General features: G+C 46.3%; 2 protein-coding genes across 2 annotated transcripts; one reads left to right on the forward strand and one right to left on the reverse strand.

Annotated features, from left to right (window-relative positions):
* The first annotated feature begins 15,977 nt into the window (after positions 1–15,977).
* Positions 15,978–17,154, forward strand: LOC119271627 (acidic endochitinase-like). Its single transcript, XM_037553375.1, has one exon. It carries the CDS (start codon positions 16,027–16,029, stop codon positions 16,924–16,926), a length of 900 nt encoding a protein of 299 aa, XP_037409272.1. The 5' UTR covers positions 15,978–16,026; the 3' UTR covers positions 16,927–17,154.
* Positions 17,155–18,265: 1,111 nt separating this feature from the next.
* On the reverse strand, positions 18,266–25,288 carry LOC119268550 (plastidial pyruvate kinase 2-like). The gene is made up of 12 exons (XM_037550208.1): positions 24,963–25,288; positions 23,712–23,999; positions 23,322–23,487; positions 22,491–22,625; positions 22,309–22,419; positions 22,136–22,224; positions 21,882–21,944; positions 21,409–21,584; positions 20,724–20,826; positions 20,484–20,632; positions 19,829–19,937; positions 18,266–18,693 (listed from the first exon to the last, which is right to left on the reverse strand). The coding sequence occupies exons 1-12, from the start codon at positions 25,197–25,199 to the stop codon at positions 18,586–18,588; spliced, it is 1,734 nt and encodes a 577-aa protein (XP_037406105.1). The 5' UTR covers positions 25,200–25,288; the 3' UTR covers positions 18,266–18,585.
* Positions 25,289–72,089: the final 46,801 nt, after the last annotated feature.

The following is a 72,089-nucleotide window of genomic DNA, read 5'->3' on the forward strand; positions in this document are numbered from 1 at the left end:
GTGCCAGGCAAGCAAAAACCCCTTGTTCATTCTGATACAATCCCACTCTCTCGCTCTTGCTCTCTTTCACTGCATTAGACAACAACGATTCAACTCTTACATGTTGCGGTAGTTGAACCCCTTTTCCTCTACATGACATGTCATTGCCACAGTAAATACATGAAACCCACTAGCATGAGTAGGAGTTGTTTGAGCCCTGATGTGCCTACTCATTCATGCTTGTTTGTCATGCATGCTACTGCTCAGAGTTGAGTCAGGTCTGATTCATCGGGGATGAATTGGAATGGTGACGAACATGTCCTACTGTGTGTGAGCTAAGTGTGTGAACATGATTTGGTAAAGGTAGCGGTGAGAGGCCATGTAGGAGTACATGGTGAGTTGTCTCATTGAAATCGTCCTCAGGAACTGAGTTCTGTGTTTGTGATCCATGAACAGTTACTACCACACATTGGGTTCTGGTAACTCGACCCCTCTCGGCTTATTAATCACCTCGATCTCTTTCCAGGAGTTGCAACTAGTTTTTGGTGTTTGTAGGATATGTGTTGGGGGCTGTGCGTAGTGCTGACACTAGGGTGGGCTATGATGCGGTAGAGACATGAGGCACGGTGTACCGAGACGCCTGTTTGGTGCCTCAGGAACCCTGCTCTCATCGTTTGGGGTCGTGAGCGAAACCCCGGCCGGATCTCCTTGCGAATGGAACCCTAATAGGCGATAAACCTGGACTACAGACTTGTGTGGTTAGTCAGGTCATGGCCGACTCCCTCGCCAGGCTTCCGCTTGAAGCTTGCCGAGATACACGACGTGTACATGGTGGTAAGTGGCGAGAGCGTGTGTGAAGAAGTACACCCCTGCAGGGTAAACATGATCTATTCGAATAGTCGTGTCGGCGGTAAAGGACTTCTGGGTTGCCTGTACAGTTCATAGACAAGTGAAAGTGGATACTCTAAAATGCGCAACATAAGCGTGAGTGCTATGGGTGGCGTTCTCGTAGGGAGACGGGAGCGGATCCATAGTGGTGTATTGATATGGTGAATATGTGGACTCGTGTGCGCCACCTCAAAAGAGTTACTTGTAGTCGTAGTTTAGGATAGCCGCCGAGTCAAAGCTGGCTTGCTGTAGTTAAACTCCACCACCCCCTTTGTTGACACTGATGCATATGTAGTTAGTTCTGATGTAAGTCTTGCTGGGTACATTTGTACTCACGTTTGCTTAATTTATGTTTTTGCAGTGAGACTTCAGTCTCACTAGTAGTTCCATGTGGACTTCGACGTTTAGCTTCTTACCTCAGCTACGATCTTGTGCCCTCAGCAGGATCTTGTAGATAGTCAGGCTTCTGAGCCTTTTTCATTTGTAGTTGTCTGTAGTCAGACAAGTTAAGCTTCCGCATGTGCTTGTTTTTTGTATGCTCTGTATGTAGGGTCATGAGACCCATGTTTGTAATACTTGGGTCCTCAGAGCCTAATGAATAAATACTCTGAGTTGTAGAGTTTTGTTGTGATGCCATGTTGTATTTGCACATATTTAGCATATTGTGTGTATGATTTGAAATGCTTGGTATGTGTGGGATCCGACAACCTAGTTGTCTATCCTTGGTAGCCTCTCTTATGGGGAAATGTAGTCTAGTGCTTCCACTGAGCCATGGAAGTATGCTACAACCCAGTTTACCAGAGTCCTGTTAGCCCAGTTGCTACTGCTCCGAAACACTTAGACTGGCCAGCATGTGTCCTTCAATCTTGTGTTTGTCCCTTCGGGGAAATGTCACGCGGTGTCTTTCGGAGTCCTATTAGCCTGCTACAGCCCGGAATCCCGGAGTCCTGTTAGCCCAGTTGCTACAGCCCGAAATCACTCGCTGATGACCGACACGTTCGTCGCTAGGTCATGTATGCATGTCCCTATAAGTTAGTGCCACTTTGGGTTCATGACTAGTCATGTCGGCCCGGGTTCTCTGTCATATGGATGCTAGCGACACTATCATATACGTGAGCCAAAAGGCGCAAACGGTCCCAGGCCAGGTAAGGTGGCACCCGTGGGAATACCATGTGTGAGGATGCAAAGCGATATGATGTGTTACATGCTAGATCAATGTGGCTTAGGATCAGGGTCCTGACAGTGTGGTGGGTGTTCGCGCACACCCAACAGGGACGCCACGCGCACTACACTACGTCGGGGACTGCACCGCCGCCGCGGTGTAGCTTCCCAGCTGGAGCTGTCCTCTGATGACGGCGGAGTGGCTGAGCGACGACGATGGACCGGTGCCATTGGCGAATGTGGGAGAAGCAGACGAGATAAGCTACAGGGATGGAGGGGAAAATGCCATGCGGGACTCGCTATCTGTGAGGGTTTTTATAGCTAGCAGGTAAGCATTGGGATTTTGGGGGTTTCACCGAGTCGGGCGGGAAACTTGCACGGGAACCTGCGAGGTTGCGCGGGAACGGGCTCACCAACGATTCATTGGCGCCACCGTTTGGCAAAAAGAGCGCCCCCGCATGCTGCGCAAGCTTGCGCTGTAAGCCGTCTGCGGTAGCGGGGTGACAAGACATGCGATAGGAGGACGAAAGGCCACGTGCACATATGGTTAATAAGAAAATGTTTGCGATTTAATTACCTAGTATACCACCGTCCTGGTTTATAAGTATGATTTAACTAATAAAATACGAATGCATATCGCCAAAGATATATAGTTGGATTTGTATTTGAACATAGTTTTCAATTATATAATTTTTAAAACATGCATTAACATTTTGTTGGTTAGATTTGAGGGCAAAGTATGGCACGGAATATAAAGGAGACTATAGACTAGACTAGACGGAGATAGTACCACACGACCGCTCTCTACGCAGCGATGCAACTGTCGGCCGGCTTGTAGGCGACCATTTGTTGCGTGTTCAATTGTTCCATGCATGTGGTTGCTTGCGGTTTAGGCGGCCGCAGCGCGCTCTGCTCGCGTCCTGCCGCACGCGCTCTGCTCTCGCATCCCTCTGGGTGCTCTGCCCTCGTCCCTCCACGCACGCTGCCCGTGTTTTGGGATGGCGCAAAATCACGCATGTTTGTGTGCAAGCGGTTGCCCCGGGCGCGGCGCGGCGATGCAGTTACCCGCTGCAAAAACTGCCATGTGAACGCGCCGAGAATCCATGCCGCCTGGCCCCCTTTTATTCCTGCGGACATTTACCTTCATCTCTCGTCTCACACATCACAATAAGCACACTCACGAGGACACATATAGAGAGGACACCCAGCGGTTCCAATGGTGCTCCCCGTGGCTCCAATGGCGCTCCCAGCGGCCGACGATGACAACGGCGGGCAGTTCACCACGCATCACGTAGTGGATACCCACGTGAGGGGGAAGGCTCTCTCGGTGGTGTACACAAATGATCCGGTCTCGGTGGAGAGATCCATCCAAATATGGAGCAGTTCCTTGCCGAGGACAAGTATCGAGTGGTCGGCTTCGACCTCGAGTACACCATCGGTCGTGCCGGGCACGATTAGAAGGTTGTCGTTGCCCAGTTGTGCATGCGACATGACGTCCTTGTCTACCACTTCCACCTTGCCACAAGGCCTTGCGAGCGTTTCTCCAGGTTTATCAAGAGCTCCGACTACAGTTTCGCTACGGTGGACACCACCAACGATCTAGAAGCGCTCAAGGTTTCGGACTTGAAATGCCTGAATCTTGTCAACATCCAGCACCACTACAAGGTCTGGGGCACCAACAAAAGGAAACTGAACTCCCTGGTTGACCTCGCCTCGGCCATCATCGACCCCTACTTCACGAAGATGAAGCAAGAGAGCAATAAGGACAAGAACACGTGGCACAGTGTGTGGCATAAGAGACTGGATGAACAACATGTCAAGTACGTGGCCATGGACGCGTACACAAGTTACAAGATGTACAGGCAGATCATTGACATGAGGAACTGTCTTCTTCCTAACCCATACGAGGGATCGAGCCACATAGCAGTGGCCGGAGCGTCACAAGAAGTAGATGACTAGACGATCGTTTCTCCTACTTTAGAATGCATGCAATTGTTTATTGAGGTGTGTGCGAATGATCTTTATAGTCACTTATGTAATTGGATGTTTATTTCAGTTATATATATACATGTTATTCTACTATAGACAGAGCAATTCACATGGCTTATTAGCAGCAATCATGAGTGTTATTATTGGTCTCCGCACACATTTCAGATTACAGACCTGTTTGCCGCGTATCACACACATATTGGTCAATTGAACCGTTTCCATTGTGTTGCCTAATCACACACAGTTCATCCCAGTGAACCGTATGCTATATATCGCACACGCCTTCATCTGGCTGCCCATTTCTTTTGTGCCTCCTCATCACAAACAATTCATTGAGCTGAACCGTATGCCCTGCATCGCACACGCAACTAAATTATGAACCGTGTTTGATGCATCTGTCATCGCAAACGTTTTGCACCCTTTTGACGGTTTTTACACCACCGTTTGCAATTACGGCATCACACACAGTTTCGTCGAAGGGTCTCTGATTCGACTGTCGCATTTGGACCATCCTGCAGTAGTGTGTGCAAACGCAATTGGAGACACGGAGATTTTTGGCGTGGTTCTGATAGGTGGTGCTATCATACATCCATGTTGATGGAGACTTCAACCCACGAAGGGTAACGGTTGCGCGAGTCCACGGAGGGCTCCACCCATGAAGGGTCCACGAAGAAGCACTACTGCAGGATGCTACCAACGCGACACTACAATCAGAGACCCTTCGATGAAACTGTGTGCATTGCAATAATCACAAACGGTGGTGTAAAAGAACCGTCAAAAAAGATGCAAAACATTTGCGATAGCGGAGCCATCTCACACGGTTTAGATTTTAGTTGTTGTGTGATCCAGCGCATACGGTTCCAATGAACTGTTTGCGATGAGGCGGAACAAAAGAAACGGGCAGCCTGATGAAGGCATGTGCGATATAGAGCATACGATTCACTCGGATGAACTGTTTGTGATTAGGCAACACAAAAGAAACGGTCAGTCAGATCAAGGTGTGTGTGTTGAGGGCATACTGAAAGTGCGTTATATCGACTAGAGGGGGGTGAATAGGCAATTTTTATGAAAGTCTTCAAAACATGGAAGTTTCGAAGACAAACGACAGAAATAAACCTATAACCATGCAGCGGAAGGTAGACTACACTAGGTAAACCACAGTCATGTATTCAATGAAGTGAAAGCACAATGACTAATAGCAGCTAGGTAGTAAGGATCAGGTAGGAAGATATTAAGAAGCCAAACAGAACATGCAGTCACTCAGTGAAGACAAAAGATAGTGCAATCATACAATGACTTCACAAGGACCAACAGTAAGTAAAGGGAAGGGAAGGATGAAACCAGTGACTCGTTGAAGAAAATGATTTGTTGGACCAATTCCAGTTGCTGTGACAACTGTACGTCTGGTTAGGGCGGCTAGGTATTTAAACCTGAGGACACATAGTCCCGGACACCCAGTCCAGAACATGCAGCTCAGGACACCCAGTCCTCACCGTATTCCCCTTGAGGTAAGGTCACACAGACCTTGCCCAATCACTCTGGTAAGTCTTCAAGGTAGACTCCCAAACCTTCACAGACTTTGTTCACCGGCGATCCACAATGTCTCTTGGACGCTCAGAACGCGATGCCTAACCGGCTGGAGGATTCACAGTCCTCAAGTGTAATAAGTCTTCAGATCACACAGACAAGAAGACTTAAGTGATGCCTAATTCTCTTTGGCTCTGGGTGGTTAGGGCTTTATCCTCGCAAGGAATTCTCTCTCAAAGGCTTCGAGGTGGGTTGCTCTCAAACGACAAAAGTCGTACACTAACTTTGAGCAGCCAACCATTTATGGTTGTAGGGGGTGGGCTATTTATAGCCACTAGGCAACCCGACCTGATTTGTCCAAAATGACCCTGGGTCACTAAGGAACTGACGCGTGTTCCAACGGTCAGATTTCAAACTCACACGGCAAATTTACTTGGGCTACAAGGAAAGCTGACTTGTCCGACTCTGGACAAGATTCGCTCTCACAGTCTTCACTCGAAGACATAGGTTTTGGTTAAGCATCACTTCAGTCATTCTGACTGGTTCTCTTGGACCCCACTTAACAGTACGGTGGTTCCTATGACTCAATAAAGAAGAAAAAGAACTACGAAAGATCTAAGTCTTCGAGCTCCATATGCTTCATGTCACGTCTTCTCTTGTCATAGTCTTCAATGTGAATATCTTCATATACCACCTTTGCCATCGATGTCTTCATACATTTTTAGGGGCCATCTCTGGTAGGAAAACCGAATCAATGAGGGACTTCTACCTGTGTTATCCTGCAATTCTCACAAACACATTAGTCCCTCGACTAGGTTTGTCGTCAATACTCCAAAACCAACTAGGGGTGGCACTAGATGCACTTACACATACGCTTCAGAAGAATTAACTATTTGCAATTAGGCAATAGAACAGAAACGGGTCAGCCAGATCAAAGTGTCCGTGATTGATGGCATACACTTCACATGGATGAACTATTTGCGATTAGCCACAACAAACTGAAACAGTTAGATAGATCAACGTGTGTGTGCTAGACGGGCACACACATTCTAATTAAAAGAAGCATGCGCGATGGTAATAACGAGCACGCACGGTTGTTGGAACAAGACGTGTGCTAACATTGCCTATTGTGGTGCACCCTATGGTGCAAACGCCATGTACACGGTCGAGAAGGCGTATGTGCCCACGTTACGCCTTCCGGGAATAGTGTCGCACTTATAACCGTCGGTAAATTTTGAGCATGCGTCCCGTCACAATTTTTTTAGAAGAACAGGGAGGCCGCGTCCCATCACATTCTAAATTGCAAACTTGTTCACACCAATCAAATCCTAAATGGTTTCCCACTTAGGAGTGTATTACTACGCGGTTATAAATGCTACTACTCCAAGATGACTGCACATTCCTCCTCAACTCCTCATCCACAAAAAGTCAAAAACAAACAAGTCATTCATCATCGTTCCCTTGCGTCCGCCATGGACAGCGTGAGTTTTGGGTCGAGAGATTGCCACCAGGGAGAGGCGAGCCGAGAAGCGAAAGCACGAGAGATGTCCCACCTCGCCGCGAAAGCAGCCAACATGTCCCGCCGCACGGCCCTAGCAACAGAGAGGTCCCACCGCGCCGTCGATGCAGCAGACTGGTCTGGCCGCGCTGCGGAAGCAGAAGAGATGTCCCGCCGCGCCGCGAATGCAGCAGAGATGTCCTCCCGTGTTGTGGCGGCATGGGAAAATGTCTCGCAGGCAGGTGAGGAATCTTACAGGCGCATGCGTGCCCTCGTCCTAAGGAAGATGGACCGGATCTCCAGGTGGGCGAGCTTACAAGATGACCTGAAAGCCTCATTTGAACAGTCTACCAACGTCATCCGGCAACTAAATGAGAGCAATGTGAAGCTCCAAGCCGAGCGCGACCTGCTGAGGGCGAAGATCGTCAGAAGTGCGGAGCAACAGGAGCAGACCACTGCCTTGTTGAAGAGGACCGGCGTCATCGTCGAGAAACTTATGGACGAGAATGTCATGCTGCGCATCGAGCGCAGAAGGCTGGTAGAGGAATCCGTGGATGCTCTCAAGCAGCATCTAGAGGACAAGAAAGAGCTCATCGCCGCTCGCCGCGGAGACTAGATCCTGCGTCCTACAGCAACGCATCAAGAAAGTAGAGATTAGCGGGCCAGATAGTTGTCTTCCTTCTTCTTTTGCCCTTGTGTATTTCGGGCATTGCCGCATGTGGCTTTTTTTAATTATGTTTCTAAATATGTAAGACAATTATTATTCATTACCATCGTCCTTATATTCATCGTGCTTGCTATAAGTCGCAGTCGATTCTATATAGATCCGTTGGATCTTACATCAAGATCTGTGCAAAACTTTCTTTTTAGATTTTTATTTTTCTCTCTTAAATCTCAGTCCAGTGAGACATACAGCCACGCCGTAGAACAGGTGCTCGTGCGCCATTAATGGAGACGTTGAGAGGGAGGTGCACGGCTGGTAGTGGTCAAAGGGCTCTCCTCCTGATGAGCACGTGTAGGGGTCTGATCATGCACCTCCTAGCCAATAAAAAAAGAGGATGTGTGGCCCCACATAATTGGTAAGTAGAACGCCCACGGTTTCAATAATAATTGTCTTCCCGATTTGTAACGTGACAGCACTTGTTCCAAAATGGCTTTGTTGATTGTTAATGTGTGCGCCTTCGCAAATCGGACAGAAAAATTACCATAGCATGTTGGTGCCATGTCATGACACCATGCCAAGTTTCATAATTTTCAGACATGTTTTGGATTTACAGGAATTAAAAAACCAAGTTTCTCAATCTTTTCGGTCGAGCCACGACGCCCAGATGTTTGAATTTCACTCTTATCTCTTGCATGGGACCTAGAAATTCACCCAAGTACACACATGTGATTTTTCAAACAACTTTGGTGCAGTAGAGCATGTGCTTGTAGTTAAAATTTGAATTATGCACATTAAATGCACAGAAACTCAATTAATGTATAAAAAGGCCAAACGAACCCGGAATAATTCCAAAATTTAGCATGGTACTTCTATTTGGTCTAATCTGTCTATGTAAAAAATTAAGGTGGGAGAAGGCAGTGTACATATGTCGTTTCGCACAAGGAGGTGACACGTTCCCTCTCGGGACCACGAGCCTTCTTGAGGGAAGCTTCGGTTTGCAAGAAGCTTACACCAAAGTTTGTCCCAACTCGGCCAAAAAATTACCGCTGCATGTTGGTGCCATGTCATGACACCATGCCAAGTTTCATGATTTTCAGGCGTGTTTTGGATTTACAGGAATTAAAAAACAAGTTTCTCAATCTTTTCGGGCGAGCCACGACGCCCAGATGTTTGAATTTCACTCTCATCTCTTGCATGGGATCTAGAAATTCACCTAAGGACACACATGTGATTTTTTAAACAACTTTGGTGCACTAGAGCATGTGCTTGTAGTTCAAATTTGAATTATGCACATTAAATGCGCAGAAACTCAATTAATGTATAAAAAAGGCCAAACGAACCCGGAATAATTCCAAAATTTAGCACGGTACTTCTATTTGGTCTAATCTGCCTATGTAAAAAAATTAAGGCAGGAGAAGGCAGTGTACGTATGTCGTTTCGCACACAAAGGTGACACGTTCCATTTCGGAACCACGAGCCTTCTTGAGAGAAGCTCCGGTTTGCAAGAAGCTTACACCAAAGCTTGTCCCAATTCGGCCAAAAATATTACCGCAGCATGTTGGTGCCATGTCATGACACCATGCCAAGTTTCATGATTTTCAGGCGTGTTTTGGATTTAGAGGAATTAAAAAACCAAGTTTCTCAATCTTTCCGGTCGAGCCACGATGCCTAGATGTTTGAATTTCACTCTCATCTCTTGCATGGGACCTAAAAATTCACCCAAGAACACACATGTGATTTTCAAACAACTTTGGTGCACTGGAGCATGTGCTTGTAGTTCAAATTTGAATTATGCGCATTAAATGTCCAGAAACTCAATTAATGTATAAAAAAGGCCAAACGAACACGGAATAATTCCAAAATTTAGCATGATACTTCTATTTAGTCTAATCTGCCAGTGTACAAAAATTAAGGCGGGAGAAGGCAGTGTACGTATGTCGTTTCGCACACGGAGGTGACACATTCCTTCTCGGAACCAAGAGCCTTCTTGAGGGAAGTTCCGGTTTGCAAGAAGCTTACACCAAAGCTTGTCCCAATTCGGCCAAAAAAATTACTGCAGCATGTTGGTGCCATGTCATGACACCATGCCAAGTTTCATGATTTTCAGCCGTGTTTTGGATTTACGGGAATTAAAAAACCAAGTTTCTCAATCATTCCGGTCAAGCCACGACACCCAGATGTTTGAATTTTATTCTCATTTCTTGCATGGGACCTATAAATTCACCCAAAGACACACATGTGATTTTTCAGCAAAATTTGGTGCACTGGAGCATGTGCTTGTAGTTCGAATTTGAATCATGCACATTAAATGCTCAGAAACTCAATTAATGCATAAAAATACCAAACAAACCCGGAATAATTCTAAATTTAAACATGACACTCATGTACTAGTTGCATGTTCATTGTACGTAAATGTTCTAGCAATTCAAACACCATCCTTTCCCTCCATAACACCATTTTGTCTTTCAAAACATAATGAAAAAAATCAGGTATACCACAAACAGTTTACTAGAAAGAATCGTCTTGTCTGGCTTACGCAGGAAGCTTCGTGGTCTACAGTCCATCGTCCCCACTTGAACCACACTTGCGTGCCAGTTTCTTGCGGCACCGAGCGAAATTTTTTAGCCACCGCAGAAATATCTATCTCCCTGCCCCGTCCCTCCTACCAAAAGCCACATTTCCACTGTTCCTCCTTGCTTTCCAAGTTCAAACCTTCATTGTTGCTTACTGGTAGTTCAGCCTCCTCACCGGCGACCCTTCTTCTTGCAGCGTCGCCTCCTCACCAGCTACCCTTCTTCTAGTAGCGACGCCTCCTCACCGGCGACCCTTCTTCTTGCAGCGCCGCCTCCTCGCCGGCAACCCTTCTTCTTGTTGTGCGGCCTCCTCACCGCCGCCCCTTCTTCTTGCTGCGCGGCCTCGTCGATATGGTCAGGTAATCCACACCCCACCCACACCATCCTCCTCCTTTCCCATCCCACATGCCCTGACCGTCGGAGAGACACCTTCCACCGAAATCACTGCCCCCCTCCTTCAATTAAGCGCCGCCCACAACCATTTTACACACAGTATAACGTGGAGCCGAGTAGCATGCGACGGCACGCGCAAACGAGGTCGCTATGGCTGCCATGTGTGTCGACCACCAGATCTTGGAGGAGCACCTCGTCTTCGAGGCCACCGTCGACACCGCCACGCGGTTGTCTCTACTATAAAATACAGTTCATGATGTTTTCTCGAGGCCACCGCTAGTGCCTTCTAGTGATTTTTCCTCTATAATGTTAATATGCAATCTGATGTTCAGTTAAAAGTTTGGTCCTCTAAAATGAAATGTTCAGTTAACACTTTGGTCCAACAATTGCTACATTTCGTAGTACTGTTCTCAAGCATTCTTTATTTTGTTAACTGTCTTATCTTCTAGTACATGTTTCTATTCTGCAATGTCGTGCTCAGTTAACTATTTTGGTTCATTTGGTCTGTTGTCCATTTAACTGTTTGGTTCAGTTCTGCAATTTGATTTTCATTTGCTATGGGTACAATTTTGTATTGTTATGCATGTGACACCAATCGAATTTGGATGTACTCAATACATATTCTACTGATAGTATGGCAACTCTCAGTTAACCTGATCAAGATCTTTCTTATGTGTGTTGCAGGGAAACAATGGGAGACACTACGGTTTACCATCGAGGTTTGTTCAAGCAGGGTCCTTTGGCTAATAGCACGTTATTATGCAGTTGCAGGAATCATTCTAATATTTAGGTTTCTTACAATTTTGTCTTGCACATGTAGGTCATGTTGTCCGAGGCTTAGACCCACTGTTCAACCCATTTTGCATATGGGGAAATGAGATGTCCATGAATATCAATCAAGTCAAGAAACTCAGAAAGATTGTTAGGATGAAGAAACTTGCGACGAATAATAGCAAGATCTTTGTTTGCACAATGAAGAAGACATCAGTCAACTATAGGATGCTACCAACTCTTTTACCTTGTTTTTACCCCTTGCGCCAATTCAAAATTCACAACAGTGATTTATGCATAGCTTTGTTTTTGGTACTTTTCAAAGCAGTTCACCGATGATTACCTCTCAAACCAATGCATGGTCAAGAGGCGAGGAAGGTATTCGTTCAACACCCACGGTACAATATTAAAGTCTTGCTGAAGAGGACGAAGGTTGGGCGGGCAATTATCCGTAGCCACTGGCCTAAAGTTGCAAGGACACTCAACATCACTGAAGGCTCAATATTTGCCTTCCGCTTCTGCAGTTTCCCAGATGAGATTCATGTGTCTATTTACCGTGTATGATGCTACTTTCCCAATGTTTTTGATGTTGCATGTGAAACTTGGTGTTGTTGTGTAATGGCGTAACTGAGTGCCGAAGCTATCTGATGTAATTCAATTATGAAATCCTGGTTGCTTTTATACAGATATGAAATATCTGGCATGTTCTATAAGAAATATCAGTTTGATTAGTACATGGATTATCAATAATAGGCTAATTACCTTGCTTATTGGGGTTTTCTATTGCAGACGGTTACTCAGACAGCACCATGGGCGATGAACTCAAATAACCCGCACGGTTTCTAGAAAGTAGGCGTGTTCGATCAACTAACAATCACACACGGCTTCCGTCAGCGAACTGTTTGCGTTAGGCCACCTTACACAAACGTTTCCACACAAAGAACTGTGTGTGATATACATACGAACGGAAACGTTTTCCCTGGATTGACTGTGTGGGATGTACGTAAGAACATAAACGAATTCCTCAGATTGATTGTGTGTGATATACATACCTACGGAAATGTTTTTCTGGGATTCACCATGTGGGATGTACATAGCTACGGAAATGATTTTCTCGGATTACCGTGTGGGATGTACATACCTACGGAAATGATTGGGTTTCGATGCCTCGCCTGATCGCACACGGCCCCAGCCTGGGTCCCAGGAGGGCCTATCCCCGACGATTTCTGGGTCGTGTGGGAAGGACACCCTATCGCACACACTCACTTCGCGATGGTTCCAAATGCCATCGGGGGAAGGGGTTAAAAACCGTTTGTTTAGCACGTCGATGTACCAGTGAGGCAACCTTGTCTATCCCACCATGGCCATCGCCCACGAAGGACTTGCCTCACTTGGGTAGATCTTCACGAAGTAGGTGATCTCCTTGCCCTTACAAACTCCTTGGTTCAACTTCACAATCTTGTCGGAGGCTCCCAAGTGACACCTAACCAATCTAGGAGACACCACTCTCCAAAAGGTAATACATGGTGTGTTGATGATGAACTCCTTGCTCTTGTGCTTCAAATGATAGTCTCCCCAACACTCAACTCTCTCTCTCTCTCACACAGATTTGGATTTGGTGGAAAGATGATTTGAATGGAAAGCAACTTGGGGAAGGCTAGAGATCAAGATTCTTATGGTTGGAATGGAATATCTTGGTCTCAACACATGAGTAGGTGGTTCTCTCTCAGAAAATGTATGCTGGAAGTATAGGCACGTTCTGATGGCTCTCTCCATGAATGAAGAGTGGGTGGAGGGGTATATATAGCCTCCACATAAAATCTAACCATTGTACACAATTTACCAAACTCAGTGGGACCGAATCGAGAAACTCGGTCAGACCGATTTAGTTCAAAATGTGAACGTTAGGAATTTCGATGGGACCGATATAATCATCTCGGTGGGACCGATGTGATAGGGTTAGGGTAAAACCTCAACTCGGTTTGACCGATTACACAAACTCAGTGGGAACAATTTTGGTAATAAGCAAAACAAAGAGTTGGTCAAGCAAACTCGGTGGGACCGATTGCATATCTCGGTGAGACCGAAATAGATGCAACAGACAGCAGACAGTTTGCAAGCCCATCTCGATGAGACCGAGATCCCGTCGGTGAGACCAAACTGATTATGGTTTCTGGTAGTGGCTATGTCAAGTGAACTTGGTGGCGCCGGATAGATCAAATCGGTGGGGCCGAGTTTGACTTTTGGTTTGGGACATATGTGGAAATGAGAAAGTGGTTGAGGGATTTGGAGCATATCACTAAGCACTTTGAGCAAGCAAGCCATTAAGCAACGCATCATTCCCTTTTAATAGTATTGGCTTTTCCTATGGACTAAATGTGATCTTGGATCACTTAAATAAAAATGTAGAGTCTTGAGCTTGGGCCAATCTTTGTCCTTAGCATCTTTAAGGGATTCCACATCCTCTTGTCCACGCCACTCCACTGTTGAACTCATCTGAAATATACTAGATAAAAGTATTAGTCCAACAAGAGATATGTTGACATTAATTACCAAAATCACGTAGGGAGCACTTGTGCTTTCAAGTTGGCATGGGGGTTTTCATACCTTTGATTTCTTGCATGTTGAACTTTTTGTATATGTCCTTGGTATAGTTTGTTTGTGATACAAATGTACCATGCCTATTTTGCTTGATTTTCAAACCGAGGAAGAATTTGAGTTCACACATCATAGACATCTCAAACTTTTCCGGCATCAACCTTCCAAATTTTTCACTAAAGAGAGGGTTAGTATAACCAAAGATAATATCATCAACATGTATTTGGCACACAAATAATTCACAATTCACTCTCTTAGTAATCAAGGTTAAATCAATTTTACCAATCGTAAAGCCTTTTTCAAGAAAAAACTTTGTTAAGCATTTATACCGAGCTCTTGGGGCTTGTTTGGGACCATAGAGAGCTTTATGAAGTTTGTAAACATGGTTTGGTTTCTTAGGATTTTCAAAGCCGGGAGGTTGTTTAACATAAACTTTCTCCTTAATTTCACCATTTAAAAAAACACTTTTAATACCCATTTGATAGAGGGTGATATCATGGTGATTGGCATAAGCAAGTAAAATGCGAATTGACTCAAGTCTAGCAACAGGGGCATAGGTCTCACCATAGTCCATACCTTCGACTTGAGTGTAGCCTTTAGCAATGAGACAAGCCTTGTTGCGTATGATTTTTCCATCCTCATCTTACTTGTTCCGAAACACACATTTGGTTTCGATGACATTTTGTTCATCCTTGGGCTTCTCAACCAATGTCCACACTTGATTCCTCTTGAAGTTGGGTAGTTCTTCGTGCATAGCATTGACCCAATCGGGGTCTTCGTGGGCTTCATCAACCTTCATAGGCTCAATACTAGAGATGAATGAGTAATGCTCACAAAAGTTAGCTAAACAAGATTTAGAGTGAGTGATTCTCCTAGATTTGATGTCGCCAAGAATTTGTTTGACAGGATGATACTTGTCAATTCTTACTCTAACTCGAGGTAACTTTTGCTTGGGTTGTGGTGAAGCATCTTCATCATCATCTTCTTCTTCATTGTTGTTGGTGTCGTTGTTCGCTTGAGGAGGTGGAGAAGGAGGTCGAGGTGGATCATCTTGTTGTATTTCCTCATTTCCTTCGTCTTGGCGCGTTTCACTTGTAGATGCCTTCATGTCAACTTGTGGTTCACCTTGATGTGAAGTTGAGGCTACCACTTGAATAGACGAAGTGCTCTCCTTCACCTCTGTTGGACGGATCTTGCCAATAGACAAGTCTTGAATTATTTTCGAGGGATCTTTGTCTCCTACATCAATTGGCAATTGCTCGACTTGCGAGCCATTAGATTCATCAAACTTCACGTCTACCGTCTCTTTAACTTTTCGAGTGAAGTTGTTGTAGACACGGTAGGTGTGAGAGTTCGATCCATAACCGAGTAGGAAACCGGTGAGATTTAGGAGCAAATTTTGAACGATGATACTTGTCAAGAATGTAACACTTTGAGCCAAATACTCAAAAGTATCCAATTTGAGGCTTGTTACCGGTGAGTAGCTTGTATGTCGTTTTAGCGAGGATGTTGAATCAGAAGTTCAGAACTACTTAGTAAATGCTCAAGCCTCCCGGTCTGCGTACTTGCCAGACTTCCAGAAAACAGCTCGCTGAAAATTGGATGATCCCAATATCAATATGCCCAACATTTAATGATTTTGTACAAGTATAGTCCCAACAATTAATGATTTTCTACAAGTATAGTCCCAACAATTAATGATTTTCTACAAGTACATTGAGCATGTGGAATTTGCACCAAGTAAGCGATCAAATCTTCCATTACCCGCAAAAAAAAAAAAGCGATCAAATCTTCCAAGCCTCCGTGCCAAACTTCCTAGGTACGGTAACACTGTCCACTTTGAAAAGAGCCAACTCCAAACTTGGAACCATTCAATGATTCGTCCCTATAAATGGTACCCACAATACCTCTTCATCGCCAAGCAAATCACGTACTACAAAGTATTCGTAAAAGCTTGACCATCTGGTGCGTCGCTGTGACTAACAATGGCTTGTGAACTCAAATGGTCTCCTCTCCTCCCCATTCTCCTACTCGCCGGCATGGTTGGCATCTCCCACGCCGGCAACATCGCCGTCTACTGGGGCCAGAACGGTAACGAGGGCACGCTCGCCGACGCCTGCAACTCCGGCCTCTACGCGTACGTCATGGTCTCCTTCCTCAGCACCTTCGGCAATGGCCAGACCCCCGCCATCAACCTCGCCGGACACTGCGATCCGCTCTCCGGCAACTGCAACGTCTTCAGCTCCGACATCACGACGTGCCAGTCCAACGGCGTCAAGGTGCTCCTCTCTCTCGGCGGCGGCGCCGGCAGCTACGGCCTTTCCTCCAGCGAGGACGCCCAGAGCGTCGCCACCTACCTGTGGGACAACTTCCTCGGCGGCAGCTCGTCGTCCCGCCCGCTCGGCGACGCCGTCCTGGACGGCATCGACTTCGACATCGAGACGGGCAACTCGGCGCACTACGACGAGCTGGCCACGTTCCTGTCACAGTACAGCGCGCAGGGCAGGAAGGTGTACCTGACGGCGGCGCCGCAGTGCCCGTACCCGGACGCGTCGCTGGGGCCGGCGCTGCAGACGGGGCTGTTCGACAACGTGTGGGTGCAGTTCTACAACAACCCGCCGTGCCAGTACGCGAGCGGGGACGCGAGCAACCTGCTGAGCGCGTGGAACACGTGGACGAGCAGCGTGAAGGTGTCCGGGGGCTTCTACCTCGGCGTGCCGGCCTCGACGGCCGCGGCCGGGAGCGGGTACGTGTCGCCTGGCGACCTCACGTCGGCGGTGCTCCCCGGCGTGAAGGGCGCCAGCAACTACGGTGGGATCATGGTGTGGGACCGCTACAACGACGTGCAGAACAGCTACAGCAGCCAGGTGAAGGATAGCGTCTGAGTCTTCGCGCGCGCGCGGGGGAAGTGCGACCATGCACTACACAATAAATCACATACAGGAGTATAAATAATACTTCTACTACATATTACGTACATGCCCATGAAGTGGCTAAGTTGATTTGGGGCTGGATAATAAGAGCGGGCGAGCTTGGGTCGTAGCAGAAATGATATGGATGCTTGGTGTACACTTGCAACACATGCCCTGAGATAAATAAAGTAATTTGGTATCCATCCGGGTTACTATTACACTGTTACTACATTCGAAAATAAAGGATTTCAATACAAATCTGACGTTGGATATTTTAGGGCTAAAAATCTGACGCCCTCAGGTACGTCAAATCCAGGTCGAACATATGGCAATTAATCGCTGTAGCATGGTAATTTTTCTGTTGATTTTTTACGTTGCATGGGCATTTTTACTGTAGAACATGGCAAATCCTATGCACAAAGCATGGTAATTTTATCTTTTTTGCATGGCAAATCTGGCCGTTACTTTTAGCGTTTAAAACCTTGTGGATACATATCGTGCGCACTAATCAGCGAGATGCAAAGTTAGGGTAAAAAAAACATCAACCAATATTTTGACCCAAATGATAAGTGCCACACGTGTAGCAAGAAGCAATCCGGCCCTGACATTTTTTTTAACTAAAGTTGTCATTCAAAAAGAAAAAAAAATCTTTAAAAACTGAAACTTGCCATCCGAATAAGAAATTTATCATGCTTAACAACTAAAGTTATCATCCTCGCGTCACTAAATTGCCATAGAAAACATTCAGAATTGCCATGCACTTTTCAGGGGGTCATATTTTGATGACTAATCAGAATTTTCACATCAACTAATAAGACAGTTTGACCGACTGAAATATTCGGTCATCAGTCTCACGACGACTAAGCGTAAGCGTTAAAGACTGCATGATGGACGTGCCCCAACAGTATTCGGTCGCAGGTCAAGATTTCAAGAACTGGGAGCACCAGAGCACTAATTGCAATCTCCTCGAGTCCTAATTGACGGTTTCGCTGGCTCTACGTAGGGCTGTGGTGTCGTGGTTTGCTGCGGGCCGGGCATGTCTGCCTTGGCTGCTCATCTGCAGCGTTCCTTTTGTGTTGGCGGTGTCGATGGGGTGCCTCAAGCCGAAAATACACTATTTGTTGCTTTAATAATCATGTCATGTCAGGCTTAATTTTCATCTCGTGGGCATGCCTATGCGGCATAGGCTATGCCTCTCTCTCGGGCAACATCCTCCTCCACGCTGAACTAGTTAACAAAGGCAAAAATTGATAACGGCCTCTCAGTCTTGTGCCAGTTCTCGAATTCAAGGCAAACACATTTTGCAACAAAGTTCCTGTCGAACAAATCTTTGTAATGTATTAATACATAAATTGTTTTACAAAATAAAGAACCCTACAGCACTCCCAAGCTACAGCTAAAAACAGATGGAGGAAATGATTGGTCTGAATCATTTTACACACAAGAGTAGTAAACAGCAAGAGAGAATAGAATCACAACACTCTCTCAAACAACAAATCTACGTAGTACACATGCTATCAAGCTCATGGCTCAAGGCCAGTAATGCCGGCATGGCATCATAACCGGACCTTTGTGTTTGCCTCAATCACAGCAAATACCTCGGTTACTGGTCGTGCAAATGGGCATTCCTCATCAAACCTTCCTAACCTGAATATTGTGGGTGGACTGCGACCTCCAGATGGGTTGTCTGCCACTCTGAACGAGTGCAACCTCCTCACCTTCCTTCACCATACCATGCTTCTGTGAAATGTAGCATATCATGTTAGACGACATATTCTCATGTTATAATAAAAAGAAATGGCACCAAAACGTATGTGGAAATGGAATAGTGTGAACATGCATGTTGCCGCGAAAATCATGTAACTTCTCCAGCTAATTTCCCCGCCCTTCTAATTAAGCACACAGATCAAGGTCACATGCGCTTACTTGTTTAGTTTTACTATTTCTTAAAGAAGCTTCAGGACGATTCTAGATTTAATATGCTGCCGAGTACCACGTATTTCCCTATTTCCTATATGCATTTATGTCCGTTTGATTTGAAATCAGACGGTGCAGAGAGAAAAAAGATGAATGTTATGCACCCGGCTTTCAGTATAGATCAAAGTTGGGAACGTAATGGCTTTACCATGATACTCCCTCTGTCCCAAAATAAGTGTCTCAACTTTGTTCTAACTTTAGTACAAAGTTGTGCTAAGCTTGAGACATTTATTTTGGGACGGAGGGAATATATGTTTGGGAGCAACGAATGCAGTTAGTAGCTGCAGTTTGCGGGCCAAAGTATGTGAACACGCTAAATTTTTGCACATTTCATAACTGAAGAACAATATTTTAGTGGACAGTGCGATATCACATGTATTAGCCCCAGAAACTTGCCAAAAGAAGAATGCATCATCATCATTTGTGACCACAATCGAGTGAATTGTCCGTCCCTGTAAAAGGCCCATTTTGTCTTCCATAAGGTCAATATATTTCCTAGTCTGTTAATTGTTATGGTTCTACACCTATTTTGCGCAGAAAGTAGTTCCAATTCCACGATCATATATTTAGCATCAACTTGTTTATAGAGCACCGATTTAGTTAGCGTTTGGTAGATCATGCCTCAGGAATGTGTTCTACAACTTTTTGCGGGGCATTTCAGGTTTGCGAATATCATGAGCACCCGATGAGTAGGAACATCTGATACATCCTCTATACCCACGCTCCAAAAAGCCTTCCAAGTTTCGAAGGCAATATAGCCTAACTAATTTCAACACTTAGTGCAGGCTCTTTTAGGGTATTTTAATGGTTTCATCATGTACTGCAACCACAATGGTAGATACGTAAGCTAATGCCAGCAAAAAAAATACTAGAAGGGATGGGGTATGTCAGTGATTACCAGCAAGTAAGATAAAGCATCAGCAAATGTCTTCTCAGCACAATCAGAAAATTCCATGTGAACTGGACATACACCTTGGTACAAAGCCAGTCGTTGTCTAACTATCTCCCTATAAACAGTAACCAACATCAATAACACTAAGAAATACTTTTAAAAAGAAAATATGAACAAAGGGGCAACAATATTATGCTTCCAGAAATAATAGATCCAATCTTCAGATCAGTTCTCCCACAACAGTAGGATAAAAAGCATGTACCGCCACAACATTATCTAAATTCAGTTTCATTAGTGATAACCTCTTCTCCTAGGATATACTAGTTTCAATAATCAAATAACTTGCATGAGGCAAATAGTTCCTAGGAATGACTTCATGCACATGTTAGGGATACGGTGTTCACCAAGTAGAAAAGCACAGCTGGTTTTCAGCCCACGTGTGTTGGTGAATAAGCAGCTAAGCGCATCATTTGCTATTGCTTGTCAAGGTTATCATTATGACTGGATGACAAGGCAAGAAAATGTATTGGTAATTAATGTATTGCACATGATTAACATTGAATATCTTAGCAGCATCGGTGATTTTGTTTCTTAACATGTTAAGATAGGAATTTCATTTTATTGATGACATAACATTGGAGCAAAAGCAGAGAAATCTTACTGATCTGTGAAGGCAAATATGGTGCCAGATGGCCGGTAATGGCTAAGTAGGATAGACATAAATCCCGTCCTTGTGAAAACCACAATTGATGTACCAAGTGTATTGGACATCATTGTTGAATGGTAGGCAAACATTTCGCTCATGTGGTTCTACAGGGAAGAAAGTAAATAGGAAAGATAAAAACTGGGTTAAAGTGAAGAAAAAGACATGCAGTGTCAGTTGGGATATTGCAGTTCAGACCTTGAACACCTGACCAAGGTTAGACGGTGTTTCCCCGCCAATAATAGTTGCTTCAGTTCTAAGTGCAACAGTATGCATGACCTTGACAGCTTTCAAGGGAAATCTGTCCGGCATCAAGTGGTAAAGCTTAGTCATGTATCCATCTTAAATGCACGTCATAAATAGCAAGCATCTTTTAAACAAACCAAAAGGGCAACAAAAAGAGTGCAACTAAACATCAACATGCCCACTCCTTTATTCATGATCTATTACAACAAAATCGAGCAATCCATGATCCATGTGGCAGTTCAGTAAGTCTAACACAACAAAAACGTTCGAAATGAGCTAACTTCGATGGAAACCAAAACAACATGATACCACAAATTCAGAGCAGACATATTGAAAGTAGAGTTAGATATCATAGTTTACTCAGGACAAATAATAGGACAAGAGCAAAATCACCAACAATTACAAATAACAGCTTATAGCTGATGAACACACATTAGTAGTCCTAACAATTTCTGGAACATTTAAAGAATACAATCACAAAAATAACATCCTATAGTACTGCAGAAATATTACTTAGTAATAAAATCAGCTGGCTTTTGTTAGTTAAATTATTAACAATAGACTGTGGGTGCACATATAGTTTGCTGGGAATATATAAACAATATTTTGTTATGCATAAGAAAACAAAAACACATACTTTCCATGTGCAGTTTCCCCAGAAAGCATAACTGCATCAGCACCTTCCCGAACAGCTATAGCAATGTCTGAAACTTCTGCACGGGTTGGAGTTGGATGAACGATCATGCTTTCCAGCATATTAGTGGCGACAATGACAGCTTTTCCCATGCTTCTGCACATTCTAATAATTTCTTCCTGCATCGGGACATGAAATTCTAAGCATATCATGTATATCCTATATCGAATCAACTAATGGAAGCACAGAAAGTTCAGTGCCAGGTTTCAAATTGGATAGCTACCTAGATGTATATACAAACAAGTGCAAAGCGGCCCTCAGTTAATAATTATTTCCTTCCAAGCGTAAATTGTGTAGTTGATATTGTACAGAGCACAACCAAGTTTGTAGCTTTTCGCTTAAACAAATAACTAAGCAGGGAAGTGGGCATTTAGTGCAATGGACTTGTTGACAGTGCGCAATAAACTAGATCATACCTGCAGCAATGGTACCTCCTCGATAGGAAGTTCAGCCCCCAAATCACCCCTGGCAACCATAGCCTACAGAACTTGACAATTTATACATCAGTACTTCAAAACTAAAATCAACAATGACACACTCTGTAGAAAAAGATTAAATAGAGAAGAAGCCCTTTTCATGATGCCCATACAACTTAAGATCTTTCATGGTTAAGATATATTTTATAGTGCATCTTGCTAAACTCAAGAAACAATGAATATCAACCTCTTACCCCATCAGATGCTGTAATGATTGAATGTAAGTTTGGAATAGAATCTGCACTTTCAATTTTCACAATTACGTGTATATCCGCATTCGAGCCTGAGTCAAAATAAAAAGGAAACATGGTCAAGACATACTCAAAACGACGCCCACGCTGTTTATAAAGTCCGGAATAATTATTACTTCTGAGATAATCCTTCAATTCATGCACAACTTGAGCATCTTTGACGAAAGAAACAGCATAGTAGTCAACCTGATTTTCCACCCCAAACTTAATATCATCCCAGTCCTTATCTGAAAGTTTGGAAAGTGTGCATGAGACAAGAGCATATTTATTATTCAATGAAACATATGATGACTATTACCGGTGATTGATGGCAAGGTTGCGCTCTTGCCACGGACATTCAGGTGACGCCTGGATTTTAATTCACCTCCATCAATAACTTCACATTTTACAGAATCTTCGGTTTTTGATTTGACCAGAAATGACATCATTCCTCCTAAATAACCAATAGAATGATCATTAAACACAACATAAATCACTTTAATGTCAAAGTTACGTAATCAAAAAATATAATCATCCTTACAAGCATAAAAAAATACAGAGAACAAAGGTAGAAGGATGTTAGATGGGTATCTGATGTTCTAATTCAATTGTTAATCAGTTGTGCACACTAAGCAAGACCACCTGCAAATAAAAGTGCTGGTAAACTCCATCTCAGAAAGCTGACTCAAGTACAAAAGGACAAAAACAGATGTAGGTGTTAATGCTCTCAAAACTGCAGGGTAATGTTGAAAACACTGTGTCTCCGCATGCATAAACGATTGATGCATCATGACTCCATGCTAGTAGGCAGTAGTTAGCCACACAATGTGTTCCAGGAAAGCAATAAAATTAAGTGTCAGCAGAGAAAACATAGAATATCATTACGATGGACAAAACCAGAAGATTTTAAACAACATGTGACAGCTTAGCTTAGCCATGTTAACAAAGACCAGCTCTTCATGAGCCTATCCAATTCACTATATACAGTTATGTGCCGCAATACAAATTTATTCAATCACTAGCTAAAAGTAAGTGTTAGACTATTTCAGATAAACTGATTTGCTGCATCCGCACATTCTGTAAACAATCATGTGTCACCAATAAAGATCAAATAATCAAATACCAGAACAGGAATAGAACGTGCACATACCATCCACAAGGAGCATGTCACCGGCTTCTACATCATTAACAAAGTCATCATAGTTAACACTAACACATGTCTCAGTCCCAACCCCCCTCTTAATTGTGAAGGTGAATTCCTGGCCAGTTTCCAAGAATATAGGCTGAGGCAAATCTCCACTCCTAACTTCTGGGCCCTGAAGATGTAAAATCTAGCTTCAATCATAGAAATCAAGGTACAATATGATGAAAGAAGCGCAGCATCAAAAGGTTTAACTACAGTATTTATTAACAGAGCAAATCATGCGCTAGCATGGGCATGACAGACTTATAAAGACTAGCACAAATAGAGCATCTTCTGAGGACGAGATTGCTCATCCATCAGAGTGTATCTATAAGCTCTGAAAAAAGGAATACAAACCTTGGTGTCAACCATAAGCGCAATCACATTGTCCTTCGTTTGAGCATTATACTCCTTCACCAAGTCAATAACTTTCTGGTGTGATGCATGGTCTCCATGTGACATATTAAGCCGAGCCACATTCATGCCAGCCTCGGCAAGGTTCCAGATCATCTCTCTCGTGTTAGTTGAGGGACCAATTGTGCACACAATCTTTGTCTTGCGCCTAACATTTGGTTTAGACCACACACCATTGGCTGCTGTTGCTAGTTGCTGGACAGCCTTAAGATGCTGGAAATTTTCTTCTTCCTGTCAAGAAGTATTATTGACAGTAAGTTTCAGTTCATAAGGTTGCTTCCAAAATAGAAATACACCTTACTATTATGAATAACTGCAGCACGCGAGCCCGAAAATATGTCATGTTAAATAACTTCCTATCATAGAGAAAATTAGAAAACAACAATATATGTCACGTTCATCATAAGCGTTCATAGCTTACTGTATAAGTGGCTTAGAGAAGACTCACAATTGTGATTTAACAGAAGTGATCAGAAGGTAGCACATCCATATTTAAAATAGTTCATCCATTTTGAGCTATTCTCAGTAAGACTAAGGGGTTCTGTCCGTTTCAGTGGCAGGAAATAAGCTAAGCAATACAGATTCTGCTGAGAATTATTCCCGCAAACGATTTTTAAAAGGGGCTGTTACAAAGTATACCAATTATTTATACTTTTCGGATGCATTCCTTAATTATATTCAATGATTCCAATGTCAATTATGCACACAGTAACATAATTAATAGCTATCCTCTCAGTTCAAACTTTGAGCCAGATAATTAATAGCTATCCTCTCAGTTCAAACTTAAGCCACATAATTAATAGCTATCCTCTCAGTTAAAACTTAAGCCAGATGAAAAATAGCCTGTTAATCAGAAATATACGCTTTACAACAGTCAAAAGGACGGACAGAATTTGGTGTACCAGACAAGCAGCTCTTATGGATGCATATATAAACATAAAAGAGCACAAACAGACGCCAAAATTCAAGCAACAACGCATGGAGGAGAATTTTGAGAAAATGACATCACCAACAGTCCAGGAGTCTAAATTCCACCGTCACGCGCACGAAAATGATGCCCCCGGACGTGACAAATCCGATTTCACCGTCACGGAAAGCCAATTTCATGCCCCGAAAGTAACCGGAGACCACAAAAACCGCGGTTCCCGAGCTAGCGAGCAGCTGAGGTAGCAGTCAGGTACGAGGAAGCGCTACCTTGACGACCGCGTCGTCGTCGGGCGACACCGGCAGCACCTCGGCGTCGGCGCTAATCACCGAGGCGACCGGGTGCTCACGTCGACCCCTGGAGGCCACGCTCCCGCTCCATCTCTCCCTCAAGTCGCGCCGGCCGAAGGGCAGCCTCGCCACGGGCCGGAGCGAGTCGGCCCCAGATGCGCCGCCGAGCGGCCTGGCCGCTCCCGCCGCGCCCGCTGCCGCCACCACCTGCGCCATCTGGATTCAGAGTTGGAGATGAGGTAGTGAGGCGTGCGAGTCGTGTGCCTGTGCCGTGAGCAGTGCAGATGGCAGACGGGTTTGGGTTTAAGCTGATGCGCCTCTGCTTCGTTTGTATCGAAAGGGGAACGAGGTGGGCGTGGGCCTATTGGTGTGACCGCGGGTGAGCTGGCTTTGCATTTCGCGTCGCCACGCTAGTACGCCGCGCTCGCTCGCCCCGCCCAGCCCGGCTCACTCGCGCCTTGCCTTGGAGCCTCCGTTGTGAGCTTGTCTAGTTGGCGGGGATAGAACCTTGGAAAATGCAGGCGAGTTCGTCGCATCCAGTATGGCGTGACTTTGCAAGTATTGAACCGGCATCTTCAATAGATCCTAGTAGAACTTACTCCCTCAGTTCGTAAATATAATTAAGATGTTCTGATATTTTTCTAAATCGAGTGTATATAGACTTGTTCATTCCAGTCCCTATGTAGTTTATATTAAAATATTCAAAACATCTTCTATTTATGAACCGAAGGAGTACTTGTCATGTCGATTATTCTTTCTCAAAAAAACGTGTCACACCGATGAGGTATTGGGGTATATAGCCAAGTGAAAGACAGACCACCATACATAAAAGTATCTCCAATCGTTCGGGGCCCTAGAGAGCTCAAATATCGCCGCTTGGGGGTCAACCGGCGGTAATTTCGACGTGGAGGGCTCGGGTTTCCAGCCGACTCCCCGAGTTCACCCCCCAGCCGCCGATTCAACTCAATTTCAGCACAAATTCGGCCTAAATTCAGCGTGCTTCACCGCAAATTCAACATAAACTAATTTTTATCACATAGTTCATCGCAGAAATCAATACAAATCAAATAGTTCAACGAAGCAAACTCATAATTCAAACACAAATTAAAACTCATAGTTCATCACATGTCGAACTAGACGTTGCCCTTGAGCCTTCATAGGTGCTCCATCAGATCGTGTTGTAGTTCTTGATGCACCTGTGGGTCTCGGATCTCCTGACGCGTATTATGGAAGGCAGCCCATGATGCTGGTAGCTGGTGATCAACTTGGGCAAGAGGACCCTGCATGTAATATGGTTCAGTGTAGAACACTGGCTCTTCCTGCTCGCTCTCCAATGATCATGTTGTGCAAGATGACACGACAAGTCATGACTTCCCACATTTGATCTTTCGACCAGGTCAGAGCGGGGTACCGGACAACAACAAATCGAGATTGGAGCACACCAAATACTCGCTCGACATCCTTCCTGCAAGCCTCCTGGCACTTGGCAAAGTAGGAATTCTTACCTCTTGGCACAGGATTTGAGATACTCTTCACAAATGTGGACCATCTAGGATAGATGCCATCTAGTATCCCTTGTTGTACTGACGCCCATTGACCTTGAAGTTCACCAGAGGAGCATAACATTCAACAAGCTTGGCAAAGACATTCGAGCACTGCAGTATGTTGATGTCATTGTGAGTTCCTGGCATACCAGAGTGCCAAATCCAGAGGTCATGTGCAGCCACTACCTCAAGTACCACACTGCAAGCTCCTCTGGCGTCTTTGTACATCCCCTGCCAAGCAAATGGACAGTTTTCCATGCCCAATGCATGCAGTCGATGCTTCCAAGTATCCCAGGAATTCCTCTTGTTGCATTCTGTGCTAGGATCCGGACAGTGTCTTCAGCATTGGATGATCGCAAGTATTGTGGTCCAAACACTGCCACCACTGCCCTGCAAAACTTGTACAAACACTCAATGGTGGTGGACTCGGCCATGCGTCCATAGTCTTCCAGTATATCACCGGGAGCTCTGTATGCAAGCATCCTCATAGCTGTCATGCACTTATAGAGTGAGGTGAATCCAAGTGTGTCGGTGCAATCCTTCTTGCACTTGAAGTATCTGTCGAACTCCTGGATGGAATTCACAATCCTGAGGAAGAGCTTTCGCCTCATGCGATAACGACGCCGAAATACTTTCTCGCTGTGCAGCAGAGCGTTGGTGAAGTAGTCGACGTAGAGAAGGCAATAGCCCTCCCGTCGATGCCTCTGCTTGCTCTTACGGCGAACCATCGCCGTGCCATCTTGTCGCGGCTTTGCATTGCTCGTGAACAGGCCAGCCAGAGCGGCGAGGATCATGAGGTGATCTTCATCGTGGGTGTTGGCCTCGGCTTCCTCCTCCAGCAGCGCCGCGAACACTCTCGTCGTCGTCGGAATCCGTCGCTGATCAGGCAAACAGCCGAACACCTGGCGGGCATGGTTGGTGCGTAGCCGCCGGTACCCCCCGCCTACATGGCCGGAGCACTGGAATGCTCGCCCAGGAGCGGGATGGAGGCTGCCGCGGTGAAGCCTCCTCTTTTCGGTGGGGAAATGGCCTTTCTAGTGGCAGACCAGCGGATGTGGGCAGGTGGGCGGCGTCGGATCGGCACGGCCGCGAAAGGGCAAGTGTCATCCTACATTGCGCGAGGCGAATCTAGGCTAGAAAAGTCATTTTTCGCCTGATAGTGGTGGCCCACACACCACTTTTCCTTCGTCGGAGCCCCCAAGCACCCCAGTGCGTTGGGTTCGGCCTGAGATCGCCGAGCCAAAAAATGGGCCAAACCAGCGCAATTCGGCGTCGTGGAGGGTGACTAGGGTTTTTTTGGCGCCGACGGAAAAAATCACGTCCTGGGGGAGCTGTTGGGGGCGTGAGTGGCACTACAAAAAAGACACATCCATGACATTTTGGGTCGAACAATTTTTTTCCTGTCATGCTTATGGCACTTCTATGATGATAATTGTGAAAAAAATCCGATATCATCATAGATGTGATGGGCTCCTACTTCTATGACAAATCATGACAGAAAATGGGCTTGTCGTCCTGGGCGGGCCGGAGACGCAGCTGCATGACATTCTTTGGGCCGTCCATGACAAAAAAACGTGCTAGAAGCGAGGGCGAGCAAAATATCAGGGAGTTCGAGGTTACTGTGGGTGGTCGGGGGCCGAGTGATGCGCGTTTCTCTCATACACTTACGCGCGTGGGTGTGAGGCGTTGGGCTCTAACTGAACCCGAGCGAGGCGTTCGCCCACTGAACCCGAGCGATTGCACTGCAGGTTACACGTTACTGAACCTGAGCGGTCGATCGATCTGGCTGTTAACTGAACCCGATCGAGCGATTCCTTCGCTACTGCTGCTAACTGGAGTCGATCGAACCTGCTGCCTCTTGACGAATAATGAGCGTTGTTGGGGGGCTTGGATGAACAGTTCCCGGTGGAGGGTTGGATGAACAGGACCCCGTGGTAGTAGAGGCCGTTGCCGCTGGATCAACAGGACCCCGATCGATCGAGCCGGTTGGGGTGGATGAACAGGACTGAGGGAGTCCTGGATTAGGGGGTGTTCGGGTAGCGGACTATACCTTCAGCCGGACTCCAGGACTATGAAGATACAAGGTTGAAGACTTCGTCCCGTGTCCGCATGGGACTTTCATTGGCGTGGAAGGCAAGCTTGGCGATGCGGATATTCAAGATCTCCTAACATTGTAACTGACTTTGTGTAACCCTAACCCTCTCTGGTGTCTATATAAACCGGAGGGTTTTAGTCCGTAGGACAACTTCATCATACGACAATCATACCATAGGCTAGCTTCTAGGATTTAGCCTCCTTGATCTCGTGGTAGATCTACTCTTGTACTACCCATATCATCAATATTAATCAAGCAGGACGTAGGGTTTTACCTCCATCAAGAGGGCCCGAACCTGGGTAACACATCGTGTTCCTTGCCTCCTGTTACCATCCGCCTAGACGCACAGTTCGGGACCCCCTACCCAAGATCCGCCGGTTTTGACACCGACATTGGTGCTTTCATTGAGAGTTCCTCTGTGTCGTCGCTTTTAGGCCCGATGGCTCCTTCGATCGTCAACAACGATGCAGTCCAGGGTGAGACTTTTCTTCCCGGGCAGATCTTCGTCTTCGGCGGCTTCGCACTGTGGGCCAATTCGCTTGGCCACCTTGAGCAGATCGAAAGCTACGCCCCTGGCCATAAGGTCGGGTTTGAAAGCCTAAACTACACGGCTGACATCCGCGAGGACTTGATCTTTGACGGATTCGAGCCACAGCCAAGCGCGCCGCACTGTCTCGATGGGCATGATATAGCTCTGCCGCCGAACAGTGCCTTGGAGGCCGCACACGCATCGGTTTCGACCATTGATTCAGAGCCTACTGCGCCGATCGAGGATCAGCGGTTGGGCGCTGCCTCAGGGGCTGCGATCTCAGAGGCGATCGAGCCGAACTCCAGCCCCGCACTCCGCATGGCCCGTGACTCCGAGAAGCCGGATTCCTTTCTAAACTCCGAGCCCCCCACGCCCCTGCCGATCGAATCCGATTGGGCGCCGATAATGGAGTTCACCGTCGCAGACATCTTTCAGCACTCGCCCTTCGGCGACATCCTGAATTCGCTAAAGTCTCTCTCTTTATCAGGAGAGCCCTGGCCGGACTACGGTCAGCAAGGATGGGATTCGGATGATGAAGAAATTCAAAACCCACCCACCACCCACTTCGTAGCCACTGTCGACGACTTAACCGACATGCTCGACTTCGACTCCGAAGACATCGACGGTATGGACGACGATGCAGGAGACAACCAAGAACCAACGCCTATAGGGCATCGGACAGCCACCTCATCTCACGATGTGTACATGGTGGATACCCCTAAAGGAAGCAACAACGAGGAAAACGGGGATGGAAAGAGGGATCGATCTCTCGAAAAACAATCAAAGCGTCGGCGTAAACGCCGACCCAAGCCCCGCCTCGATAAAGACCCGGCCATAGAGCAGGATGAGCCGGTAGACGACGAGCATGCCTTAGAGCAACCGGCCCAACAGGACAACCCGGATAGAGAAACCGAACATCCCTCCGCCAGCAAAAATGGCATTCCGGACGACCCTACACCAGACAAGCCCACGAAGTAGAAGAACCTCCACAAACGGCTCGTTGCAACCGCACGCAGCCTGAAAAAGCAGAAGCGGAAGCTAAAAACTGCGGAAGATGCACTCAGGATCAGATGGAGTAAAGTAATCAATACCGCAGACAAATACGGCGACAGTCGCCGCACTAAAAGCTATCCGAAGAGAAAGCTACTGCCTAAATTCGACGAGGAGGCCTTAGAGCTCTCGCATTCCAAAAGTGAGAAAGCCACACGGTCGGATAGACAGCCCCATGGCCAGCATAAAGCGGCAAGCAGCACCGCACTTAAGCCGGCATGCGACCCACTTAAGGATTCGCATCATGGCCCAGCCAGGTCCATTTACGGGCCAAGAAAGCAAGCTCTCATAAGCAATGCAATAAAGCCATTATCAGAATCCGGCACACCCAAATACAGGGGTGCCGCACACCCCCTATGTTGTTGGGTTTCGTAGTATTTTCAAAAAATTTCCTACGCACACGCAAGATCATGTGATGCATAGCAACGAGGGGAGAGTGTTGTCTACGTACCCAACGCAGACCGACTGCGGAAGCGATGACACGACGTAGAGGAAGTAGTCGTACGTCTTCACGATCCAACCGATCAAGCACCGAAACTACGGCACCTCCGAGTTCGAGCACACGTTCAGCTCGATGACGATCCCCGGACTCCGATCCAGCAAAGTGTCGGGGAAGAGTTCCGTCATCACGACGGCGTGGTGACGATCTTGATGAACTACAGCAGCAGGGCTTCGCCTAAACTCCGCTACAGTATTATCGAGGTATATGGTGGCAGGGGGCACCGCACACGGCTAAGGAATAGATCACGTGGATCAACTTGTGTCAACTTGTGTGTTTAGAGGTGCCCCTGCCTCCGTATATAAAGGAGGAGAGGAGGGGAGGCTGGCCGGCCAAGGGGGGGAGGCGCAGGAGAGTCCTACTCCCTCTGGGAGTAGGATTCCCCCTCCAATCCTAGTCCAACTAGGATTCCTCGGAGGGGAAAAGAGGAGGAGGGGGCCGGCCACCTCTCCTAGTCCTAATAGGACTAGGGGAAGGGGGGGGGGCGTGCAGCCCATCTAGGGCAGCCCCTTCTCTTTTCCACTAAGGCCCACTATGGCCCAAATAGCTCCCGGGGGGTTCCGGTAACCCTCCCGGTATTCCGGTAAAATCCCGATTTCACCCGGAACACTTCCGATATCCAAATATAGGCTTCCAATATATCAATCTTTACGTCTAGACCATTTCGAGACTCCTCGTCATGTCCGTGATCACATCCGGGACTCCGAACAACCTTCGGTACATCAAAATGCATAAACTCATAATATAACTGTCATCGTAACCTTAAGCGTGCGGACCCTACGGGTTCCAGAACAATGTAGACATGACCGAGACACGTCTCTGGTCAATAACCAATAGCGGGACCTGGATGCCCATATTGGCTCCTACATATTCTACGAAGATCTTTATCGGTCAGACCGCATAACAACATACGTTGTTCCCTTTGTCATCGGTATGTTACTTGCCCGAGATTCGATCGTCGGTATCCAATACCTAGTTCAATCTCGTTACCGGCAAGTCTCTTTACTCGTTCCGCAATACATCATCTCACAACTAACATATTAGTTGTAATGCTTGCAAGGCTTATGTGATGTGTATTACCGAGAGGGCCCAGAGATACCTCTCCGACAATCGGAGTGACAAATCCTAATCTCGAAATACGCCAACCCAACATCGACCATTGGAGACACCTGTAGTACTCCTTTATAGTCACCCATTTACGTTGTGACGTTTGGTAGTACCCAAAGTGTTCCTCCGGTAAACGGGAGTTGCATAATCTCATAGTCATAGGAACATGTATAAGTTATGAAGAAAGCAATAGCAACATACTAAACGATCGGGTGCTAAGCTAATGGAATGGGTCGTGTCAATCAGATCATTCTGCTAATGATGTGACCTCGTTAATCAAATAACAACTCATTGTTCATGGTTAGGAAACATAACCATCTTTGATTAACGAGCTAGTCAAGTAGAGGCATACTAGTGACACTTTGTTTGTCTATGTATTCACACACATGTATTATGTTTCCGGTAAATACAATTCTAGCATGAATAATAAACATTTATCATGATTATAAGGAAATAAATAATAACTTTATTATTGCCTCTAGGGCATATTTCCTTCAGTCTCCCACTTGCACTAGAGTCAATAATCTAGATTACACTGTAATGATTCTAACACCCATGGAGCCTTGGTGCTGATCATGTTTTGCTCGTGGAAGAGGCTTAGTCAATGGGTCTGCAACATTCAGATCCGTATGTATCTTGCAAATCTCTATGTCTCCCACCTGGACTAGATCCCGGATGGAGTTGAAGCGTCTCTTGATGTGTTTGGTCCTTTTGTGAAATCTGGATTCCTTTGCCAAGGCAATTGCACCAGTATTGTCACAAAAAAAAATTCATTGGACCCGATGCACTAGGTATGACACCTAGATCGGATATGAACTCCTTCATCCAGACTCCTTCATTTGCTGCTTCCGAAGCAGCTATGTATTCCGCTTCACATGTAGATCCCGCTACAACGCTTTGTTTAGAACTGCACCAACTGACAGCTCCACCGTTTAATGTAAACACGTATCCGGTTTGCGATTTAGAATCGTCCGGATCAGTGTCAAAGCTTGCATCAACGTAACCTTTTACGGTGAGCTCTTTGTCACCTCCATATACGAGAAACATATCCTTAGTCCTTTTCAGGTATTCCAGGATGTTCTTGACCGCTGTCCAGAGATCCACTCCTGGATTACTTTGGTACCTCCCTGCTAAACTTATAGCAAGGCACACATCAGGTCTGGTACACAGCATTGCATACATGATAGAGCCTATGGCTGATGCATAGGGAACATCTTTCATATTCTCTCTATCTTCTGCAGTGGTCGGGCATTGAGTCTTACTCAATTTCACACCTTGTAATACAGGCAAGAATCCTTTCTTTGCTTGATCCATTTTGAATTTCTTCAAAATCTTGTCAAGGTATGTGCTTTGTGAAAGTCCAATTAAGCGTCTTGATCTATCTCTATAGATCTTAATGCCTAATATGTAAGCAGCTTCACCGAGGTCTTTCATTGAAAAACTTTTATTCAAGTATCCCTTTATGCTATCCAGAAATTCTATATCATTTCCAATCAGTAATATGTCATCCACATATAATATCAGAAATGCTACAGAGCTCCCACTCACTTTCTTGTAAATACAGGCTTCTCCGAAAGTCTGTATAAAACCAAATGCTTTGATCACACTATCAAAACGTTTATTCCAACTCCGAGAGGCTTGCACCAGTCCATAAATGGATCGCTGGAGCTTGCACACTTTGTTAGCTTCCTTAGGATCGACAAAACCTTCTGGTTGCATCATATACAACTCTTCTTCCAGAAATCCATTCAGGAATGCAGTTTTGACATCCATCTGCCAAATTTCATAATCATAAAATGCGGCAATTGCTAACATGATTCGGACAGACTTAAGCATCGCTACGGGTGAGAAGGTCTCATCGTAGTCAATCCCTTGAACTTGCCGAAAACCTTTTGCGACAAGTCGAGCTTTGTAGACAGTAACATTACCATCAGCGTCAGTCTTCTTCTTGAAGATCCATTTATTCTCAATTGCTTGCCGATCATCGGGCAAGTCAACCAAAGTCCACACTTTGTTCTCATACATGGATCCCATCTCAGATTTCATGGCTTCAAGCCACTTTGCGGAATCTGGGCTCACCATCGCTTCTTCATAGTTCGTAGGTTCATCATGATCTAGTAGCATGACCTCCAGAACAGGATTACCGTACCACTCTGGTGCGGATCTTACTCTGGTTGATCTACGAGGTTCAGTAGTATCTTGATCTGAAGTTTCATGATCATTATCATTGGCTTCCTCACTAACTGGTGTAGGTGTCACGGAAACAATTTTCTGTGATGAACTACTTTCCAGTAAGGGAGCAGGTACAGTTACCTCGTCAAGTTCTACTTTCCTCCCACTCACTTCTTTCGAGAGAAACTCCTTCTCTAGAAATGATCCATTCTTAGCAACGAATGTCTTGCCTTCGGATCTGTGATAGAAGGTGTACCCAACAGTTTCCTTTGGGTATCCTATGAAGACACATTTCTCCGATTTGGGTTCGAGCTTATCAGGTTGAAGCTTTTTCACATAAGCATCGCAGCCCCAAACTTTAAGAAACGACAACTTTGGTTTCTTGCCAAACCACAGTTCATAAGGCGTCGTCTCAACGGATTTTGATGGTGCCCTATTTAACGTGAATGCGGCCGTCTCTAAAGCATATCCCCAAAATGATAGCGGTAAATCAGTAAGAGACATCATAGATCGCACCATATCTAGTAAAGTACGATTACGACGTTCGGACACACCATTACGCTGTGGTGTTCCGGGTGGCATGAGTTGCGAAACTATTCCACAGTTTTTCAAATGTACACCAAACTCGTAACTCAAATATTCTCCTCCACGATCAGATCGTAGAAACTTTATTTTCTTGTTACGATGATTTTCAACTTCACTCTGAAATTCTTTGAACTTTTCAAATGTTTCAGACTTATGTTTCATTAAGTAGATATACCCATATCTGCTTAAATCATCTGTGAAGGTGAGAAAATAACGATATCCGCCACGAGCCTCAATATTCATCGGGCCACATACATCGGTATGTATGATTTCCAACAAATCTGTTGCTCTCTCCATAGTACCGGAGAACGGTGTTTTAGTCATCTTGCCCATGAGGCACGGTTCGCAAGTACCAAGTGATTCATAATCAAGTGGTTCCAAAAGTCCATCAGTTTGGAGTTTCTTCATGCGCTTTATACCGATATGACCTAAACGACAGTGCCACAAATAAGTTGCACTTTCATTATCAACTCTGCATCTTTTGGCTTCAACATTATGAACATGTGTATTACTACTATCGAGATTCAATAAGAATAGACCACTCTTCAAGGGTGCATGACCATAAAAGATATTACTCATATAAATAGAACAAGCATTATTCTCTGATTTAAATGAATAACCGCCTCGCATTAAACAAGATCCAGATATAATGTTCATGCTCAACGCTGGCACCAAATAAGAATTATTTAGGTCTAATATTAATCCCGAAGGTAGATGTAGAGGTAGCGTGCCGACCGCGATCACATCAACTTTGGAACCATTTCCCACGCGCATCGTCACCTCGTCCTTTGTCAGTGCCCGCTTATTCCGTAGTCCCTGTTTCGAGTTGCAAATATTAGCAACAGAACCAGTATCAAATACCCAGGTGCTACTCCGAGCTCTAGTAAGGTACACATCAATAACATGTATATCACATATACCTTTGTTCACCTTGCCATCCTTCTTATCTGCCAAATACTTGGGGCAGTTCCGCTTCCAGTGACCAGTCTGCTTGCAGTAGAAGCACTCAGTTTCAGGCTTAGGTCCAGACTTGGGTTTCTTCTCTTGAGCAGCAACTTGCTTGCCGTTCTTCTTGAAGTTCCCCTTTTTCTTCCCTTTGCCCTTTTTCTTGAAACTAGTGGTCTTGTTAACCATCAACACTTGATGCTCCTTCTTGATTTCTACCTCCGCAGCTTTCAGCATTGCGAAGAGCTCGGGAATAGTCTTGTTCATCCCTTGCATATTATAGTTCATCACGAAGCTCTTGTAGCTTGGTGGCAGTGATTGGAGAATTCTGTCAATAACGCAATCATCTGGAAGATTAACTCCCAATTGAATCAAGTGATTATTATACCCAGACATTTTGAGTATATGCTCACTGACAGAACTGTTCTCCTCCATCTTGCAGCTATAGAACTTATTGGAGACTTCATATCTCTCAATTCGGGCATTTGCTTGAAATATTAACTTCAACTCCTGGAACATCTCATATGCTCCATGACGTTCAAAACGTCGTTGAAGTCCCGATTCTAAGCCGTAAAGCATGGCACACTGAACTATCGAGTAGTCATCAGTTTTGCTCTGCCAGACGTTCATAACATCTGGTGTTGCTCCAGCAGCAGGCCTGGCACCCAGCGGTGCTTCCAGGACGTAATTTTTTTGTGCAGCAATGAGGATAATCCTCAAGTTACGGACCCAGTCCGTGTAATTGCTACCATCATCTTTCAACTTTGCTTTCTCAAGGAACGCATTAAAATTTAATGGAACAACAGCACGAGCCATCTATCTACAATCAACATAAACAAGCAAGATACTATCAGGTACTAAGTTCATGATAAATTTAAGTTCAATTAATCATATTATTTAAGAACTCCCACTTAGATAGACATCCCTCTAATCCTCTAAGTGATTACGTGATCCAAATCAACTAAACCATGACCGATCATCACGTGAGATGGAGTAGTTTTCAATGGTGAACATCGTTATGTTGATCATATCTACTATATGATTCACGCTCGACCTTTCGGTCTCCGTGTTCCGAGGCCATATCTGCATATGCTAGGCTCGTCAAGTTTAACCTGAGTATTCTGCGTGTGCAAAACTGGCTTGCACCCGTTGTAGATGGACGTAGAGCTTATCACACCCGATCATCACGTGGTGTCTGGGCACGACGAACTTTGGCAACGGTGCATACTCAGGGAGAACACTTCTTGATAATTTAGTGAGAGATCATCTTATAATGCTACCATCAATCAAAGCAAGATAAGATGCATAAAAAGATAAACATCACATGCAATCAATATAAGTGATATGATATGGTCATCATCATCATGTGCTTGTGATCTCCATCTCCGAAGCACCGTCATGATCACCATCGTCACCGGCGCGACACCTTGATCTCCATCGTAGCATCGTTGTCGTCTCGCCAATCTTATGCTTCCACGACTATCACTACCGTTTAGTAATAAAGTAAAGCATTACATCGCGATTGCATTGCATACAATAAAGCGACAACCATATGGCTCCTGCCAGTTGCCGATAACTCGGTTACAAAACATGATCATCTCATACAATAAAATTCAGCATCATGCTTTGACCATATCACATCACAACATGCCCTGCAAAAACAAGTTAGACGTCCTCTACTTTGTTGTTGCATGTTTTACGTGGCTGCTACGGGCTTAAGTAAGAACCAATCTCACCTACGCATCAAAACCACAACGATAGTTTGTCAAATAGACTCCGTTTTAAACTTCGCAAGGACCGGGCGTAGCCATACTTGGTTCAACTAAAGTTGGAGAGACAGTCGCCCGCAAGCCATCTCTGTGCAAAGCACGTCGAGGGAACCGGTCTCGCGTAAGCGTACGCGTAAGGTTGGTCCGGGTCGTCTCGTCCAACAATACCGCCGAACCAAAGTATGACATGCTGGTAGGCAGTATGACTTGTATCGTCCACAACTCACTTGTGTTCTACTCGTGCATATAACATCAACATAAATAACCTAGGCTTGGATGCCACTGTTGGGTTTCGTAGTAATTTCAAAAAAATTCCTACGCACACGCAAGATCATGTGATGCATAGCAACGAGGGGAGAGTGTTGTCTACGTACCCAACGCAGACCGACTGCGGAAGCGATGACACGACGTAGAGGAAGTAGTCGTACGTCTTCACGATCCAACCGATCAAGCACCGAAACTACGGCACCTCCGAGTTTGAGCACACGTTCAGCTCGATGACGATCCCCGGACTCCGATCCAGCAAAGTGTCGGGGAAGAGTTCCGTCAGCACGACGGCGTGGTGACGATCTTGATGAACTACAGCAGCAGGGCTTCGCCTAAACTCCGCTACAGTATTATCGAGGTATATGGTGGCAGGGGGCACCGCACACGGCTAAGGAATAGATCACGTGGATCAACTTGTGTCAACTTGTGTGTTTAGAGGTGCCCCTGCCTCCGTATATAAAGGAGCCAAGGGGGGAGGAGGCGCCGGCCAGGAGGAGGTGGCGCAGGAGGAGTCCTACTCCTACCGGGAGTAGGACTCCCCTCCAATCCTATTCCAACTAGGATTCCCAAGGGGGAAAGAGGGAGAGGGGTGGCCGGCCACCTCTCCTAGTCCTACTAGGACTAGGGGAAGGGGGGAGGCGCGCAGCCCCCTTGGGCTGCCCCTTTCTCCTTTCCACTAAGGCCCATGATGGCCCATATGGCTCCCGGGGGGTTCCGGTAACCCTCCCGGTATTCCGGTAAAATCCCGATTTCACCCGGAACACTTCCGATATCCAAATATAGGCTTCCAATATATCAATCTTTACGTCTCGACCATTTCGAGACTCCTCGTCATGTCCGTGATCACATCCGGGACTCCGAACAACCTTCGGTACATCAAAATGCATAAACTCATAATATAACTGTCATCGTAACCTTAAGCGTGCGGACCCTACGGGTTCGAGAACAATGTAGACATGACCGAGACACGTCTCTGGTCAATAACCAATAGCGGGACCTGGATGCCCATATTGGCTCCTACATATTCTACGAAGATCTTTATCGGTCAAACCGCATAACAACATACGTTGTTCCCTTTGTCATCGGTATGTTACTTGCCCGAGATTCGATCGTCGGTATCCAATACCTAGTTCAATCTCATTACCGGCAAGTCTCTTTACTCGTTCCGTAATACATCATCTCACAACTAACATATTAGTTGTAATGCTTGCAAGGCTTATGTGATGTGTATTACCGAGAGGGCCCAGAGATACCTCTCCGACAATCGGAGTGACAAATCCTAATCTCGAAATATGCCAACCCAACATCGACCATTGGAGACACCTGTAGTACTCCTTTATAGTCACCCATTTACGTTGTGACGTTTGGTAGTACCCAAAGTGTTCCTCCGGTAAACGGGAGTTGCATAATCTCATAGTCATAGGAACATGTATAAGTTATGAAGAAAGCAATAGCAACATACTAAACGATCGGGTGCTAAGCTAATGGAATGGGTCATGTCAATCAGATCATTCTGCTAATGATGTGACCTCGTTAATCAAATAACAACTCATTGTTCATGGTTAGGAAACATAACCATCTTTGATTAACGAGCTAGTCAAGTAGAGGCATACTAGTGACACTTTGTTTGTCTATGTATTCACACACATGTATTATGTTTCCGGTAAATACAATTCTAGCATGAATAATAAACATTTATCATGATTATAAGGAAATAAATAATAACTTTATTATTGCCTCTAGGGCATATTTCCTTCATATGTTTCACCGATGAGGTCCTGGATTATGAATTTCCAGCGGGATTCAAACCTGTAAACATAGAGGCATATGATGGAACAACAGACCCTGGAGTCTGGATCGAGGATTATATCCTCCACATACATATGGCTAGAGGAGATGACCTCCACGCCATAAAATACTTACCCCTCAAGCTTAAAGGGCCAGCCCGGCATTGGCTTAAAAGCCTTCCTGAAAACACAATCAGAAGTTGGGAAGAGCTCGAGGACGCTTTTCGAGCAAATTTTCAAGGGACCTATGTCCGCCCTCCGGATGCAGACGATCTTAGTCACATAACTCAACAGCCCGGAGAGTCAGCTCGGCAATTCTGGAATAGATTTCTTACTAAAAAGAATCAGATAGTCGACTGTCCGGACGCTGAAGCCTTAGCAGCTTTCAGGCATAATGTCCGAGACGAATGGCTCGCCAGACACCTCGGCCAAGAAAAACCAAGAACAATGGCCGCATTAATAAGCCTCATGACCCGCTTTTGCGCAGGAAGGACAGCTGGTTGGCAAGATGCAGCACCAGTGACCCAAGTACATCCGAAACTAGGGATGGAAACGGAAAACCGCGACGCAATAAGGATCATCGCCGGACTAAGGAAAAAAGTCTGAAGAGCACGGCAGTCAACGACAGATTCAAAAGCTCATGACAGAATCAGAAAAAGCCGCCCCTCCAAGATAACAGGGATGACCTATCCAACCTAAACAAAATCTTGGATAGGATATGTCAAATACACAGTACTCCCGGAAAGCCTGCTAACCATACCCACAGAGATTGTTGGGTTTTCAAACAATCCGGCAGACTCAACGCCGAACACAAGGGGCTCGACACACCAAGCGAAGACGAGGACGAACCCCAAAAGCAGAGTACCAGGAAACAAAAGAATTTCCCACAAGAAGTAAAAACAGTAAACTTACTCCACATAACAAAACGTGCGGCGCCCATAAAGGTACGCGCCCCACGGCCTATCCCAAAGGAATCCCACCACTGGTTGTCAAAACCAATCATCTTCGATCATCTGGATTATTCTAAAAGTATCAGGAACCCAGGCTGGACTTCCCTGGTACTCGATCCAATAATTGGCGGACTCTAGTTTTCAAATGTCCTTATGGACGGTGGCAGCGGACTCAACCTGATATATATGAGGACTCAATCCGCCACATGGGGATCGACCCAAAAAGAATTCGCCGCAGCAAAACCTCCTTTCAAGGAGTAATGCCAGGTCCGGACACCCATTGCATGGGTTTTCTCCGGCTCGAGGTTATTTTTGGCTCTGCTGATAACTTCCGTCGCGAAAAGCTGACTTTCCACATCGTCCCATTCTCAAGTCGCTACCAAGCACTACTGGGACGCGAAGCTTTCGCCCGCTTTAACGCAATACCGCATTATGCATCTCTTACGCTTAAGATGCCCGGTCCACGCGGCATCATCTCCTTAAAGGGGAAGCAGTGAGAACACCTCCACCAAGCGGAGGATTGTGCGGCCGCTTTAACATCCCAACAATACAATGGCTTCACCAGCCAGAACATTGGAACAGGTCATTAAGACCACGGACACGGATAGACGAGTCCAGCACAAAAGTATCATTGATAAAGGCTTAGTGGCCATATACCCCTGCACTAGGGGCTTCACACGTATAAAATAAGAGACAATAAAGCTCAATTTTCCATATTTTACTTTACACTTTGTTTATTTCATATAACTTTTGTTCGGCACGCCCCTTTTTCAACTTAGTTGCTCTCTTTTTACAGATGAACATCGTCCTGCGCCCGTCCAGGATACGGCACAATGGAGACACAGGCGCAGACGTGCAGTAGGGACCCGTTCCAAGGATTCTTTTCAGATTAAGACCCTACGTAAACCTTTTTTACTGTCTCTTGTTGATACACATCCCCTAGTTCTATGACCAAGGAGGAGGCTGGCGTTTTGGCATGTGGCCACGTCAGAATTCTTGCGCGTACCTGGACACTAGGGGCTTATACCTCAGGGCGTTACCTCGCCCGCTCTCATAAAGATCGAACACCTTAGGGAGTGTTTGGCGTCGCGAGTTTGGCCTTATATGCATCAGCTCCGAGTCATGATTTTGGTCAAATATTGGGTTGCTCGGCTCCTGTGTTCGGCCGCCTTACGTTCCGCTCTATCGGCTAAGGCGGCACCAGGAGAACTACTACGATTGTGCCCTGGTTCGGCCAGGCAAGCACCTCAGTAGAGAAAGCCGAAAACTGACTGTCATGATATGGCGTGAGACTGGTCAACCACTCGATGACTCTCCGGAATCTGTAGGATTCCTCTGCATTAACGAAGGGCCATTTCCCGGCCAGGCACATACACGCCCCGAATTCGGGTGAGCGCAGTCGCCACCAAGGGGCTACCAAAATAGTCCCATTGTCAAGCTCCTATGGCTAAGTGAAAGTGTTAAAGCATTATAGTCCGGTTGCCTAGCTTGCTGCGCTATCACCTCCTTTGTAGGACCAAGACGTTGGATTAAGTGTGAAAATGCGCCTTCTGCGAGCAACCCCGCACTATGTGCGTGGGGGCTGAAGCCCACGACTGCCATCTTTCAGATTTTGTATATATACCTTAAAACGGCCGCACAGGAGGTGTTCCCAAAACTTGAAGGCACAAGTATAAAAGGCTACTACAATTCATCAAAATATTGCTTTATAATTACATATGCTATCAGAACATAGCATCCTTCGAGCACTTCGTCTCTATTACATGAGCGCCTTCAAGGACTTCCTGAAAATAGTGCTAGGAGGGTACTCGGCTTTTGTCCGAATCTCGGGATGCAACAACGGTGGCCTCCATCTCTGCCCAGTATGTCTTGACACAGGCAAGAGCCATCCGTGCGCCCTCTATGCATGCTGACCTCTTCATCGCATTGATACGTGGCACCGCGCCAAGGAATTGCTGCACCAAGCTGAAATAACTCTTCGGCTCCGATCTCCCCGGCCACAGATGACCCATGACGTACTTCATGGCGAGTCCGAACAATCTATTCAGTTCGGCCCATTGAGCCAGACGATCGTCCACTGCCAGTGGACGCTTTGGATTGTGAAACTGCGACCAGAAAAGCCTTTCCACTTCGCGATCTTCTTAATCTCGAAAGTGTTCGGTCGCATCAGCAGCACTCGCTGCCAAATCCAGATAGGTGTCCTCCACACTCCACATCTGGTCCAACGGAGCAAACTTCGGATCGCAAAACTTCCTTCGCAGTATAAAGGGCTTTCCGGCCGCAATCTGTCCGGCCTGACGTAGCTCCTCCTTCGCAGCTCTCATCGCAGAGCGAGCGTCCTTGGCATCAGCAACGGCCTTCTCTAAATCCGTCTATCTCGCCCGGTCTTCTTTCTCAAGAAGCTTGCAACGGTCAGCAGCACTTTTTAACTTCACGACCATCTCAGCCATCTCCTTCTTGCTTCGGCAGTGAGCAGCTTGTTTGGCTCTCAGCTCTTCAAGGGCCTTCTCGGCAGCCGCATCACTTTTCCTGGCTTGTTCCTTAGCTCGGGCAAGTTCCGCCCGAAGACTCTCCACGGCAGCCGCACCATCTGCGTCAAGCACACACATTGTAAGATACTGGCATAAAGCTCCTCTTACCAGATGCCGCCCGAGGAATTTCATACCTTGAGCCTCATCAAGCCGCTCGTTGACGAGCGCGATGTCGGCATCTGCCACGTCAAGTTGTCGCTTTAGTTTGGCAAAATCATTAGTTCGGCTCGATTCCGGACACTTCGCCGCCTGTATACAAAGGCGACATTTTAGACCTGGGATTATGATCCTCTGCGCACCGTCACTTTTGACAACGCACAGAGTCTCAGGGGCTACTATCTACACAGGGCGCATCTTGTTTATGCGCAACTGACAAACAAGTACATTATCAAATGTACCTCAAAACCCGTCAGCAAACTTCTGACGGCCTCATGCAATCCACTTTCCGCAGACGAAATCCTTCCAATCACCGTACCCATCAATGCACGGTGCTCCTCTGAGATAGAAGCTCGCCCCAGCAGAATCATCAGCTCCTCCGACCGCGCATCGGACGGTGCCGGACTCGTCCTATGACCTCCATCGAAGGCCGGACGCGGAGAACCTCGGGGGGCCATATGGCTACCTTCCACCCCTGCCGGATTCGGAGAAACCCTCCGCGATGACACCTCAAGGTCGCCCGCCTCGCTAGGCGGTACGGCAGGGGGAGGCGTTCCACTCTCCATCATCTCCGGAAGAAGATCCCCCGAAGACGAGCTCTGCTAGAAGGGCTGAGGTCCGAGCTACAAAGTAAAATTTTGGTTAATCTTCTCAGATAAAAAGCAAGGATTTCTCTCATCCCTCTAAAGGAAAATCTTTCTCTACTTACGGCTCGCTGGAGGGCTGATCCCTTTGAGGGCATAGTTCGGCCGAAGATCTCCCCAGCGTCGGACCCTCTGACGAGGACTTTTCCCCCCGCTTTGAGGCCATGGCCTCCGGGTCGTCAGAGGCGGCCCTCTTCTTCCCCTTAGGAGAGGAATTGTCGGTTCCTCCCTTCGGAGCAGCCTCCTTCGAGGAGGCCATAGTTTCCTTGTCCTCCCCCTCACTTCCCTCCAAAGGCATGATCTTCAACATCCTGACTAGCACGAGATCCGGCCTGGTCTTAGGAAGGGGAGCCGGACACCTGATCAGCTTTGCCTTCGCTATCCACTCCTGTTTAAAGGAACAACTCTTTTAGGGGCAAGTTTATGACAATCTTACGGGTAGCGAGTCCGGGCACAAGGTTACTTACTTGAGTATCCAGGCGATTGCAGCTTAAACCTGCGTCCTCGGTCAAATCCGGACACATCGCTTGTGATCCGAAGAACATTTTATACATCTCCATGGGTGTTGCGCCCATAAAATGATGGAGAGCTCGTGGGCCCTCCGGATTAAACTCCCACAGACGGAGAGAGCGACGTTTGCCGGGCAGTGTTCAGCGAATCAGCATGACCTGCGTCACCTTGACCAGGTTGAGGTCTCTTTCTAAGATATCCCTAATATGGCCCTGCAACAAGGGCACGTCTTTGGATAACCCCCAATCTAATCCTTTGTTGACCCATGACTCTAGTCGTGGTTGGGGACCCGAGCGAAAGGCAGGAGGCGCTACCCACTTGGCGCTCCTAGGAGCGGTAATATAGAACCACTCTCGTTGCCACAAGCCGAGCTCCTCTTTAAAGGAGCCCTCGAGCCATGGAGCATCAGCACTCTTACTTATGACAGCGCCTCCGCACTCTGCGTGCCGTCCCTCGATCGTCTTCGGCTCCACTCCAAAAGTCTTGAGCCATAATCCGAAGTGAGGAGTAACACGGAGGAACGCTTCGCACACAACGATGAATGAGGAAATATGGAGGATGGACTCCGGAGCTAAGTCATGAAATTCCAGCCCATAATAGAACATCAGCCCCCTCACGAAGGGATCCATCGGGAAGCCTAACCCCTGAAGGAAGTGAGACATGAACACCACGCTCTCACCGGGCTGGGGACTGGGAATAGCCTGCCTTTGAGCAGGCAACCTATGCGAAATTTCGGCAGTCAAGAACTTAGCCTCTCTCAACTTTAGCACGTCCTCCTCCGTGACGGAGGAGGGCATCCATCGGCCTTGAAGGTCGGAATCGGACATTGTCGAAGGTCCGAAGCGCCTGGAATCTGGAGCCTAGGGTGTTGGAACTCGAGGCGACGGGCGAACTTGTTTCGAGATTGGAGAAAAGGAGTAAGACCTTGGTCTCTTTATAAGAGGTTGAATACCAGGAGCCCTCCCCGTAACCGTTTGGGACTCGCCTTTAATCGAGAAGACATGCTAACAGGCACGATTGGGTTACCCATGTCCGTATTGATGAGAATCCCGTAAGTAAAGGGGACACAATCTCTGCTTTGACAAGACGTGCCAAGGAAACCGCCTCGCAAAACACGCTGAGGTGGAGAAGTGGAAACGATTCGAATAAAGGCTTGGCCGTAGTGTGATGTCACGCTACGGAATACGTCAGCAGATTAGATTTGTGTTAATATTATTCTCTCTATGGCAATACGTGGAAACTTATTTTGCAGAGCCAGACACTACTCTTGGTGCTTACAAAATTTTATGAAGAATTTGGAGGAGGAACCCGCCTTGCAATGCCGAAGACAATCTGCGCGCCGGACTCGTCGTCATTGAAGCCTGGTTCAGGGGCTACTGAGGGAGTCCTGGATTAGGGGGTGTTCGGGTAGCCGGACTATACCTTCAGCCGGACTCCAGGACTATGAGGATACAAGATTGAAGACTTCGTCCCGTGTCCGGATGGGACTTTCCTTGGCATGGAAGGCAAGCTTGGCGATGCGGATATTCAAGATCTCCTACCATTGTAACCGACTTTGTGTAACCCTAACCCTCTCCGGTGTCTATATAAACCGGAGGGTTTTAGTCCGTAGGACAACTTCATCATACGACAATCATACCATAGGCTAGCTTCTAGGGTTTAGCCTCCTTGATCTCGTGGTAGATCTACTCTTGTACTACCCATATCATCAATATTAATCAAGCAGGACGTAGGGTTTTACCTCCATCAAGAGGGCCCGAACCTGGGTAAAACATTGTGTTCCTTGCCTCCTGTTACCATCCGCCTAGACGCACAGTTCGGGACCCCCTACCCGAGATCCGCCGGTTTTGACACCGACAAGGACCCCGTGGAGGGCTGGATGAACAGGACGACCCCATGGAGGGCTGGTTGAACAATAGCCGGTGGAGGGCTGGATGAACAGTAGCCCGTGGAGGGGTGGTTGAACAGGACCCCGTGGAGAGGGTTGGTTGAACAGTAGCCGGTGGGGAAGCGGTGGAGGCTGGATGAACAGGAGCCCGTGGATGAACAGTCGTAGGTGGAGGCTAGAGGAGGTCGGCGGTGGATGAACAGTAGCCCATGGAGGCTGGAGGAGGTTGATGGTGGAGATGAACAGTATCCCGTGGAGTCCCGTTTTGCGGTATGCCACACCCCTCCTGATGAACAGGACCCCCGTTTTAACCGTAGCGCTCCAACACAAGTCTGTTTCCTTCGTTTTGCGGTACGCCACACCCCTCCCGATCAACAGGACCCCGTTTCAACTGTAGGAGGTCCAAGAGAAGTCTGTTTTCTCTGTTTTGCGGTATGCCAGACCCCTCCCGATGAACAGGATCCCGTTTCAACCGTGGCCGGTCGAACACAAGGTTGTTTCCTCTGTTCTACGGTACTCCATGCATCATTTCAATCGGTTGTTCCATCCAAGCCGGTTGGCTCCTGATGAACACGGTGCATTTCGTTGCCTCCTGATGAACATGATGACGCAGTTTCTTCGTTCCGACCCAGCCGGTTGGCTGCCGATGAACACGGCGCCATCACTGCCTCTCCATGTACACGAGTGAGGGAGACCTGGATTCGGGGGTCCTCAGGTGTCTGGCCTATTCAAGCATGGGTCGGGCTGATGGGCCATGAAGATAGAATGGAAGATTGTTCCCCGTGTTCAGATAGGACTCCTGGATGCGTGGAGGGCAAGATTGGAGACCGGATGTATTGTTTCCTTCTCGTGTTTACCACCTCTGTACCCCTCTGGTGTATATATAAACCAGAGGGTTTTAGTCCATATGCATCATCAGAATTCATATAGGCTAGACATCTAGGGTTTAGCCGTTACTATCTAGGGTTTAGCCGTTACTCTCTCGAGGTAGATCGACTCTTGTAACCCCTATACTCATCAAATAAAATCAAGCGGGATGTAGGGTTTTACCTCCATTAAGAGGGTCCGAACCTGGGTAAACATCGTGTTCCCTATGTCCCTTGTTACCTTCGATCCTCAGACGCACAGTTCGGGACCCCCTACCCGAGGTCGGCCGGTTTTGACACCAACATTGGTGATTTCATTGAGAGTTCATTCGTGTTGTCGACAGGAGGATTGATGGCTCGTCTCGTCATTAACGATAATATTACTTCTGGAGGGGCCCTAACTCTAGGACAGGTCCTCCAGCTCGGCGGTTTTACCATAGGCACTCGCTCGGCCATCAAGCCAATGGCGGCCCCCGCAATCGCCAAACATCATCTCCATATCAGCCTCGAACACTCCAAAAAGATGGACCCGTTAGATGTCTCGTCCTTGAACGAGCTACTCGATCGCATCGCCGCCCTGGGGGTCGCAACAGACTATGATCAAATTGGGCTTAAACCCGATCAGAAGGTAATCAGGTCCCCGCCGGTCACCCACCTGGCAGCGATCGTTGAGGAACGAACTGAGAACAGCTCTCCCCCTAAATTAAACACCATCTATGTTCAGATTTCCGAGCCCTGCAAGCCGGATATCCATCCTCGAGAAGAGACTTCATGTCCTCCGAACATAGGATCGGGCATTAAGTCCGGAAGTCTTCAGGACCTTACTGATCCTAAACTGGTGACCTTGGAGATTCCTCAAACTCCAGATCCAATAGTGGGTCAAGGTTCGAATTTTAGCCTACCCACCCACCACAAGCAATATTCCCCAAGCAATTCAGGTCCTCCTAACATATGTGACCTAATGTATGTACGACAGCAACCTCAGGAAATGGTCCATCACTTCTGGGCCAGGTTCCTCCTTGTTAAAAACAAGATTAAAGATTGTTGCGACGATAATGCGTTTTCAGTTTTTTGCCGCAACTGTATGGACGAGGGAATTCTCAATGCCCTCAACCGCTGCCGCATACTGCACTTTGCAGATCTGGCACACATAGTAGAGAAGTACGTACCGTGCAATGCAAAGCTCCTGGAAAGCCCAGACAGCCTGATGGGAACCTCCTACCTTTAAGCAGCCCACCGGACGGGCAAAAATGATGCACCCCTACGGGGCACCCGATCATCAGCCTATCAATAAGAAAACCAAGCCCTTCACGTGACACAGAACCGTCCTTGACGAATTGCTCGACAAACCCTGTCAGATACACATAATGCCGAGTACCGAACCAAGGCATAGCCTTTAGGCATGTTGGGTACTCCGGCAGGTGGCTAAGAGCAGTGAGGCCATCCTCACCAACACTACCCTAGAGAAACACTCTTTGGAGGATGACGATCTAAATGTCTTTATGGTCTTGGAGACCTTTTCTTCAAATAATCGGCGCAAAATGGCGCTACGCGACCTCGCTAAAGTTAACCAAGTAGCCGCAATAAATCCTTGGAATGATACAGCAATAACTTTCACTACCCACGACGAACCAAGGGCCCGATCAGTCCGAGCACTAGCCGCCTTGGTCTTAAACCCAATTGTGGATGGCTTTTGACTCGCTAAAGTGCTCATGGACGGCGGCAGCCGACTGAACCTCATCTACGAAGATATGCTCAACAAAATGCAAATGGACAAGAGTCGCATCGAGCAAAGCAACACCACCTTTCGAGGCATTATCCCCAGTCGAGAAGCATGATGCTCGTGGAAAATTAAACTTGATGTAGTATTCGGCATGCCGGAAGCTACAGGTCCAAAGAGTTGCTCTTCCACGTGGCACCTTTAAATAGCGGATATCACGCCCTGTTGGGGCGAGACGCCTTTACACGCTTTCAAAGCATACCCCATTACGGGTACATGAAGCTCAAAATGCCAGGGCCTAACGGAGTTATCACTATCACTAGTGATCCAGATATAGCACTCCGCGCCGAAAACAAAAACTGCATCCTTGGCCCTCAAGGCACTATCTGAGGCCCTCGTGGCCGAGGAGCTAACCACTTTGCGTTCCATAGTGGACAAAGACGATGAAATCCTCGACAAGAGGCCCAAATGTACATCTTTCAAACCAGTCGATGAAATAGTCAAATTTGAAGTGCACTCGACGGATCCTAACAAAACAACATCCATTGGAGCACAGCTGGATCCGACGATCGACGCCACCCTACGAGCGTTCCTGCGCGAAAATTGGGATATCTTTGCTTGGCACCCTTCGGACATGCCCGGGATCCCACGCAAACTGACCGAACACAACCTCAATATAATAAAGGGGTTCAAACCAGTCAAGCAGACGCTGCGGCAATTTTCCAAACCCAAACGACAAGATATGGGGAAGGAGCTGGCCAAACTACTTGAAGTCAGGTTCATCAAAGAGATCAAACATCCGTACTGGCTAGCGAACCTGGTCATGCTGTCGAAGAAGGATAAATCTTGGCGCCTTTATGTCGATTTCAAGGACCTTAATAAGGCTTGCCCGAAGGACCCCTTCCCGTTGCCCCGCATTGACCGAATCATTGACGCGACCGTAGGACACGACTTATTGTGTTTCCTCAACGCATACTCCGGATACCATCAAATTAAGATGAAGGAGTCCGACCAGGCCGCAACGACATTCATTACCCTGTATGGGCCCTTTTGTTTCAACACTGTGCCTTTCGGGCTCAAAAACGCTGGCACCACTTACCAACGCATGATTCAAACATGTCTAGAAAAGCAAATTGGCAAGACAGTAGAGGCATACGTAGATGATGTCATCATCAAGACTAAACATGTCGAATCATTGGTGACGGTCTATGCCTCACATTTCACAACCTCTGAACATATGACATACAACTCAATCCGGAAAAAAATGTGTCTTTGGTGTTCCAGCTGGAAAACTACTCGGGTTCATTGTTTCTAATAAAGGAATCGAAGCGAACCCAACCAAAATCCGAGCCCTGTTACAATTGGCAATGCCAATAGACTTAATGCATGTCCAAAAATTGGCTGGGTGCGTGGCAACCTTGAGTCGCTTCATCTCCAGATTAGGAGAAAAGGCGTTGCCACTTTATCAACTGCTCCGATGCACCGACCACTTTGAATGGACGGATGCGGCTTCAGCCGGATTGGAAGAAATAAAAACTTTGTTAGCAAGCAAACCAATCCTTGCCGCATCAAGCGTTGGCGAACCTATGTTGCTCTACATATCTGCGACTCACCAGGTGGTGAGCGCGGGACTCGTCGTCGAACGAGAGGAGGAGGGACACAAATTCCCACTCCAAAAACCAGTGTACTATGTATCGGCGGTCCTTACACCATGCAAATCTCGATACCCACACTATCAAAAGATAGCATATGCGGTCTTCATGGCATCCCGAAAGCTGCGGCGCTACTTTCAAGAGTGTTTGATCACAGTGGCATTCGAAGTACCACTCAATGACATCATAAATAATCGGGATGCCACTGGACGCATAGCTAAATGGACCATCGAGCTCTTACCATTCTAACATAGAAGCCACATCGAGCTATTAAATCTCAGGTGTTGGCCAACTTTGTCGCTGAATGGACAGAAGCCGAACTCCCTAAAGAGTATAGCACATACTCCAATTGGGTAATGTACTTCGACGGCTCTAAAATGTTAGCCGGACTGGGGGCTGGCATCATCTTAACATCCCCTACAGGAGACACAGTCTCTACATATTACAAATCATGTATACAGACTCAACAACGCGGCCGAATACGAGGCACTACTGCATGGTCTCTGAATGGCTGTTTCTATGGGCATACAACGCCTAGAGGTGCGTGGGGATTCGAACCTTGCAATATCCCAAATAAATGGAGAATTCGATGCAAAAGATCCAAATATGGCGGCATACTGAAATGCCATACTCAAAATATTAGCTTTTTTTTACTATAAACAGTAGGGTAAACACCCCACTCCAACTTTCATTAAAATTAATAAAGGTCCATTACAAAGGCTTGAGGTAAGCCAGAATAAAATAACACTAATCTACAAAAATAGAACTAAATTACAACATGGTCTCCAACCAAGCAGAGAACTGATGGGCATACTTCTTCTTCATCCTGTATCGTAATAGTTTCAGCTCCTCCAAGAAGATAAACTTCCAACCCTGGAAAGAGGGAGTAATGTGCTCAAAATTTTTTATTATTTCTGGAAATCCAAATAGCCCAGGATCCCAGAATGATGATCTCCATGAAGAAGGGCTTGTTCAGTTTGTCTTTGAGATCTTGAAAAGCTTCTAAGACTGACAAGTTGTGTGTTCTACTAGGGCAAATAAAATCCCAACACTGTGCTGCATAGGGGCAACTCCAAAAAAGATGGTGTAGAGTCTCTTCCTCTAGACAATTTCTGACTGCACAGTTGTATTCTTCCAGCTCAAAATTCTTTCTTCTCAGTAAGTTCCTTGTATTGACTCTGTCATGTAGCAGCATCCAAAAGAACACCTTGTGCTTTGGCTGGCATGAGCTCTTCCATATCCAAGAAAAATGAGGTGGGGTTTGTTTAAAACCAATTAGCACATTGTATGCCTTAATGGATGAGTAAAACTCATTACCCCAAATATAACTCCATGTATCTCTAATATCCAAGTGTTATGAAGTCTTTGGCATGAAGCAGATATTCTCCATTTCCAGAAACTCCTCATGAGCTTGGGTTGTCAGGGGAAAATGGAACAAGTCTTGCAAATACTCAATGTGAATCACTTGGTGGACACTTATGGCCGTGTCTCGAGCAAAAGAGCATAAATGATCAAACTTGTGCTGTAATACAAAATCATGCCAACAATCATCCCAAAAGAGGGCACTTTTACCATCCCTATATTGCATCTTGCAATAGCCTTGTATTGATCAATGAGTGCCAGATTAGACTTCCACCAAAAAGACCCCACCATGTTGCCTCCTGGTAAGTGCCCATTACTGTAGTAGCATTCCTAGATGAGGTGTACCCAATGGATGTCATGTCTGTTGTAAAACTTGTGGAGGTTTTTCATAAGCAGAGTCTTGTTTTGTGTGAAGATATCCATAACCCCAAGCCCTCCCTGCTTTTTTGGTCTACATGCAGTTTTCCATGCCACCAGAGTAGGTCTGCGATCCTCCATATCAGGGCTTCTCCATAAAAAGTGCCTTAGATATTTGATGATTTGTTGCTTGATGGTAATAGGAACATCCAGGCAGCACATGAAGAATATAGTGAGGGATGTCAGTATTGATTTGACCTAGAGCAATCTTCCAGCTTGTTTCATGAAAGTTGAGAGCCCAGCTAATCTTTTTGCAATTCTTTGAACTAATGGCAGACATTGCTCCATAGTAGGTTTACGAATTCCCAAGGGTAACCCCAAATAAGTGAAGGGGAAAACCCCTCTACTACACTGCAAGGTATTTGTGAAGATACTAACTCTGTCTTCAGCAATGTTAATAGGCACCATGTTGGACTTCCCATAATTCACTTTCAGACCCGTGGATTCTGCAAAAGTATTCAACAAGGACTTGAGACAAATTATTTGCCTAGCATCTGCTCTCATGAGAACCAAGGTGTCATCAACATATTGAACTATTGGAAAATCAGGGCAGGAGTGAACTTGTAACATGTCAGCAGCTAGGACAAAAATCAAAGGTGAATAAGGGTCACCCTGCCTCACTCCTCTCCTACAATAGAATTTCTTACCAGGGACCCCATTGAGCATAACCGCAGAAGATGCAGAAGTAAAAATGTTATTAGTCCAGGAGATCCATTTTTCTCCAAAACCTTTAGCTCTTAATATATCAATTATAGCTTGGCGCTCAATTGTGTCAAAAGCCTTCTCAAAGTCTAACTTAATCACTAGCATTTCCTCTCTTGACTTGTGACACTGATGGATGTATTCATAGGCCCAACCCAGACAGTCTTGGATCATTCTATCTTTGAGGAAGCCATACTGATTAATATGAACCAATTGGAGGATAAATTTTTGTAGCATGTTAGCTAACAACTTGGTAATGATCTTGAGCACACCATTAAGTAATGAGATTGGTCTGAAGTCATTTGGTGTTAGAGGTACATCCTTTGGCACCAGAGTTATATATGAAGTATTGATACTCTCAAGATTTACAGTACCAGCATAGAAAGCCATGATGAGTTCAGTAATATCTTCCTTAATAATCCCCCAACAAGCTTTTAAAAATTCATTATTGAAACCATCAGGCCCTGGTGACTTGTCATTAGGAAGATTTTTCACAACTTCATCAGTTTGAGGGGCTCAAGTTCCATCACGTTGCTCGAGACAGTAATCAGGCAGTGGACATCCTTGCTCGAATGGGCGCTAAACACACCCCCGTCCCACCTAACACCTTTGTGGAAAGGCTCTTCAAGCCATCCGTGGTTTGGCAGGACGAGAGCGGAAATACTAGTTTGAAGCTATTCATACCCCCAGATGCCGAACGTAATTCTGATATCATCGGGGGCTCGGGCACCGAAATGACACCTTCCGCCCATGTAATCATGGCTGTCATTGCCACATGGACCGAACCTTTCCTGGCCTACCTTAATAGGTAGGAGCTCCTTGATGACCAGAATGAGGCCTGTCGCATAGTTAGATGCTCTAAAGCCTACAAATTCACGAAGGCGTACTCTACAAGAAAAGTACTACTAGAGTTCTTCAAAGATGTATCTCCAAAGAGGAGGGACGGCTGCTCTTGGCTGAAATACATGTTGGTCTTGGTGATCATCATGCCACGGCTGGACCCTCATAAGCAAGGCCTTCCGTATAGGTTTCTTTTGGCCAACGGCCCAAGTAGACGCACAGGCCCTTGTACAGTGTTGTGTAGGATGTCAGCTTTTCGACAATCAAAGTCATATGCCGCCCATTGCCCTAAGAAAAATCCCCATTATTTGGCCCTTCGCGGTCTAGGGGCTAGATATGGTCGGACCCCTTAAAGGGGAAGCCACAAGAAGAAATATTTGCTGGTTATGGTGGATAAATTCACTAAGTGGATAGAGGCCAAACCAGGAAAAATAGCTGAAGCTGGGCCAGTAATCGACTTTATATCTGGCGTTGTACACCATTATGGTGTCCAGCACAGCATCATTACTGACAATGGCTCTAACTTCACAGCCGATGAGGTGAAAAATTGGTGTGCTAACATGGGCATTAAGCTCGATTACGCCTCCGTATATCACCCCAAAACAAATGGTCAGGTCGAACAGGCTAATGGCCTGATAATGAGTGGCATTAAACCTAGACTAGTGCGATCCCTACAGGAGTCAGATAAAAACTGGGTCGAGGAACTTGATTCCATACTCTGGGGACTGTGGACCACGCCCAATCACACGATCGGATACACACCCTTTTTCATGGTGTACGGTGCAGAGGCTGTCTTGCCCTGTGACATTATTCATGACTCACCTCGAGTGCGCATGTATGAAGAGAGAGAAGTCGGGCTCGATCGATAGGACGACCTATACAGCCTAGAGGAGGTGCGCAATATCGCAAAAGCCCGTTCCGCATTCTATCAACAACAAGCTTGGAGATACCAAAGCAGAGAAGTGTGGGCCAAGACTTATAATGCCAGTGAACTCGTTTTACGCCTCCCGGAGAAGAAGATGGACAAGCTCAAACCAAAATGGGAGGGGCCCTTCATTATAGATGAAGTTCTCACAGGAGGAGCCTATCGCCTTCGTAATGCATCGGATAATCACCTAGAGCCGAATCCATGGAATGTTGCTCGGCTCCGAAGATTCTACGCGTAAGTTCGACCATACTTCTTTTTCGTTCTTTTTTTCTCCTCTTCATTTTGTTTTTTTCTCGTTTTTATACGATTTCTAGAGTGTGTTCGGATAAGCCGAACACTTGAGGGGTACACATCCTAAAATGTATACACCCCACCATGACTGGGGGCTTCTTTAACCGAAGCTTATTATTATTCTGAGCCTAGAGCTCATAATATATCTGTCGTTTGCTCTTATACACCCTTTTTGACATTATATGCACCTCTATGACTTAAGTTTTTGCCAAGATGGGTTGCCTTGCTCCTGTGTTTATGCCCTACGTTCCCGATTGTTCGGCTAGGGCGTAACGGGAGCACCTCTGTGATTGTTACAACTGGGTCATCCAGACATGTACCTTAGACGGGTGAAGCCGAAAGCTAGCGTTCTTAAGAGAATAATTGGTCGGCAATCAAACGACAGATTGTTACATTCTGGTAACTCTTCAAACCTACAGGACAACTTTTCCCATATTGCGGACCAAAGCCACGGCGCACATAATTTTAGCATGCCAACCCAAGGAAAGGAACCCTTAACGGAACTATTCTCCTTGGAAGATGTTTCTTACATATGTAATATAACATACATCCCGAACTACAAAATTTGTCTGTTCGAGCACAATGACTAGGTTGCCTGGTTTCCGGACATAGTGAATGCTTCTTTTCATTCCAAATAGTATTCGGAAACACTCCACCATTTTGGTTCGGAGGTTAAAGCCGAAAGCCTGCAATGACAAACTTTTCACATGTTCGGATAAAGGTACATGTCGATCATAATGTACATTAATACATTAAATCAAATACATATTCCTTATCTATTCCATCTATAAGACTGCCTAACCTACAGTCTTCATGCGAATACTTCACAACTATCATTACTTGGTCATACACCAAATTCATTGGAATTTCTTTCCCGTCTGGTCCCTGTGGTCCTACTCAGGCCATATGATTTGGATCTAGCTTGGTGAAGCGTGTTTTCACCATAGCCCAGGCTTCTCGTGCGCCTTCATGGCAGGCGGATGTCTTCCATAACTCAAACCGGCGCCGGGCACCTTTGAACAGGTTTGCCAAGCCCTCCATACTTTCTGGAGGGGTACCAGATGGCCATAATGCCTTCACAATACTCCTCATGGCTTTCCGGGCCCGAGCATGCACCACGGACAGTTCCTTCAGCACGTCGCCTTGAAATCTGGATACCTCTTCTTCCTGTCGACCGGTTAACAAGCCTGCAGCAATAGAGTCATGACGATCCGCGTTATGGACTAAACATGAGCGCGTAGGGTGGTTTTAAATAAGAAAGGAAGACATACCGAACATGCCGCCCTTTAGCCTCTCATTTTCTTTCTGCGCGGCCGATAACTGAGCCCTTAAGCTCTCTATCTCTTCGGATTGTTTGTCTTTTTCCTCCTCGTGTTTTTTCTTCCCAGACGCGCTCATTGCGGCCTTCTTCATTTCTGCCAGTTCGGCAGTGACGACATTTAGCTGCGTATGATTTATCTTTAGCTCTTGGGATAGCGTAGTAATCTTCTCTTTGAGAACTTGCGTGTCATATCGATCCTTAAATCGGTTTGCCTCACTGCTTCAAGTCTCGGGGGCTACTGGCATATGACTATCAAAATTGCACAAACTTTTACCTCTATATCCTTTGAGAACAACTGAGTGACTCTGGCAAGTCCGTCTCGAGCAGCTCAGATATATGCATCCACCGAGCTGAGTGCGGTAAACTCTTGCTCGAAAAAGGCCGGAGCGCGCATGGCCTCTTTCAATCGACGGTGATCCATCACGCTCTCCACTTCAGAATTTGTGACAGATACGCGTCTGAATCCTCATGAGGCGGCGACACTGGCATTGCATTGGCTCTCGTCCTAGTTGGTGAGTCCGGCACCAGATTGGCGGACATTCAGCTAACAGGGCATTTCCCGCCATTTGCCGCGTGTTTCTCCTGACATCAAGGATAAAAGGAGACTTTAAACAATCAGGAGCCATGCCCAGGCATGCATTAAGTCAACATACCTCTTGGAAGACTGTGAGGTTTCTGCAACACTCATGGTCCCCTTTTGTTTTGAACGACGACCTTGTGTAGGGGCCGCCCTTGAGGAGGTACGGTTCGCCGAGCGCCCATCCTATTAAAGTCTGGATCAGTATAATAGGATAAAGGTGCAATTATGGACTTCCTTTTAAGAGCCCTCCGAATACTTACGATGGAGAAGGGATAGGGGTGGGGGTAGTCGACAGCGATAACCACTTCCAAGCCGTCAAGACTCGTTTGATAAAATACCTCGTCATCAAACTCTATATATTGAAGGAAATATGCCCTAGAGGCAATAATAAAGTTGTTATTTATATTTCCTTATATCATGATAAATGTTTATTATTCATGCTAGAATTGTATTAACCGGAAACTTAGTACATGTGTGGATACATAGACAAATAGAGTGTCCCTAGTATGCCTCTACTTGACTAGTTCGTTAATCAAAGATGGTTAAGTTTCCTAGCCATAGACATGTGTTGTCATTTGATGAATGGGGTCACATCATTAGAGAATGATGTGATGGACAAGACCCATCCTTTAGCTTAGCATAATGATCATTTAGTTTTTCTGCTATTGCTTTCTTCATGACTTATACATGTTCCTCAAACTATGAGATTATGCAACTCCCGAATACCGGAGGAACACCTTGTGTGCTATCAAATGTCACAACATAACTGGGTGATTATAAAGATGCTCTACAAGTGTCTCTGATGGTGTTTGTTGAGTTGGCATAGATCGAGATTAGGATTTGTCACTCCGTGTATCGGAGAGGTATCTCTGGGCCCTCTCGGTAATGCACATCACCATGAGCCTTGCAAGAAATGTGACTAATGAGTTAGTCACGGGATGATGCATTACGTAACGAGTAAAGAGACTTGCTGGTGACGAGATTGAACTAGGTATGATGATACCGACGATCAAATCTCGGGCAAGTAACATACCGATGACAAAGGGAACAACATATGTTGTTATGCGGTTTGACCGATAAAGATCTTCGTAGAATATGTAGGAACCAATACGAGCATCTAGGTTCCACTATTGGTTATTGAAGGGAGATGTGCCTTGGTCATGTCGACATAGTTGTTGAACCCTTAGGGTCCGCACGCTTAACGTTCGATGACGATTTGTATTATGGGTTATGTGTTTTGATGAGCCGAAGTTTGTTTGGAGTCCCGAATGAGATCACGGATATGACAAGGAGTCTCGAAATGGTTGATACATAAAGATTTATATATTGGAAAGTGATGTTTCGACACCAGAATGGTTTCAGATAGGTTCAGGCATTTTCCGGAGTACCGGGGGGTTACCGGAACCCCCCGGGGGGTTAATGGGCCTTCATGGGCCCTAGTGGAAGAGAGGAGGCGGCGGCCAGGTGGAGGTGCGCGCCCCCAAGCCCAATCCGAATTGGACTAGGGTTGGGGGCAGCCCCCTTTCCTTCTTCTCCTCCCTCTCTTTCCCCCTTCTCCTTCTTGGAATAGGAAAGGGGGGTGGGCGAATCCTACTTGGACTGGGAGTCCAAGGAGGACTCCCCCCTTGGCACGCCACACCTTGGCCAGCCTCCTCCTCCCTCCTCCTTTATATACGTGGGAGGGGGCACCCCAAAGGCACACGAAAGTTTCTCTTGGCCGTGTGTGGTGCCCCTCTCGAGAGTTACACACCTCGGTCATATCGTCGTAGTGCTTAGGCGAAGCCCTGCGCCGGTAAACTTCATCATCACCGTCACCACGCCGTCATGCTGATGAAACTCTCCCTCGGCCTCAACTGGATCAAGAGTTCGAGGGACGTCACCGAGTTGAACGTGTGCCGATCGCGGAGGTGCCGTACATTCGGTACTTGGACCAGTTGGATCACGAAGACGTTCGACTACATCAACCGCGCTACTAAATGCTTCCGCTTTCGGTCTACGAGGGTACATGGACACTCTCTCCCTGCTTGTTGCTATGCATCTCCTAGATAGATCTTGCGTGATCATAGGTAAAATTTTGAAATACTACATTCCCCAACAGTGGCATTCGAGCCAGGTCTATGCGGAGATGTTATATGCACGAGTAGAACACAATGAGTTGTGGGCGATAATAGTCATACTGCTTACCAGCAATGTCTTACTTTGATTCAGCGGTATTGTTGGATGAAGCAGCCCGGACCGACATTACATGGCCGTGTTCATGAGATTGATTCTACCGACGTGCTTTGCACATAGGTGGCTAGCGGGTGTCTGTTTCTCCAGCTTTAGTTGAATCGAGTTTGACTACGCCCGGTCCTTGTTGAAGGTTAAAATGGCACACTTGACGAAAAATCATTGTGGTTTTGATGCGTAGGTAAGAACGGTTCTTGGTAGAAGCCCATAGCAGCCACGTAAAACTTGCAACAACAAAGTAGAGGACGTCTAACTTGTTTTTGCAAGGCTTGTTGTGATGTGATTTGGTCTAGACGTGATGATATATAAATTGTTGTATGAGATGATCATGTTTTGTAATAGTTATCGGCAACTGGCAGGAGCCATATGGTTGTTGCTTTATTGTATGAAATGCAATCTCCATGTAATTGCTTTACTTTATCACTAAGCGGTAGTGATAGTCGTAGAAGCAATAGTTGGCAAGAAGACAATGATGCTACGATGGAGATCAAGGTGTCAAGCCGGTGACGATGGTGACGGTGTTTTGGAGATGGAGATCAAAAGCACAAGATGATGATGGCCATATCATATCAGTTATATTGATTTCATGTGATGTTTATCCTTTATGCATCTTATTTTGCTTAGTATGGCGGTAGCATTATAAGATGATCTCTCACTAAATTTCAAGGTATAAGTGTTCTCCCTGAGTATGCACTGTTGCTACGGTTCGTCATGCCGAGACACCACGTGATGATCGGGTGTGATAAGCTCTACGTTCACATACAACGAGTGCAAGCCAGTTTTGCACACGCGGAATACTCAGGTTAAACTTGACGGGCCTAGCATATGCAGATATGGCCTCGGAACACTGAGACCGAAAGGTCGAGCGTGAATCATATAGTAGATATGATCAACATAGTGATGTTCACCATTGAAAGCTACCCCATCTCACGTGATGATCGGACATGGTTTAGTTGACGTGGATCACGTGATCATTTAGATGACTAGAGGGATGTCTATCTAAGTGGGAGTTCTTAAGTAATATGATTAATTGAACTTTAATTTATCATTAACTTAGTACCTGATAGTATTTTGCACATCTATGTTGTTGTAGATAAATGACCCGTGATACTATTCCTTTGAATTTTAATGCGTTCCTAGAGAAAGCTAAGTTGTAAGATGATGGTAGCAACTACACGGACTAGGTCTGTAACTTGAGGATTATCCTCATTGCTGCACAGAAGAATTACGTCCTAGAAGCATCGCTAAGTGCAAAGCCCGCTGCAGGAGCAACACGAGAAGTTATGAACGTCTGGCAGAGCAAAGCTGATGACTACTCGATAGTTTAGTGTGCCATGCTTTACTGCTTCGACTCGGGACTTCAACGACGTTTTAAACGTCATGGAGCATATGAGATGTTCCAGGAGTTGAAGTTAATATTTCAAGCAAATGCCTGAATTGAGAGATATGAAGTCTCTAATAAGTTCTATAGCTGCAAGATGGAGGAGAGTAGTTCTGTCAGTGAACATATACTCAGAATGTCTGGGTACCACAACCACTTGACTCAATTGGGAGTTAATCTTCCTGATGATAGTGTCATTGACATAGTTCTTCAATCATTGCCACCAAGCTACAAAAGCTTCATGATGAACTATAATATGCAAGGGATGGATAAGATGATTCCCGAGCTCTTCACAATGCTAAAGGCTGCGGAGGTAGAAATCAAGAAGGAGCATCAAGTGTTGATGGTTAACAAGACCACTAGTTTCAAGAAGAAGGGCAAAGGGAAGGAGGGGAACTTCAAGAAGAACGACAAGCCAATTGCTACTCAAGTTAAGAAGCCCAAGTCTGGACCTAAGCCTAAGACTGAGTGCTTCTACTGCAAAGGGACCGGTCATTGGAAGCGGAACTACCCCAAGTATTTGGCGGATAAGAAGGATGGCAAAGTGAAAGGTATATTTGATATACATGTTATTGATGTGTACCTTACTAATGCTCGTAGTAGCGCCTGGGTATTTGATACTGGTTCTGTTGCTCATATTTGCAACTCGAAACATGGGCTACAGATTAAGCGAACATTGGCTAAGGACGGGGTGATGATGCACATGGGAAATGGTTCCAAAGTCGATGTGATCGCAGTCGATACGCTACCTCTACATCTACCTTCGGGATTAGTTTTAGACCTGAATAATTGTTATTTGGTGCCAGTGTTAAGCATGAACATTATATCTGGATCTTGTTTGATGTGAGACGGTTATTCATTTAAATCAGAGAATAATGGTTGTTCTATTTATATGAGTAATATCTTTTATGGTCATGCACCCTTGATGAGTGGTCTATTTTTATTGAATCTCGATAGTAGTGATACACATATTCATAGTATTGAAGCCAAAAGATACAAGTTTTATAATGATAGTGCAACTTATTTGTGGCACTGCCGTTTAGGTCATATTGGTGTAAAGCGCATGAAGAAACTCCATGCTGATGGGCTTTTGGAATCACTTGATTATGAATCACTTGATGCTTGCGAACCATGCCTCATGGGTAAGATGATTAAGACTCCGTTCTCCGGAACAATGGAGCGAGCAACAAACTTATTGGAAATAATACATACTGATGTATGCGGTCCAATGAGTGTTGATGCTCGCGGCGGATATCATTATTTTCTGACCTTCATAGATGATTTGAGCAGATATGGGTATATCTACTTGATGCAACATAAGTTTGAAACATTTGAAAAGATCAAAGAATTTCAGAGAGAAGTGGAAACTCATCGTAACAAGAAAATAAAGTTTCTACGATCTGATCGTGGAGGTGAATATTTGAGTTATGAGTTTGGTCTTCATTTGAAACAATGTGGAATAGTTTCGCAACTCATGCCACCTGGAACACCACAGCGTAATGGTGTGTCCGAACGTCGTAACCGCACTTTATTAGATATGGTGCGATCTATGATGTCTCTTACTGATTTACCGCTATCGTTTTGGGGTTATACTTCAGAGACGACTACATTCACGTTAAATAGGGCACCATCGGAATCCGTTGAGACGACACCATATGACCTGTGGTTTGGCAAGAAACCTAAGTTGTCATTTCTTAAAGTTTGGGGCTGTGATGCTTATGTGAAAAAGCTTCAACCTGATAAGCTCGAACCCAAATCGAAGAAATGTGTCTTCATAGGATACCCAAAGGAAACTGTTGGGTACACCTTCTGTCACAGATCCGAAGGCAAGATATTCGTTGCTAAGAATGGATCCTTTCTAGAGAAGGGGTTTCTCTCGAAAGAAGTGAGTGGGAGGAAAGTAGAACTTGATGAGGTAATTGTACCTTCTCCCGAATTGGAAAGGAGTCCATCACAAAAATTAGTTCCAGTGATTTCTACACCAATTAGTGAGGAAGCTAATGATAATGATCGTGAAACTTCGGATCAAGTTACTACGGAACCTCGTATGTCAACTAGAGTAAGATCCACACTAGAGTGGTATGGTAATCCTGTTCTGGAAGTCATGTTACTTGACCATGACGAACCTACGAACTATGTGGAAGCGATGATGAGCCCAGATTCCGCGAAATGGCTTGAGGCCATGAAATATGAGATGGGATCCATGTATGAGAACAAAGTGTGGACTTTGGTTGACTTGCCCGATGATCGGCAAGCCATAGAGAATAAATGTATCTTCAAGAAGAAGACCGATGCTGACAATAATGTTACTGTCTACAAAGCTCGACTTGTTGCGAAAGGTTTTCGACAAGTTCAAGGAGTTGACTACAATGAGACTTTCTCACCTGTAGCGATGCTTAAGTCTGTCCGAAGTATGTTAGCAATTGCCGCATTTTATGATTATGAAATTTGGAAAATGGATGTCAAAACTGCATTCCTTAATGGATATCTTAAAGAAGAGTTGTATATGATGCAACCAAAAGGTTTTGTTGATCCAAAAGGTGCTAACGAAGTGTGCAAGCTCCAGCGATCCATTTATGGACTGGTGCAAGCCTCTGAGAGTTGGAATATACGCTTTGATAGTGTGATCAAAGCATATGGTTTTATACAGACTTTGGGAGAAGCATGTATTTACAAGAAGGTGAGTGGGAGCTCTGTAGCATTTCTGATAGTATATGTGGATGACATATTGTTAATCGGAAATGATACTGAATTTCTGAATAGCATAAAAGGATACTTGAATAAGAATTTTTCAATGAAAGACCTCGGTGAAGCTGCTTATATATTGGGCATCAAGATCTATAGAGATAGATCAAGACGCTTAATTGGACTTTCACAAAGTACATACCTTGATAAAGTTTTGAAGAAGTTCAAAATAGATCAGTCAAAGAAAGGGTTCTTGCCTGTGTTACATGGTGTGAAGTTGAGTCAGACTCAATGCCCGACCACTTCAGAAGATAGAGAGAAAATGAAGTCATTCCCTATGCCTCAACAATAGGTTCTATCATGTATGCAATGTTGTGTACCAGACCTAATGTGTGCCTTGCTATTAGTTTAGCAGGGAGGTACCAAAGTAATCCAGGAGTGGATCACTAGACAATGGTCAAGAACATCCTGAAATACCTGAAAAGGACTAAGGATATGTTTATCATTTATGGAGGTGACAAAGAGCTCGTCGTAAATGGTTACGTCGATGCAAGCTTTGACACTGATCCGGATGACTCTAAGTCACAAACCGGATACGTATTTATATTGAATGGTGGAGCTGTTAGTTGGTGCAGTTCCAAGCAGAGCGTCGTGGCGGGATTTACGTGTATAGCGAAATACATAGCTGCTTCGGAAGCAGCAAATGAATGAGTCTGGATGAAGGAGTTCATATCCGATCTAGGTGTTATACATAGTGCATCAGGTCCAATGAAAATCTTTTGTGACAATACTGGTGCAATTGCCTTGGCAAAGGAATCCAGATTTCACAAGAGAACCGAGCACATCAAGAGATACTTCAATTCCATCTGCGATCAAGTCAAGCAGGGAGACATAGAGATTTGCAAGATACATACGGATTTGAATGTTGTAGACTCGTTGACTAAGCCTCTCTCATGAGCAAAACATGATCAGCACCAAGACTCCATGGGTGTTAGAATAATTACTATGTAATCTAGATTATTGACTCTACTGCAAGTGGGGGAATGAAGGAAATATGCCCTAGAGGCAATAATAAAGTTGTTATTTATATTTCCTTATATCATGATAAATGTTTATTATTCATGCTAGAATTGTATTAACCGGAAACTTAGTACATGTGTGGATACATAGACAAACAGAGTGTCCCTAGTATGCCTCTACTTGACTAGCTCGTTAATCAAAGATGGTTAAGTTTCCTAGCCATAGACATGTGTTGTCATTTGATGAACAGGATCACATCATTAGAGAATGATGTGATGGACAAGAACCATCTGTTAGCTTAGCATAATGATCGTTTAGTTTTTCTGCTATTGCTTTCTTCGTGACTTATACATGTTCCTCAGACTACGAGATTATGCAATTCCCGAATATCGGAGGAACACCTTGTGTGCTATCAAACGTCACAACGTAACTGGGTGATTATAAAGATGCTCTATAGGTGTCTTCGATGGTATTTGTTGAGTTGGCATAGATCGAGATTAGGATTTGTCACACTGTGTATCGAAGAGGTATCTTTGGGCCCTCTTAGTAATCCACATCACTATGAGCCTTGCAAGCAATGTGACTAATGAGTTACTCACGGGATGATGCATTATGGAGCGAGTAAAGAGACTTGACAGTGACGAGATTGAACTAGGTATGATGATACCGACGATCGAATCTCGGGCAAGTAACATACCGATGACAAAGGGAACAATGTATGTTGTTATGCGGTTTGACCGATAAAGATCTTTGTAGAATATGTAGGAACCAATATGAGCATCCAGGTTCCGCTATTGGTTATTGACCGGAGATGTGTCTCGGTCATGTCTACATAGTTCTCGAACCTGTAGGGTCCGCACGCTTAACATTCGATGATGATTTTTATTATGAGTTATGTGTTTTGATGAACCAAAGTTTGTTAGCAGTCTCGAATGAGATCACGGACATGACGAGGAGTCTCAAAATGGTCGAGAAATAAAGATTGATATATTGGAAAGTTATGTTTGGACACCGGAATGGTTTCAGATAGGTTCGGGCATTTTCTGGAGTAGGGGGGGGGTTACCGGAATCCCCTGGGGGGTTAATGTGCCTCCATGGGACCTAGTGGAAGAGAGGAGGCGGCAGCCAAGTGGAGGCACGTGCCCCCAAGCCCAATCCGAATTGGACTAGGGTTGGCGGGCCCCTTTCCTTCTCCTCCCTCTCTTTCCCCCTTCTCCTTCTTGGAATATGAAGGGGGGGGGGCGAATCCTACTTGGACTCGGAGTCCAAGTAGGACTCCCCCCTTGGCGCACCATACCTTGGCCGGCCTCCTCATCCCCCTCCTTTATAACCATGGGAGGGGGGCACTGTCGGTGTCAAAACCGGCAGATCTCGGGTAGGGGGTCACGAACTGTGCGTCTAAGGCGGATGGTAACAGGAGGCAGGGGACACGATGTTTTACCCAGGTCCGAGCCCTCTTGATGGAGGTGAGGGAGTCCTGGATTAGGGGGTGTTCGGGTAGCCGGACTATACCTTCAGTCGGGCTCCTGGGCTATGAAGATACAAGATTGAAGACTTCGTCCCATGTCCGGATGGGACTTTCCTTGGCGTGGAAGGCAAGCTTGGCGATGCGGATATTCAAGATCTCCTACCATTGTAATCGACCTTATGTAACCCTAACCCTATCCGGTGTCTATATAAACCAGAGGGTTGTAGTCCGTAGCCAATCAACTCCATACACAACAATCATACCATAAGCTAACTTCTAGGGTTTAGCCTCCTTGATCTCGTGGTAGATCTACTCTTGTACTACCCATATCATCAATATTAATCAAGCAGGATGTAGGGTTTTACCTCCATCAAGAGGGCCCGAACCTGGGTAAAACATTGTGTTCCCTGCCTCCTGTTACCATCCGGCCTAGAGGCACAGTTCGGGACCCCCTACCCGAGATCCGCCGGTTTTGACACCAACATTGGTGCTTTCATTGAGAGTTCCTCTGTGCCGTCACAATCAGGAAGGATGCCTCTTCCCGTCTTTAAAGACGGCGCCGTTGCTAAGGGAGCCTTGGCTGTCGGCCAAACCCTCCGCCTAGGTGGTTTCCTCATGAGCACCTGTTCGGCTGTTGCATCGACGGTGACCTCTCGGGTCATCAAAAGCAACCTACACATCAGCTCGGAGCTCGTCGAGCAGCTAGATCAAATGGAGCTCTCTTCCGTAAACGAGCTCTTGGATCGCATCGCCGCCCTGGGGGTCGCTACGGATTATGACCAGGTTGGACTTAAACCCGATCTAAGAGAAATTAACTCTCCCCAAGTCACCCACCACGTTGCCATGGTAGAGGCGCGGTGCGGCGACCCTTCATCTATTTTAAGGACTAGCTACGTCCGAATTCCCGACTCCTCCAAGCCGGATACCTGCGGAGAGGAGGATATAACTCAAGACCCGAGCTTAGGATCAGGCAACGGGCTAGATTCGTTGGACAACATCCAAGAATCCGAACTTCAGAATTCGGAAACTCTTCGGCCTCCGAATCTTGGATTGGGTGAGGTTTCAGATTCAACGACACCCGCCCACCCGAACATAAGCGATCTCTCCCAAATCAGGCAGAGGCCCGAGGAAACAGTACATCATTACTGGGCCAGATTCCTCCTGGTTATGAACAGGATAAAGGATTGCCGCGAGGGAGACGCAATCTCAATTTTCTGCAGTAATTGCACGGACGAGGGAATCCTTAACGCCGTAAGTCGTCGTGATATTACACGCTTCGCTGACTTGGTGTCCATAGTACAAAAATACTGTGCGATAGAAAGCGCCTGGAAAACCGAAATAAAATTTTGGGATAATCCGGCCTTGAATAGTAATCCCGTCCGAACTAAGAGGGTGCATCATCATAGGACACCCGAGATAAACACCAAAAAGCTAAAACCCTCTACAGGGCATGGAACCGTACTGGAAAGGTGGCTTGATGGACCCTGTAGAATCCACAGTACAGAGGACGCCACACCAACTCACAACCTTAGAGCATGTTGGATACTCTGGCAGGTGGCCAAAATTGGCGAGGACCTCTTAATTATGGAGGCCGCAGAAAGCCAGCCCGAGGACACCAGTACCGTTCTCACAGTCTTTGAGACTTTCGCATCAAATAATATGCGAAAAAGAATACTCCGCAGCCTCGCCGAAGTCTATCAAGTTGCAACAATAAATCCATGGAGCGACACTGCTATTACCTTCAACGCAAGTGATGAACCTAGATTCCGAACAGCCCGAGCACCAGCCGCATTGGTCCTCAGTCCCATAGTGGACGGCTTTCGCCTCACCAAGGTGCTCATGGATGGAGGTAGCGGACTGAACCTCATTTATGAGGAAACCCTTCAAAAAATGGAAATAGACTAGAACCGCATCGAGCGAAGCAGCACAACCTTTAGAGGAATAATCCCCAGTCGGGAAGCGTGCTGCACAGGAAAAATCACACTAGATGTGGTGTTCGGCACGCCGGATAATTACAGGTCCGAAGAAGTCACGTTTCAGGTGGCCCCGTTCAAAAGCGGATATCACGCTTTACTGGGATGGGAAGCATTCTCAATCTTCCAAGCAATACCCCATTACGGGTACATGAAGCTTAAGATGCCCGGGCCGAATGGAATTATCACTCTAGCTAGTGATCTGGAAGTAGCACTCCGCGCCGAAAACAAGACGACTGCATTAGCCCTTGAGGCACTATCCGAAGCCTTAGCGGCCGAGGAACTGACTGCGCTGTGCTCCACGGTTAACAGGGATGATGTGATACTCGATAAGAGATCCAAATCCACATCCTTCAAGCCAGCTGACGAAATAGTCAAATTCCAGGTCCATCCAACGGACCCCAATAAAACAGCTTCCATCGGGGCACGACTGAACCCTGATGTAGACGCCGCACTGTGAGAGTTCCTACGAAAGAACTGGACATTTTCGCCTAGCACCCTTCAGACATGCCAGGGATCCCACGCAGGCTGGCCGAACACAGCTTAAATATCCTAAAAGGATTCAAACCCGTCAAACAAGCCCTTCAGCGTTTTTCCGAACCCAAGAGACAGGCTATGGGAGAGGAGCTAGCCAAGCTATTGAGGCCGGATTCATTAGAGACATAAAACATCCGGACTGGCTAGCAAACTTGGTAATGGTACCAAAGAAGGACAAATCCTGGCGCCCGTGTGTTGATTTTAAAGACCTCAACAAGGCTTGCCCAAAGGATCCCTTCCCCCTCACCTGTATCGATCAAATTATTGATGCCACCACAGGACACAACTCGTTGTGTTTCCTCTACGCATACTCCGGATACCATCAAATCAAGATGGCAGAATCAGACCAAGCCGCAACAGCATTCATCACACCATACGGCCCATTCTGCTTCAACACAATGCCCTTCGGGCTGAAAAACGTCGGCGCAACATATCTGCGCATGATCCAGACATGTCTGGCAAACCAGATTGGCAAAACAGTGGAGGCGTATGTGGATGATGTGGTCGTCAAATCAAGACATGTCGAATCCTTAGTAAACAACTTGAGGCTTACATTCGATAACCTCCGACAATATGACATCAAGCTCAACCCAGAAAAATGCGTCTTCGGCGTTCCAGCCGGAAAGCTCTTGGGCTTCATTGTATCCGGTAGAGGAATTGAAGCAAACCCAGCCAAGATCTGAGCTTTGTCACAATTGGATGTCCCAAAGGACCTCAAACAAATACAAAAATTAACCGGATGCGTGGCGGCTTTAAGCCGCTTCATCTCCCGCTTGGGAGAAAAGGCACTACCCCTTTATCGCCTCCTTCGGCGCACCGAACATTTTGAGTGGATGGATGCCGCCACAGCCGGACTTGATGAAATAAAAGCCATATTGGCAACAAACCCAGTCCTGGCCGCACCAATCACCGGCAAACCAATGTTATTGTACATTGCAACAACACACCAAGTTGTCAGCGCAGTGCTCGTTGTCGAGCGGGAAACGGACGGACACAAATCCCCCCTTCAAAGGCCGGTCTACTATGTGTCCACTGTCCTCACTCCATGCAAATCACGGTACCCGCATTATCAAAAGATTGCATACGCGGTATTCATGGCATCCCGGAAGCTACGACACTACTTTCAAGAGTGTTCCATAACAGTAGCCTCGGAAGTGCCACTAAACGATATTATCAACAACAGCGATGCAACGGGCCGGATTGCAAAATGGGCCATCGAGCTTCTCCCGTTCGATATAACCTATAAGCCACGGCGAGCTATTAAATCGCAAGTTTTGGCCGACTTCGTCATAGAATGGACGGAGGCCGAGCTCCCTAAAGAGTACGACACATATTCAAACTGGATTATGCATTTCGACGGCTCCAAAATGTTGACCGGACTGGGGGCTGGCGTCGTCCTGATGTCCCCCACAGGAGACACAGTCCAATATGTGCTCCAGATCATGTACACGGATTCCAACAATGCAGCCGAATATGAGGCCCTCCTACATGGTCTCCGGATAGCAGTATCCATGGGTATCCAGCGCCTAGAGGTACGCGGGGATTCAAACCTCGCGATATCCCAAATAAATGGAGACTTCGACGCCAAGGACCCAAAATGGCAGCTTACCGCAACGCCGTCCTAAAAATGTCAGCTCGGTTCGAAGGGCTGGAGTTTCACCATATAGCCCAAGAAAACAATCAAGCAGCGGACGTCCTGGCACGCATCGGAGAAAAACGCGATGCAGTCCCCCCTAACATCTTTTTGGAAAGATTGTTCAAGCCATCCGTAGCATGGGAGGGGGAACCCGCAAATAACAGCCCGGACCCAGCCGCACCACTCGACGCCGAACAATCTGACACAATTGGAGGCTCTGCCAATGGAATTACACCTTCAGCCCACGTAATAATGGCGGTTATCGCCCCGTGGACAGAACCATTCCTAGCCTACCTTACTAGGCAGGAACTCCCGGAGGACCAAAACGAGGCCCGCTGCATAGTGCGGCGATCTAAAGCCTATAGAGTCCATGAGGGAGAGCTTTATAAGAAAAGCACTACCGGAGTCCTTCAAAGGTGCATCTCCGAAGAGGAAGGGCGGAACCTTCTGGCTGCTATTCACGCCGGACTCGGTGGTCACCACGCTGCTGCTCGGTCCCTTGTTAGCAAGGCTTTCCGTACAGGCCTTTATTGGCCGACGGCCCGAGCAGACGCTCAGGATCTAGTCCAACGATGTGCTGGTTGCCAACTTTTTGCCAACCAAAGCCATATGCCACCCACCGCACTCCGAACTATACCCATCACCTGGCCTTTTCCGGTCTGGGGGCTTGACATGGTCGGACCCCTTAAAGGTGGGACCGATAGGAAAAAATACTTACTGGTCGTGGTGGATAAGTTCACCAAATGGATAGAAGCCAAGCCTGTTAAAACGGCCGAATCCGGACCTGTGATAGACTTCATATCCGGGGTTGTACACCGTTATGGCGTCCCCCACAGCATCATAACCGATAACGGTACAAACTTTACCGCCGACGAGGTAAAACTCTGGTGCAAAAACATGGGCATCAAGCTCGATTATGCTTCCGTCTATCACCCACAAACCAACGACCAGGTCGAACGCGCAAATGGTCTTATCATGAGCGGCATTAAATCCAGACTGGTGCGGTCCCTCAAGGAATCTAACACGCACTGGGTAGAGGAGCTCGACTCCGTGCTATGGGGGCTGCGGACCACGCCAAATCGCGCCACCGGATACACACCATTTTTTATGGTGTACGGCACAGAGGCAGTTCTGCCCTGCGACATAATTCATGATTCACCTAGAGTGCACATGTACGAAGAAAGAGAAGCCGAGCTCGATCGGCAGAACAACTTGGACGCCTTGGAGGAGGAGCGTGACGTGGCAAAAGCCCGTTCCGCATCTTATCAACAGCAGGCCCGAAGATATCAAAGCAGAGAAGTATGGGCCAAAAATTACAATGTTGGCGAACTAGTTCTACGCCTGCCGGATAAGAAAAAGGACAAACTCAGGCCCAAGTGGGAAGGTCCATTCATAATCGACCAAGTCCTGACTGGCGGGGCGTACCGCCTGCGAGATGCGTCGGATAACCGACTCGAGCCGAACCCGTGGAACGCCACCCGTCTCCGAAGATTCTATGCCTAGCGCCGGACTCCGTGTTCGTCTCCTTCCTCTGTCCATTTTTTGCATTTTTCTGTCTTACATTTCTCTCCTTCCCCTCTTTTCTTTTATAGCCCTTAAAGGCTCATCTAGTGACGCGCCACTCGCGCTCATTAAACCTGGGGGCTTCTTTAACAGAAGCTTATTTATACGGGCTTCGCGCCCAACGCATGCGTCAAACTTCCGCATGTACCTTTTTCTTCACCATTATATGCATCTATATGACTTAAGTTTTGGCCAAGCTGGGTTGCCTGGCTCCTGTGCTTACCCCTACGTTCCCGATTGTTCGGCTAGGCGGTAAAGGGAGTACCTCTGCGATTGTTACTGCCGGGTCAGCCGGATGTGTACCTTAGACTGGGTGAAGCCGAAAGCTAGCGTTCTTAAGGGAATATTCGGTTGGTGAGATAAAAGATGATCTTTTTACCCATTTTATGCGCCCCCAGATGCTTTTTTCTGCGTCTTTTCACGCAGTCCGGACATGCACTTTAGGGCATGCCTCCCAGCGAAAGGAACCCTTAACGGAACTATTCTCTCTGGAAGATGTTTCTTACTAACCATGTAATATAACATAACTAGTTGGGCACTTGTCTGATAAAGCACTAATGACCCCTACACCTGGTCTCCATGCATACCCCGGTTCTTATATAACCGCTATGGTATTCGGACACACTCCGGACCGTCATGTCCCGAGGTTGAAGCGAAAAGGTCGGCAACGACAAATGATCTACAATCCGACTAGAAGGCATTACACATGTCAATTCAAAATTACATAGTCATTCTGACTGATTGTATTCCTCTTCTATACCATCTAACAGGCTGTCTAATTTACAGTCCTGCTGGGAATACTTCGCGGCTAACTCTACTTGGCCGTATACTAAGCTTACAGGGATCTCCTTCCCGTCAGGCCCCACTGGTCCGACCTCGGCCATGTGGTTTGGGTCAGACTTCGTAA

Source organism: Triticum dicoccoides, chromosome 3A, assembly GCF_002162155.2.
Source record: "Triticum dicoccoides isolate Atlit2015 ecotype Zavitan chromosome 3A, WEW_v2.0, whole genome shotgun sequence".
NCBI lineage: Eukaryota > Viridiplantae > Streptophyta > Magnoliopsida > Poales > Poaceae > Triticum > Triticum dicoccoides.

Coding starts and splice junctions, on each gene's coding strand:
- LOC119271627 (XM_037553375.1), top strand. CDS start 16,027: ATGGCTTGTGAACTCAAATGGTCTCCTCTCCTCCCCATTCTCCTACTC.
- LOC119268550 (XM_037550208.1), bottom strand. CDS start 25,199: ATGGCGCAGGTGGTGGCGGCAGCGGGCGCGGCGGGAGCGGCCAGGCCG. Junction 22,420..22,490: donor AACCTTGCCATCAATCACCG/GTAATAGTCATC, acceptor CCAAACTTTCAG/ATAAGGACTGGGATGATATT. Junction 20,633..20,723: donor ACCTTGGTCAGGTGTTCAAG/GTCTGAACTGCA, acceptor TCTTCCCTGTAG/AACCACATGAGCGAAATGTT.